Source organism: Lithobates pipiens, unplaced genomic scaffold (assembly GCF_037356315.1).
Source record: "Lithobates pipiens isolate NorthernLeopardFrog02 unplaced genomic scaffold, aLitPip1_a1.2 Scaffold_1, whole genome shotgun sequence".
NCBI classification, from domain to species: domain Eukaryota; kingdom Metazoa; phylum Chordata; class Amphibia; order Anura; family Ranidae; genus Lithobates; species Lithobates pipiens.
The window spans coordinates 57,407,267-57,479,355 of record NW_027507685.1 but is presented as its reverse complement, the minus strand read 5'-3'; the positions used below and the strand labels follow the sequence as shown (position 1 = coordinate 57,479,355).

Sequence of the window (72,089 nt, the reverse complement as noted above, 5' to 3'; positions counted from 1 at the left end):
CACGTGCTGATGACAATGCACCGCGTCCCCGACCAGCACTGTTGTCTCTAGACACAGAGCCTGCTTGCCCTCTTTTATCGGCTCGCGCCTGTCTGCCTCTCCTTGCTGGCCTTCCAGACATGGTAATGGCCTGAAGGGAGTTGGGTAAAACAGTAGTTGGGTAGTTTATATTGTGCTGGAGGCACACAACACCCACTAACTCCTGCAGATGCCTTTTTTATAGAACAGCAGAGTTAAAGGGGTATATACAGATGTATACTGTGCTGTGCTGGAAGCACACACAACTTCCAATAACTCCAGCAGATGCCAATCGGGCCCAAATACAGAACAGCTATGTAGGTGGATAATAGCGGTATGTACTGGGTACAGAGCAGGCACACAGCACGCACTATCTCCTGAGTGACACTGCTGACTGCAAGCTCTATTGTTAAAGATGGACCACTAGCTATATAGGTGAGGTGAATATCACGGTGTATACTGCGGTCAGGGCACGCAGACAATAACAAGAAAACAGCAGAGTTAAAGGGGTATATACAGCTGTATACTGTGCTGTGCTGGAGGCACACACAACTTCCAATAACTCCAGCAGATGTCAATCGGGCCCAAATAGAGAACAGCTATGTAGGTGGATAATAGCGGTATGTACTGGGTACAGAGCAGGCACACAGCACGCACTATCTCCTGAGTGACACTGCTGACTGCAAGCTCTATTGTTAAAGATGGACCACTAGCTATATAGGTGAGGTGAATATCACGGTGTATACTGCGGTCAGGGCACGCAGACAATAACAAGAAAACAGCAGAGTTAAAGGGGTATATACAGCTGTATACTGTGCTGTGCTGGAGGCACACACAACTTCCAATAACTCCAGCAGATGTCAATCGGGCCCAAATAGAGAACAGCTATGTAGGTGGATAATAGCGGTATGTACTGGGTACAGAGCAGGCACACAGCACGCACTATCTCCTGAGTGACACTGCTGACTGCAAGCTCTATTGTTAAAGATGGACCACTAGCTATATAGGTGAGGTGAATATCACGGTGTATACTGCGGTCAGGGCACGCAGACAATAACAAGAAAACAGCAGAGTTAAAGGGGCATATACAGCTGTATACTGTGCTGTGCTGGAGGCACACACAACTTCCAATAACTCCAGCAAATGACAATCGGGCTCAAATAGAGAACAGCTATGTAGGTGTATATAGTGGTATGTACTGGGTACAGAGCACGCAGACAGCACGCACTAACACTACTGACTGCAAGCTCTATTATTAAAGCTAGATCACTAGCTATATAGGTGAGGTGAATATAGTGGTGTATACTGCGGTCAGGGCACAGACAGTAACCACTACACAAGAGCAAAATAGTAAATCAGCCAAAAACGATTGGTGTGTAACTGTGTTGAAGGTACACAGAACACCCACTGCTTCAGATGCTAACAAACACTACACGAGGCCGCCTGAAAGGCAGCTTTATATAGTGTGGGGCGTGCACTACACTGTCTGAGCTATGATTGGCCACAGGCAGGATGCCTGTGACCAACCATTGCTCTTCCCGCTACTGGCGCTGCGATTGGCCAAGCATGCGGGGTCACAGTGCATGCTTGGCCAATCGTGAGACAGCAATGCATTGCGCCATCGCAGTGCATTGTGGGCCACACGAATTTTGCCGCGAACGGCCCAAACGTTCGGAATTCGGCGAACGCACGAACGACCGATGTTCGAGTCGAACATGCGTTCGACTCGAACACGAAGCTCATCCCTAATATTGAGCAACCAGCTAAATTTCACAGGAATCAGTCCATTCAACCCTACTCTTTCAGTCTCTTTGACCCAAAACTTGATTTGCTTGTGTGGCTATAATGTACAATGTAATTCTTAAGGAGCACCTAAACTCAAAGAATAGGTCCACTTTAAAAATAAGGGTGTTGTTCTTTGCTTCTTTACCTTTTGTTTAGTTTTTAAGAAATTGTATTGTTATGAGGGAAGGTGAGCACAATCAGTAGGAGAGAATTTTATGACTGATAAATATCCCCTGTTTCATCTTTTATAGTAATATTTTCTAAGGGTTTGTAGAACACATGCAATCCTGGATTAGTATGAAATATTAGATTCTAACCATCTAATTATAGCTTGGCAGGTCTAATCTGTGGAATACCATAATTAGCTATTGCAAACGTACTCTTTATAAAACTAAATTATGAATCATGTGTTTAGTAATCCCAGTGTCATTTATAATTACTTGTATACCACGCCACAGTGCTAAGTTATAGATCACCAGTTTATATGGGTATTTGTTGACACAACTGATTTATGTAATAAGGCACAGAGAGAAACCAGTGAAATTGCAACCTACACTGACTCCAAAAAAGCGATATGCTTGTTCCAGTGTTTGGGTATTTTCTTTTATCCTTGGTCTAATTTTACACATTTGACAGTAAATATAATTTGAATATACAGGTTCCTTTTAAAGAGGCAAGTTATTTTCTCTTCTGCTAAATTCTCATTGGCTTGTACATTTCCTCCATCTTATAAAATATATTTTTTTGTATTTAACAAAAAGGACATAGTAGATTTTATTACATAAAAAGATATAAACTAATAAACAAAACTTCTATGCTAGAGAATTCCAAAACAAGGCGATGTTCTAAAATGTTAGAATTGATTTGCTGGATGACACAAGCACTTTGCTGCATTAATACCTCTGTGATGGATTCACTGTGACGTTTAAGAAGATTAACTCTGTCTAAAAACCTGATTGGTTGTGAGAGCTTCTTGATGACCCATTCACATTCCTTTAGATAACAAAGATCACATTTCAAATCTCAGCTATGCTGCCATCATCCAGGTCACTTGCGGACAGGATTTTAGCTCTGAGAATTTACCTGATCTCAGTCGTTTTCAGTGGGTGGCCGGTTCTTGAGATTAATAGTGAATTCAGAAACATCACCTGTCCTAACCTGTGCCGGTGTACTGCTGATCATGACATATACTGTGAAAAAATGGGCATTGAAGACCTTCCACCTGATCTACCTCCATCTGCGGTATCTTTGAACTTGGCAGGAAACCAAATACGGATCCTTCATTTTGACGCTTTCAAGTTTGTCCCTTCCCTTCATATCCTGTGGCTGAACCAGAACAACTTGACATTCCTATATCCTGGTGTTTTTATTGCACTCAACAACTTAAAAGAGTTAAATCTTAGTAGGAACCAAAGGCTGACCTACCTTCATGCCCACACATTCCGAGGCCTCTCAAGCCTTCTGTCTTTGGATCTGTCTCACTGCAACATTTTTGAAATCCACCCGTTGGTGTTCACCCACTTGCCATCTTTAGAGGTTCTCAACTTAGCATCCAATAAGATACATTATGTGCCACAAGCCTTGAGAAAACTGCACAATGTCACCAGGTTGTCCATGGAAAATAATTTCATAGAAGCCATAGGGAAGAATTCTTTCAAACATCAGCAAGCCTTGCAAGCTCTTAATCTACGAAGGAACCAGATTTGGGCCATACAACATGAAGCCTTCAACCAGCTGAACAAACTGAGCGTGCTAAATTTAGGACATAACTCCCTATCTCATTTGCCTAATCAGCTTTTCAGTGGATTGGATCAGCTCAAGATTATGTACCTGGAAGCTAACAGGATTGATAAAATCAACTGCTCCTTTAACATGCTGGTTAACCTGAAAAAGTTGTATCTCAATAACAATCTGATAACACACGTTACCCGCAATGCTTTTTCGAATCTAAAACAACTGCAGTTTCTACATTTAAATAAAAATAGCTTGACTTCTGTTCCCAGTTACTTGTTCTTGCATATGCCCCAACTGAAAAATGTCTACCTTTCGTTTAACCCTTGGAGCTGTGACTGCAGTATGGCCTGGATTGCCACCTGGATGGTGGATTATAAAGGAATAGTTCAAGGTCTCAATTGTGTCTTTGCCTTGTCATATAAATCAACATCAGAAGTTTTCACAGGACACGGAGTTACCTGCCCCCAAGAAGAAATCACTGAGGATAAATGTGTGGAAAGCTTAAATGATTCTGCTTCCACTTTAACTGATACATCATATATAATATTTAGCATACTAATATGCTTTATTGGTGGATTAAAGTAGCCCTAAATGTAAACTTTCTTTTGCTTTTTTCTCTTATTGGAAACCCTGTCAGGTTCTTTTTTTTTTTTTGCCATCAGGTTATCATTGGGGAAATTTCCCTTCACTTCCTGTCTTATAGCCAAAACAGAAAGCGAGAGGAAATCCCTCCAAAGTGAGGGAGTCCATGATTGTCACCAGGGCATTCATAGCTAGTGTCACCATTGAAAGATGTCCCCTCTAGTCCTGTTCTGGTAAGAACCTAAAATATGTGATTTTTTTTTTTTTCGGGCCAATTACATATACAGAAATTACAGAAAAGTACCTGTTGATCCTACTAGAAAGCCAGTGTCCATGTAACTGCCTGTGCACTAAACTGAAATTTCAAACAATATTATGAGCCTTCCCAGAATGCCCCCCCCCCTTCTTTGTTATGCAGATGAGAGAAGGAGATATGCTGTATTCTAAAATATCTCCTGTCCTAGGGTGATAACCCTGCTTCTTCAAATATGCAGTGTACTGAGCTCTGCTACCCTAGGACAGGAAATATGTTTTTGGTAGGATCGCCAGCTGAAAACTAAGGAAGAAAGCCTGAAAAAAATAAAATGACCACATATTAAGCTGGCCATACACTGTTTTTCAATCAACTTTGCCAAAATTGCCTGTCAGAAAAATTTGTCATAAGTTGAACAACACTTCAATGCTAATGCTATCAGTAGGTGACATTCCTCTATCCACACTGCTTAGCGTGATTGGGGGAAATCAATGGATTTTTATTGTTTTCAGAGCTAAACAAGAGTAATTTGGAGCGTGTATAGGCAGCTTAAGGTTTGGTAAAGTGCAGTATATTAAATGTTGGGTTTTGGTAGATATGCTTTAATTGTTTAACAAAACATGTATGCATTTACTAACTTACCAACTTGTAATATTAAAAAAATGTTCCTAGTGGCGTGTAGATATTCAATTCTGCAGTATGTAAAAGTGTTGGAATATTTAATATGGATCAAATTCCGTGATTGCAATATTCAGTTTTCAGTCCACACAGGAATATAGAAGATTCAATGTAAAACATTTTTTTCACTAAATATGTTGGGTTGGGAATACTTCACCATTCAGTGTGACTGAAAAATAGTGGGCATTATATAGCTACTTGTTGCCTGCTCAAACCTGCAATCACAGAGTCTGGCAGAGGGAATTCTTCCAGCCCCAACAACTATAGCAGCTCTGAGATGTCTATTAACCAAATTCAGAAAGCTGCAAAGGAAATGTATGCTTGATGTGAAGATATGAACAGGTGCGTCACAAATAAACCAGGTCCTTTAGGATCACTTATCTACCACCACACCCCCCCCCCCCCCCCCCTCAATCATTGTACATTGTATATTGCACAGCCCACGGAAATATGACCCTACCATGAAAGGGCCATCTGATTGTGTTTGACCCCCTCCCCAACTACCAGGCCAAAAGCTCCAAGGTCTTCCCTTCCACTTTTCACTACCAGATTTTTGTTAGCATCACTTCTCTTTGTGTTGTATTACTGACTGGCAACAACTGACTATATTCAATTTCACTCTTTATTCTGTGCAGGGGTACAGGTGATTCACATTTCAGTCATATTCATCTTGACTGCATATATATATATATATATATATATATATATATATATATATATATATATATATATATATATATATATATATAGTATTGAGACAGCAATTAAATCCTCTAGTGAGTGTATTCTGCATCTGTATATTGGTTGAGACAGGAACACAGGTGGCAGCAGACCTTGGTGATACACACCTTGTGTAAGAACTGACAAATCTTTTCTGCCCTTCGTCCTTCTCTTTGTTATTTACAGTATGCTATTTATGTATAATAAATGCATAGATCTAGAATAATATACATAAACTGGATTCTTTTTAATTTGATTTTAGGAATTCTAGACACACAGATAGAACATTTTGAATGTTGGGTTACAGGTTACGATTAATGTTGGGAACATTAGGTAGGCCCTATCATTGTCAAGTGAAAATTATTAAAGATGTTTTCTGGTGGTCCCTGTAAAACACAAAGTTTCAGCACATCTTGTACAAACAGGCAGGCAACCATTGCATGGAATGTTGTGTTTAGTAGTTAAACCTGGTTTTAATTAAATGTTATACTTCAGTAGTTCTAATTTTAGGTTCTTCTGGTTCACATGAAAAAAGTAGGATAATCTATTTATATATTAAAGACATAAGTCTAATCGTCCTTATTATTAACCACTTCAGCCCCGGAGGATTTGGTTGCTCAATGACCAAAGCACTTTTTACAATTTGGCACTGCACTACTTATACTGGTATTTTCACGGTCATGCAATGCTGTACCAAAACAAAATCTGCATAATTTTTTTCTCACAAATAGAGCTTTTTTTTGATGGTATTTGATTGCCTCTGCAATTTTTATTTTTTGTGTTATAAATGGAAAGAGATTGACATTTAAAAAAAATATATATATTTTCTGCTTTTTGTTATAAAAAAATGTAATAAACTAAATTTTAGTCATACATTTAGGCCAAAATGTACAGTATTCAGCCATATGTCTTTGGTAAAAAAAAATTGCTGAGAGGTATGCCCATTGAATATTTTATTTTTTTATCACAAGTGATTGAAAAATGACGAAAAAAAAACGAATTACACAAAGTTGTCACTAAATGATATATTGCGCACACATGCCATGGTTATATGTGGAATTACACCCCAAAATACATTCTGATGCTTCTCCTGAGTATGGGGATACCACATGTATGGGACTTTTTGGCAGTCTAACTGCGTACAGGACCCCGAAAACCAATCACCGCCTTCAGGATTTCTAAGGGCGTACATTTTTGATTTCACTCCTCACTGCCTATCACAGTTTTGGACGCCATGAAATGCCGAGATAGCACAGCACCCCCCCCAAATGACACCATTTTGGCATTTTGGAAAGTAGACACTCTAAGCTATTTGCTGAGAGGCATGTTGAGCATTTTGCAGATCTCGCTTTTTGGCGCAAAGTTTTGAAAATTGAAAACGAATAATATAAATTTTTCTTTTCTTTCTTCATTTTCAAAAATAAATTAGATCTGCAAAATACTCACTGTGCCCCTTAGCAAATACTTGGAATCAGAAAACTGCAATTGGTGACACAGTGACAGGGAGTGAAGGAATTAATGGGGGGGGGGGTGATCAGGGAGTGTTAAGTGTACCTGTGTGTACTGGTGTTAGTTTAGTGTTGTGCACCTCATGGTTAGATGTTATCTCTCCTCTCACTATAATCGAAAAGGCTCCACGAGGAGAGATGACAACACTTCTTCCTGTCTGTGTTTTCACTCACACAGACAGGGTAAGGTTTCCTTGGTCTGGCCTTAAGGATTGATCGGTCCTCTAACGAATCCGACCGCCTTGGGCACGGGGTCGGGGGGGGGGGGAGATCTCACCCCCCACCCACGGGAAAGGAGGGGCATATAGGTACGCCTATTTGCCCATCTGTACCATTCTACTGACGTAAATCGGCATGCGGCGGTCGGCAACTGGTTAATATATGCGTTAATTTAAAATGACGCCAACCATTATTTTACTACAACAGAAGATTTAGAAACAATTCTGGACAAAGTAGGAGGTGCAAAACAGAACCATCTGAGTTCCTGGATATTCTTATGCAAATACCGACTATTTTAATAGGGACATCTGTATAGATTTTGTCCCCCCCTTTCCCAGACACAAACACACTCACATATAACAGTACATTAGTCTTGTACCCTAAACAATGCATTTTATAATGAGTGAAGACATGTGCCTTCTCTCCAATCAGGGCATTCTGATGGTCATCAGTAAGGATGTTGTGTTAGGAATGTGGTTGGGAAGCTCCAAATTGGGAAGCACCCTCAATATCCTTCACTATATTTACAAAAATGTCTTATGGTTAGTCACATCATTAACAGGGTCTTTCTCTTCTCCATCAATAGTGGGCAGTGCTCCTGTGAACTCAAGCTCTGTGATGATGCACTCCTGGGGGTATGTCCATGACAGCTAGGGCTCACAGGAAGTGGGTTGAATGACATTGGGAGTAGTAAGAGTAACCGAGTGTTAGGCCGCGTACACACGGGCGGACTGTATGGCCTACTTAGTCCGCCGAAACACATTTCAGCAGACAGTCCGCTCGTGTGTGGGCTTCAGCGGACTTTTTCAGCGTGCAGTCTGGCGTACTAAGTATTTTGGAATTTCCGTAATTCTGTCCGTCATACTTTGGTTTCAGCGGACCATCCGCTCGTGAGTAGGCTAGTTCGACGGACTAAGAATGGCGCATGCTCAGAAAGGATTTACACGGTGGAAGGTTGCATTGCTGTGTATTGGACTTCCTATTTCTAGTCCCGTCGTACGTGCTGTACACGTCATCGCGCAAGCTTTCAACGGACTGTTTGGGCATCCGTGTGTGGTCAATTCCGTTCATTCGAAAGTATGACGGACTGTCCGTCGGATTGTATGACGGACTAAGTAGGCCATACAGTCCGCCCGTGTGTACGCGGCCTAAGTGGGAGGACTGTGAGTATGGAGTATAACGGGGAGTGTGAGGACACTGAGGGCCATAAGATAAAGGACCAAGAGGAGAGGATGCAGAGTGCCATGTAAATTAGTAAATTTGAGTCAGGAAGTGAGTTCAACATTAAATTTGGAAGAGTATAATTCCTACTCTTTTAGGACTATCCCCAGTAAATTAGTGGGTACGATGTCCAACGGGTATTGTAACACGACTCTATGTACATCTTGTGACATGTATGCGTTCCTTGAGCATCAGATAGAGGGCAAATACTGCTGCGCAAAATGTGAGCAGGTTGCATCCTTGGAAGTCCAGATCCTGAATCTTGGGAAGCAGCTGGCAACATTGTGGAGCATCTCCAACCTGAAAGCGAGTTTGGAACGTACCGGTCAGATGCTGGCAGGGGCCAGCACAGAGGTAAGTGGAGATACAGCCGTGCAGGCACAAGCGCAGAAAAGTTGGGTGACAGGTGGGGTAGAGTTATAAATATTAGGGAGGCCAGTCCTGAGCAAGCACATCCCAATAAATATGCCCTGTTGCATGATGTTGGGGAGACCAATCAAGGAGTGGCATTACTGGAGCAAAGCGACTCCCCTAGCTGCCAGGGAAACAACTCCTCCAGTGAGGATGGGGACAAGGCTAAGGGTAAGGAAAGACAGAAAATACTTCCATTGTAGAGTTAAAGATTCATTAGGGTTGGTTGTACCTGGTGGACTTGTTTGTACATTGATTTGCTTAACCACTTCCAGCCCGCCATATTGTAAAATGATGGTGGCTCTTGTTCTGGACCGGCATCATATGATGGTGGCCCATTCAATGGCACATGCACATGATCAGGAGTGTGGCAATATCAGTGGCTGCATGTCCCCAGGACACAGATCATCATTGACAGTGGTAAACAGCCAATGACCGTGGCTGTTTACTACGTGATCAGACGTGATACATTCACAGCCGTTCACAAATGTAAATGCAGAGCGGTAACTGGTTGTTATCGGCTCTTCTCTCCTCACACATTGTTTCCAGTGTGAGGAGAGAAGAGCCAGTTATTGATCAGTGTCTTTTTCAGTGTACCACACAAACACATAATAAAGAGAACCTTACACAATGCCCCATCAGCAGTGTTACTGTGTCCCCCCAGTGTACCTGTGTCCCAACAGTCACCACATCAGTGCCCATAAAATACACCTGTCACCCATGAGTGCCCATAAAGTGCACCTGTCACCCATCAGAGACTGTCATCACTGTCATCAGTGTATCTGTCACCCATCAGTGAACGTTGGTGGTGCAGCTGGCACACATCAGTGACCATCAGTGGTGCACATGTCACCCATCAGTGACCATGAGCAGTCACCTGTCACCCATCAGTCACCCATCAGTGCATCTGTCACCCATCAGTGACAGTCAGCGGTGCACCTGTCGCACATCAGTGACTGTCAGTGGTGCACCTGTCACCCATCAGTGACCATCAGCAGTTACTTGTCACCCATCAGTGTCCATAAAGTGCACCTGTCAGCTATCAGAGACTGTCAGCAGAGTATCTAACCATCAGTACCAGCCTTGCAGCCGCCCATCACCAGAGCACCCATCACATAGCCCATCATTAAAGTACTCATCAGACAGCTACTATTAGCAGTCCAATACCATCCATGCCCCAAATTTTTTTAAAGCAGCGAGGAGGTGTTCTCTCAATGACTGATGAGAGCAGCGGGGAGTTCTCACAGTCAGATTCCGATTCCGAATCCAATTCAGAGTTTGAACCGATTGAAAGCAGTGGATTAGCGACTGAATTGGAGGAAGAATGGTTCCTTCCTAAAAGTGTGCGTTGCTGTGGAAACCAAGCAGCTGCCAGCAATAGACCCCAGGATGAAATGCCCAGTACCAGTGCTGCTGCCAGTCTCAAATCCCCCAAGTACCAGCACTTAAGTGTCACATCCCCAAGAGTCAGGGCTATGACATACATCCCAGATACTCTCCGTTTGTCTCTGTTACCGACCTTGGCGTGTTCTCGACTATCCCTGTCTGCCTGTGACCCTGAACCTTTGACGTGTACTCTGTTGTTCCTGCTGCTAGTTGCCCTGACCTCTGCTATATCCCTTTACTGTCCTTGTTGTTCCAGCCTGCTGTTCCCTTCTCCGGTAGTCTACCGTGAGCATGAGCTGTGAGACCCTAGGGGCCGCGACTCGGAGCCAGACTGCAGCTCAGTCCATTCTCACCACTAGAGGCTCTGGTGAACACCTGCTGACTCTTAGACTCCGCACCCTGGGGAATCTATGCTCTAGCTACAACTGGGATCTGCGTTAATGATCCAGTAGACCTGCTTCCTCCCTGGGTACAATCTGCAGTAGTCAGTCCTAAGTTCCACTATCTTAGCAGGGCACTTCCGATTCCTACGGAGGGCATCTGTCACCTGATTTCAGGTGATCTGACACAATATTCCTGCCTGTTGCTTGGATAATTACTTTTGTTGTCGCTAAGCACGTCCCTGCCTGCTGCTTGGACCAATGCTCTCCTCTGTGGACAACTGCACTACTAAAACCACTGGTAATATATATATATTTTTACCCTTTCCTCAATGGAATTTATTTTGGAGCGTAATTCTTGGTATGTGCATACTATGTGAAAGAAATATGAAGAGCCTTCAAAAATTATAGGTTGTCAGAAAATTAGATGAACGTGCTACTTGAATGTTGGGCCTCTGTATATGGTCAGACTGAGTCTCACATGTGGTATTGCCATACTCAGGAGATTTAGCAGAATGTGTTTTGGGGTGTAGTTGCAAGTATGCATATGCCATGTGAGAGAAACAATCTGTTAATATGCCAATTTTGTAAACAAAAAAAATATATATCTTTATATTGCAAAGAATTGTGGGAAAAAAATTCAATTTAAAAAAACTCACCATGCATCTTAGTAAATACCTTGGAATGTCTACATTCCAAAATGGGGTCATTTGGGGGGTATTTGTAATTTCCTGGCTTGTTAGTGTCTTAAGAAATTAGATAGGCCATCAGTACTGTACATCAGGTGTGATCAATTTTCAATGACTGGCACCATAGTTTGTAGACTCACTCTATAACTTTCACAAAGACTAAATAATATACACTTATTTGGGTTATTTTTACCAACATAATGTGAGCCGTATAAATTTTATACGTTTATGAAGAAATTTTTTTTTATTTATAGCACAAAAATGAAAAACCCAGTAGTGATTAAATATCACCAAAAGAATGCTCTATTTGTGTGGAAACAAAAAGGACACAAATTACATATGGGTACAGAATGCAATGTCTGAGTAATTGTAATTCAATGTGTGAGAGCACTGAAAGCTGAAAATTGGCCTGGAAAGGAAGGGGATGAAAATTTCCAGTATGTGGCTTTTCTCCCCCTTTTTTTTTTATGACTGAGGTGTTCGAGACATTTTTTTGCCTGAGATTGAATTTCAACAAAAATTCCTAACCTGGTCTGGACCAATGCTAAGTATAACAAACATGCAAGGTACAAGGAGTTTCCATTTCTGTGTTAAGATAATGTGAGTGGTTGCCTTCCACACATTTAGTGGGAAAGAAACCCATAGACTTCTAAGTCCACCGTTTGCATGCAACACTGATTTACGTCATTGAAGTATTACAATATGTACAATTGCTTCAGCAGTATCTTTTTTGGTTTCAGCCCTTTTGTACAATTTTTGGCATCAGTTCTCTGTGAAGAAATCACATGGAATGACTCAGAACAGAGTGCTGTATACAAAGCAGATGAACTCTCCCCTTAACAAGATGTTTTCCATTTGTTTTTGGCCATAAGAAGAACTGAAGAAACCATTTGAAATCCTGTATGAATATGATGATTTAACCTCTGTGGGACGTGTGTAAAAAGATTTTTTTTTGTACAGTAGTACTCTCTTTATTACTGTTAATAATTAGTGTATGGGGACTAGGTGTCCATTGTTACATCTCATCAGCTAGCATTAGATACAGGAATTCTGTTTTATTAATTCGGAAATTCCATGTTCAAACCATGTACTGAGCTATTCACAAATGATTATAATCACTGACTGCAAAATAGAATCTGAGAATATCATTCTTGGATTGGGCTGAACATTTTTACCTCTGCAGTTATTGCCTTTAAATGGCAGTAGCTTGCTGTAAAGTATGCATTTAGGGAATTGATACATTTTCTTTTAAGGTAAATATAACTTTTAACCACTTGCAAACTGAGCCAATGCTGACACTTCTTTCATATATGTAAAAAACATAGTTTTTTTGCTACAAAATTGCTTAGAACCTCCAAACATTATATATATATATATATATATATATATATATATATATATATATATATATATATATATATATATATATATATATATATATATATATTTATATTTATTAGCAGAGGCCCTAGAGAAAAATAGTGGTCATTGCAATTTTTCATATCACACGATATTTGCGCAGCAATTTTTAAAATGCTATTTTTTGGGAAATAATACACTTTAATGAATAATAAAAAAAAACAATTTTTTTTTGTAAAATATAAAAGGTGATGTTATGCTGAGTAATTAGTTACCCAACTAATTAGTAGTTAGTTACCCAACATGACTTGTTTTAAAATTGCGCATGCTCGTGGAATGATGCCAAACTACGGTACTTACAAATCTTTATATAACTGATGCTTTCCACATTTATACAGCTTACCAGTTTAGAGTTACAGAGGTGGTCTAGTGCTATAAATATTGCTCTTGCTATAACGTTTGTGGCAATACCTCACATGTGTGCATATGGGGTGCAAACACTGTATGTGGGCATGACCTATGTATGCTTTCACCACTGTGTTTATTTTATTACGTTTTTTTTATTTTACAATGTCCCTTTATAAAAAAATTTGATAATTTTATTGCTATTGTAGCTTGGCAGGTCTTTTTTATGGAGAGATATGGGGTCTATAAGACAATGAAAAGCATTAGATCAAAAGAAAAAACATTGAAGTTTTAAAAATAAAATGGCATTGTTTACATCACACCAAAACCAGATATGACGCCATGACATCACTTCGGTCCTCCTAGACCATAGAGTTTAGCTGAGGCCATCTTTCCTCACTTAATCTCTGTAGTCGCCACTGCCTGATCGGTTCCTGGGCTCATCAATCATCCAGATAAGCCTGAGAATCACTGAAAAGTGGTAGGATGGAGGGGGCGACCCCTCCCATCACTTCCAAAAGTGATCCAGCAGCTAATCAGCTGCTTGGATCACTTTTAGTGGTTAGAGAATCACCAGCTGAAAAAAATAATACCAGGGTTATTGCCTATTGCTGCGGCTATAACCTCGGTATTCCACTTCAAATCGAGGACGTCATTTTACTATGGCCCGGTTTGGTAGTGGTTAAGTGGGGGGGTGGGATAATGGGAACATTTTGGCTAGTCTGGTTGGAACCAGGTACCATCTTGTTAACACCTTGAGGTCCGTTTCTATTGGGGAAGTGTTGCATACATCCATGAAAGAGCGAAAAGAGTATCTATTCCAGTCTCCCAAATCCCAGCTTTCCTAAAGATTGCCCTCCCATGCCAACATATGAAGCAGTTTAGAGTTGTCGGAAACAAATGACAAATAGATTATATTGATACCTCCCCTTTGCCCTGCAGTTTGACTGCACCATTGTTCATACACCGTGAGCTTCGGGGGATTGCTCTTACAATAGCTTAGCGAGAATGAGCTCAGGGGGGTAAGATAATGTCCAATGCAGTATAACCCCTTATCCAACCACCAACTGAAGGCCTTGATTTTCATCCCAGGGGGAATTTGGGGTTATGAAATATAAGCTCTAACAGTTGCATGTCAGAGGTTAAGTAGGGGAGACTTCTCAGACTATCCCTTAGGGCCATAGAGTGGGATAAAATGGGAGACATGATAGGTTGACGATCTTTGGGAGGGCACCATAGTAGGACGTCCAATGTGTATGTATTGAGGGTTTGCCGCACCTCATGCACCCTGTCAGGTTTCTCCAGGCACGAGTAAATGACCGAAAACTGTGCCAAGCATGCTGCTTGGTAATACTACAAAACATTTGGAACCCCTATCCCCCGGGACCTTGGTCAAAAAAGCACCCATCGTGATGAGCAGTGCCAGAGAAATCGCAACTAAATGTAATTATTTTCCCCTGAAAGTTTTGCAGGTGATCCCTTCTGATAGGAATTGGGAGGAAGCAAAAGAGATATAGCAATCTGGGAAGTAAAGTCATCTTAACAGAATTGATCCTACCTAACAGGATACCTAACTGGATATCTCATGTTGCGCACAGGCCTTGAGGTCAGATTCCATTTTTTTGTAGATAGGAGGTTATTTAGCCAGGTATACCTGTTCAATCCTAGGGGTAAGGTTAATCCCTAAATAACGGATGGTTTCATCACTCCATTCAAATTTGAAGGAGCTTCTCAGATGAGCCACTGTTGATTGTGGGACAGAAACATTTAGCAGTTGAGATATGGAGAGATTTACATGTAAACCTGAGACTCAGCAGTTATCAGATGTTTGGGAGTGAGGTGACCGGGGATGTCACGAAGAGTCCGCAAAGAGAGTGCACTTGTGAGTTTGTAGACCACATTGAACCCCTTTAATATCTGGGGCGAGAGGGGACTGTCCTGACTGGTGCCTCTAGCAATCTTGATGGGTTCTGAGTAATAGCCCTGTAGGCATACTAGAGCCTGCGGGAGGGAATAAAGGGCTCTTAGAAAGCCCATGAAGTTCTGACCAAAACCCCAGTGTACAGTCACAAACAGGTAGGTCCAGGAGACAGAATCAAAATCCTTCTGGTGATCAATGGATAAGAGCAAGCCCTCCTTGCGTTTACCTCTGTCCCAACCTGATTGTAAAAGGGAAATCATATCGACCGCTCTCCTGATCTGGTTCGGACCCTGTCTGCCTGGGATAAAACCGTCTTGGTCCCTGTGGATATATAAGCTGATAAATTAAGCTATGCAATCCGCCAGCATCTTGGTCAGGATCTTCATGTCATTATTTATCAAGGAAATAGGTCTGTAATTATTTACTTCTCCTTTGGTCTGTATTTGGTTTAGGGATTACGAATATAAAAGCTGTGGTAAGATGTTTACCTTTGGAATAAAAAAGCAAGCCATTTGTGTGGAAAAAGTTTTATAGTAGGGTACCGAAAATCTACCTGGGCCAGGGGTAGGTCTCTGCTTTAAATTTTTAATGACTGTCTGCACATCTTCAGTTGATATGGGGGCCTCTAATCTATCCTGATGATGATTTTCAACAGTTGGGATTGGGAGGGAGTCCAAAAACGATGTTATATGGGATCCATCTCCATCGTTACCTGCGCTATATAAGTGTTTATTAAATGTATGGAAAGATTCCATAATGCGACTTGGATTAAGCATCAAAACTCCTCCCGATTCCTGAATTTTAGGGAGAGAATGCATACGTAACTGAGTAGATAGCTTGTAGGCCAACATGGACCCTATTTTATCGCATTGATAATAAAATCTAGCCCCGCTCCATTGAATGTGTTTTTCTGCCCTGGCTGTAAAAGCTAGATTTAGGGACAGGCAAGCTACGTCTAGCTGGTTTGGGTTGACCTTGCAAGGGCCTTGTTTATGTGTATGTCGCAGGGATTGAAAATCCCTCTTCAGTCTTTCTATGTCAATACGTTTTTCCTGTTTAATCGGAGTGGCTATCTGAATAAATTTGCCCCATATCATTGCTTTGTGTACCCCCCTCCACATTGTTAAGGAGAATGTATTCATTGATAGCCTTCCCAATTTCAGTCACTCTGACGCGTCACTGAAAATTAATTTGTTAATTTTCCAATGTGAGAGGCTAAACTTCTGCGCAGTGTTAATATGACAATGGAGTAATCTGACCAGATCATGTCTTTAATATAAGATTTAACTATAGCTGAGATTTGAGAGGTAGATATGAGGATATGGTCAATCCTAGCATTTGACTGGTGAGGGGATGAGAAATGTGTATAATCTCTTTTAGAAGGGTTCATTTCTCACCAGGCATCCACTAGGCCATACAGGAAGAGTAATTTAGCAATTTTGAGACTTCTCTTAGGTGGGCGGGTAAGCTGAGAGCCAGTGGGTCTAAACTTATAGCCCCTGATCAAAGGCCTTATTCGAGTCTCCCCCACAGATAAGGGTTTCCTCCACTAATGGGTCTAATGTGTGAAGCCTCACCTTAAAAAATTCTGCTTGACCCTTATTGGATGCGTAATAGGAAATGAAGGAATACAGTTGATCATCTAGAACATGGGTCTTCAAACTATGGCCCTCCAGTTGTTCAGGAACTACAATTCCCATCATGCCTAGTCATGTCTGTGAATGTCAGAGTTTTACAATGCCTCATGGGATGTGTAGTTTCACAACAGCTGGAGGGCCGTAGTTTGAGGATCCCTGATCTAGAATGCCCTTAACCAAGATACATCTGCCCTTGGAATCTCTATGTTCCAGTTGCGGGGTAAACGTACATTTGTTAGAGTACAGAAGGGCTACCCCCTTGGTTTTGCCTTCTGCATTTGGCATGTAGGATGGCTGGGTTATACCACCCTGGAAAATGTGTTTCTTGAAGAAGTGCAATATCTATTTTTTGAGAGTGGAGGAATTGTAGAACTTTCGGGGGTTTTCCATCCTTGAAACGTTTAGGCTTGGTTTTATTCCATAATTTAACAAAACAGATGCAGCGCTAATAACAAGCTCACAAACACAATTGAAAATTGGTGATCAGTTACAAAAAAGAAATGGTGAAAAAATCGAAAGAAATGGTGAAAAAATCAAAGTGTCCACACAGATCAATGAAGCAATAATAGTGACATCCGTGATAAGTCTTTAAGAACGTGCAGAGTGCATCCTCATCACCACCAAAAGTGTATGAATTGCCTGCTTACCAAAAGGCGATGACTGAAAAAGCAGTCTCACCCAGCCTCGGAAAGTAAGGTCTCCCTCAACCCTATAGATACTTCGGAGCCTCCGTATGTTTTAGAAAATACAAAAAAATATAAAACAAAGAGAACTTCCATAGTGTAGTATGTAAAATCGTTATGTTTAATAAAAGAAAAAAGTTTGCACTCCCAAATTCGTAGTCATCTAACAGCCGAAAGTTTACACGGGGTAGATAAACATCCAGTGTGGTTTCACCAATCGTCTCGCTCTACTTCCTGGTTCGTATGTCCATCCACTGTCTCACAACCAACGTGATGATGTCACCGTCAAGGCCGTGTTTCATACGAAGAAAGAGAGGCACCGATCATGTCCCAATAATCATTATTAATAATTATTGGGACATGATCAGTGCCTCTCTTTCTTCTAACTAAACGCATAGGGTGGGGCTTTTATGGTGACATCATCACGTTGGTTGTGAGATAGACATACGGAAAAAGTAAGATAGTGTGAAAAAATGGACCAAGAAATAAAACCGCTTTAACTCAGGCTAAAGAATATTTTTTTTCACTGGTCTAAGCACATAGGTGTAGCACTGACCCCCGAAGGAGCGGCTGGTTTGATGGGCTTACCGTTACCTTCTCTCGCTCGCTCTTCATGTCTAGGGGTTTCCCGTGGTGGATGGCCCAGAAACTTTAGAGACTGGCGACAGATCCGCTTAAAGGGATTTTTATTTGCTAAAACGTAGTTAACAACAGTCTCTAGTGTAGGATCAGAGGGTTAGGTGAAAAGTCCTGGTACTCTTAGTGTCAAAGTCAGTAATAAAGAACTTTCTTACTTTGAATAAATCCAGAGAATAGCCATTCACAGCTGGATGTTCACGCTAGTTGGATAGACCCTCTCTCACAAGGCCTAGCAGCCAACAGGGTGCTTAAATCAGGAACAAGTCTCTGCCACAGACTTTGTTGTAGAACACGTAGGAATAAGTCTCTGCCACAGACTTTGTTGTGGAACATGAAAAAGGAAACTTGAATACTTGTAGCACACTCGTGTGCAGGGCCGTCTTTAAGGCAGAGCAAAAGGGGCAGCTGCATTGTTGGGGGGCCCAATGCAGCTGCCTCATACTTGCCAACTATCCTGGTTTAAATTCCCTTGAAGTATTAGTCCTGTGCTGTGTCCTAAAATCTCAGTGCAAAGTGCTGCTACTAAAGCTGCCCAGCTTTGCCCTATTGTGTACAAATGAATCACCTGCAGACCCTGTGTTTACATGTAAATAACCAACATTTATATGTAAATAGCAGCATCCTGCAGCATTGATATGTAAATAAAGGTGGCATTCTTATGCATATCATGCTCCCCTGAGGTCATATCCACCATCAGCTATACTGAATGGGGAGGGGCATGCTTGAAAATCCTGCTTGCAATTGTGGTCATTAAGCCTACCATCAGCCTGTTCTGCAAAGGTAATCAAATTGGTGGTGGTGGGGGGGGGGGGGGTAGTGTGAGGTGTGCAGAGGTAGGCAGAGAAGGAATTACAGCTTGGGGTGCACAGGTGAGCAAGGAGGGGATTTATGGAGGTAAGGAAGGTGGGTGCAAAGATGAGGAGGCAGGTAGAGTTAAAGAGGGGAGGGTTGGAGTGGAGAGGATGGGGGAGGTCTGGGGGTGCAGAGGCACTGCTATGTATCTGCTAAAGGGCAGCACATTTCTGTGGTGTCAGGAAAGCGATTTTGCATGTGTTCCCAACACACACATGTGAACGCAGGCTAAATCTTTTCATTACATTGAGGCTTGGTGTAGAATACTTTCATTCACACTCTTGGCCAGTGTGAATGCTCCCCTTACATTAGTGGTCAGTGTAAATCCCTCCTTACATTGGTGGTTACTGTGAATGCTTCTGTTACATTAGTGGTCAGTGTACACCCCTATTACATTGGTGGCCAGTGTTGAAACTCCTCTTTATATTGGTAGTCAGTAAAAAAAAAATCAGCATTGCCATTGGTCACACCCTCCCCTCCCCCCAGTACTGCCACTGATCCGAGGAGTTCTAGGATCCCTTGGAGTTTTCTGTCTATTGATGGGTCCATTCACCACCCCAGTCCATTTTGTGCAGGCAGTGAGGAGATGGTGTGCTGTAACCCCTAGCAACCAATCAGTGAGCAATATTACTGTACAGTAATCTCTAGCAACCAATCAACAACCAGTCAATAAGCAGTAATGATATACTGTAACCTCTGGCAACCAATCGCAATTGTTCCCTGATCTGATACAGTAATCTGATTTTGAGTCCAGTAGCTATTTATTGTATGTCTCAGAGCAGGTGGAGAGCGAAATTACATGGCGGGGGGGGGGGGCCAAGAAAATATTTGCCCAGGGTCCAATCAATATTAAAGACGGCCCTGCTCATGTGCAGGCCCGGATTGGCCATAGGGCACACTGGGCAATTGCCCGGTGGGCTGCGGCCGCTGGGGCCGCCAGGCTGCAAGTCCATGCAGGGCACAAGGCTCTTTGAGCCCACGCCGCTCATGCAGCCTCTCCGCGGTAGCTCGGCTCAGCCCATCGGCGGTGGGGGGACGTACACAAAGAGGAGGGTGGAGCTAGATGAGAAGCCTTCGGCCTCTCCGCTGCTGCCCGTATAGATCAGCCATCCATACCAGGGGGCGTGACTGCAAAGGGGGAGGAGCCAGAGCAGACGCCTGCTGCTGAGTCCTGAAAACTTGAAGCCAGATAACAGAAAACGTGAGTTCCGCCCCTGCTCTGCGCTCACCCCCTGTAACCAGGATAGGAGGAGCGGTGGGGCGGCTGCATATAGAACAATCATTCTCTCCATCTTCTTCCTGCAGTATCGGAATGCCTGCGAGAGGTAGAGGAGAAGCAGGAGACTGCAGGAGGAAGATGGAGAGAATGATTGTTCTATATGTAGCCGCCCCACCGCTCCTCCTATCCTGCTTATTTCTGCTGCACCCCCCCCCCCCCGGGCCCACACCACCCATACTCTTTGCCTCCTCATGCTCTCTGCCACCCCCAGTGCTTTCCACCTCCCCATGTTCTCTGCCGCCCTCCCTGTGCTCTCCGCCACCCCCCATGCTCTCCGCCACCCCCGTGCTCTTTGCCACCACCGTGCTCTCTGCCACCACCGTGCTCTCTGCCACCCCCGTGCTCTCTGCCACCCCGGTGCTCTCTGCCACTCCCCGTGCTCTCCGCCACTCCCCATGCTCTCCGCCACCCTCCCCGTGCTCTTTGCCACTCCCCGTGCTCTCCGCCACCCTCCTGTGCTCTCTGCCACCCCCTGTGCTCTCTGTCGCCCTCCCCACAACCCCCCATGCTCTCTGCCACCCTCCCTGTGCTCTCTGTCACCCCCGCATGCTCTCCGCCACCCCCCCATGCTCTCCGCCACCCTCCATGCTCTGCATTCACCCCCCTGTGCTGTTCATATCCCCCCACCCTCTCCGCTGCCCCCTGTGCTCTCCACATCCCCCTCATGCTCTCTGCTGCCCCCTCATGCTGTCTGCTGCCCCCTGTGCTCTCCACCTTCCCCAGGTGCTCTTCACATCCCCCCCATGCTCTCCACCAGCCCCCCATGCTCTCCACCTTCCCTCCATGCTCTCCGCCGCCCTCCCTGTGCTCGCCACCCCCCATGAGTTCTTCACATCCCCCATGCTCTCCGCCACCCTCCCTGCGCTCTCCATCTCCCCTCATGGTCTGCACCACCCTCCCTGTGCTCTCCATCTCCCCCCATGTTCTCCACCACCCTCCCTATGCTCTTCACCTCCCCCCACGCTCTCCACCGCCCTTCCTGTGCTCTCCACCTCCCCCCATGCTCTCCACCGTCTTCCCTGTGCTCTTCACCTCCCCCCATGCTCTCCACCAGCCCCCCCCTTGCTCTCCACTTTCCCCACGCTCTCTGCCACCCGCCCTGTGCTCTCCACTTCCCCCTGTGCTCTCCACCTCCCCCCATGCTCTCCACCAGCTCCCCTGTGCTCTCCACCGCTCTCCCTGTGCTCTTCACCTCCCCCAATGCTCTCCACTACCCTCCCTGTCCTCTTCACCTCCCCCCACGCTCTCCACCGCCCTTTCTGTGCTCTCCACCTCCCCCCATGCTCTCCACTGTCTTCTCTGTGCTCTTCATCTCCCCCCATGCTCTCCACCAGCCCCCCCCGCTCTCCACTTCCCCCATGCTCTCTGCCAACCTCCCTGTGCTCTCCACTTCCCCCTGTGCTCTCCACCTCCCCCCATGCTCTCCACCAGCCCCCCAGTGCTTTCCACCTCCCCCATGCTCTCCACCGCTCTCCCTGTGCTCTTCACCTCCCCCAATGCTCTCCACCACCCTCCCTGTGCTCTTCATCTCCCCCCATGCTCTACACCACCCTCCCTGTGCTCTCCATCTCCCCCCATGCTCTCCACCACCCTCCCTGTGCTCTCCATATCCCTCCATGTTCTCAACCATCCTCCCTGTGCTCTCCACTCCCCCCCACACTCTCCACCGCCCCTCCCTGAGCTCACCCCCCTGTGCTGTTCATATCCCCCCACGCTCTCCGCTGCCCCCTGTGCTCTCCACATCCTCCTCATGCTCTCTGCTGCCCCCTCATGCTGTCTGCTGCCCCCTGTGCTCTCCACCTTCCCCAGTTGCTCTTCACATCCCCCCCATGCTCTCCACCAGCCCCCCATGCTCTCCACCTTCCCTCCATGCTCTCTGCCACCCTCCCTGTGCTCTCCATCTCTCCTCATGTTCTCCACCACCCTCCCTGTGCTCTTAACTTCCCCCCATGCTCTCAACCGTCTTCCCTGCGCTCTTCACCTCCCCCAATGCTCTCCACCAGCCCCCCCACCCTCCACCTCCCCCCATGCTCTCCACCTTCCCCATGCACTCCACCACTCTCCCTTTGCTCTTCACCTCCCCCAATTCTCTCCACCACCCTCCCTGTGCTCTTCATCTCCTCCCATGCTCTACACCAGCCTCCCTGTGCTCTCCCTCTCCCCCCATGTTCTCCACCACCCTCCCTGTGCTCTCCATTTCCCCCCACGCTCTCCACTGCCCTTCCTGTGCTCTCCACCACCCCCCATGCTGTTCACCATCCCCCTGTGCTGTTCATATCCCCCACGCTCTCTGCTGCCCCCTGTGCTCTCCACATCCCCCTCATGCTCTCTGCTGCCCCCTCATGCTGTCTGCTGCCCCCTGTGCTCTCTACCTTCCCCAGGTGCTCTTCACATCCCCTCATGCTCTCCACCTTCCCTCCGTGCTCTCCGCCGCCCTCCCTGTGCTCACCACCCCCCATACGTTCTTCACATCCCCCATGCTCTCCGCCACCCTCCCTGTGCTTTCCATCTCCCCCCATGCTCTCCAACAGCCCCCCCACTCTACACTTCCCCCATGCTCTCTGACGCCCTCCCTGTGCTCTCCACCACCCTCCCTGTGCTCTCCGCCACCCTCCCTGTGCTCTCCACCTCCCCCCATGCTCTCCACCACCCTCCCTGTGCTCTCCACCTCCCCCCATGCTCTCCACCACCCTCCCTGTGCTTTCCACCTCCCCCCATGCTCTCCACCACCCTCCCTGTGCTCTCCACCTCCCCCCATGCTCTCCACCACCCTCCCTGTGCTCTCCACCTCCCCCCATGCTCTTCACCTCCCCCCATGCTCTCTGCTGCCTCTTGTGCTCTTCTCTTCCTCCCTATGCTCTTGTCCCACCCCATGTTCTCAAGGTTCTTCCCTGTGTTCTCCATCCCCCCATGCTCTTTCCTGGTCTCACCTCACCTCCCCCCCCCCACGCCTCTGCTGGGTTCCCCTCTCTCCTCTCACAGGGGATCTGTCAGGGTAGAGAGTGGGGAAGGGGCCGGTTAACATGTCATGGGCTGCTCAATCCAAAATGCCTGGGCCTATTTTTTGTCCCGGTCCGGGCCTGCTCGTGTGGTACCAGTATCTTGCAGCCGGTCTGGCGATACCGCACGAGATAGGATTCAATTTGGTCCTTCAGCTTTACCAGGCTCTTGCTAAGAAGCCAACCCTTGCGTGGCCTTCTTCTGAAGAGTCCTCCCCTGGATAACTACAAAGTTGCTGGGCCTCTCCACAACCTGAGATGGCACCGGACCACCTCTGAATCCTTTCCTTAGTTACCTTGCCTCTAGCTAGCCAGCCCTGAGACATAAAATCGGGTGGATCTGCACCCCAGGCATCCTGGGGGCTGGTCAGGAGGACCAGGACCATGGAGTCAGAACATACTTCTGGACCCGAACCACGTGACATCCGCATCTTAACCACTTCCCGACCAGCGCACGACGATGTACGTCGACAGAATGGCACGGGCAAGCATATTGGCGTACAGGTACGTCCAATATTCAATGCTGCCCTGCCATCAGGAGCGCGCCGCCGCCGGCGCGCTCCCGCGCTGGTCGGGACCCCCGTGAGTCTGGTCGCGGGACCCGCGGACTCGATCGCCGCGGGCATCCCCGCGATCATCTCATGGAGCGGCCGAATGGAGTAAATGCTGTGTAAACAACATTTCTCCACTCTGCCTAGCAATTAGTGACGCTGATCTCTGCTCCATGTGATTGGAGCAGAGATCAGTGTTCACTAAATGAAAGCCCAACCCCCCCACAGTTAGTAACACACCCCTAGGAACACTTAACCCCTACACTGCCACCCACTGGTTAACCCTTTCACTGCCAGTGTCATTTACACAGGAATCACTGCATTTATATAGCAGTGATTAATGTATAAATGACAATGGTCCCAAAAATGTGTCAAAAATGTCCGATGGGTCCCCCACAATGTCGCAGTCACAATAAAAATCGCTGATCGCCGCCATTACTAGTAAACAAAAAAATAATAAAAAATTATTAATAAAAATGCTATAAAACTATCCCTATTTTGTAAACGCTATAACTTTTGCGTAAACCAATCAATAATCGCTTATTGCGATTTTTTTTACCAAAAATATGTAGAAGAATACGTATCGGCCTAAACTGAGGGAAAAAATGTTTTTTTATATATTTTGGGGGGATATTTATTATAACAAAAAGTAAAAAATAATGCGTTTATTTCAAAATTGTCGCTCTATTTTTGTTTATAGCGCAAAAAATAAAAACCGCAGGGGTGATCAAATACCACCAAAAGAAAGCTCTATTTGTGGGGAAAAAAAGGACGTCAATTTTGTTTGGGAGCCACGTCGCACGACCGCGCAATCGTCAGTTAAAGCGACGCAGTGCCGAATCGCAAAAAGTGGTCTGGTCTTTGACCAGCACAATGGTCCGGTCTGCAAGTGGTTAAGTACCCCCTCCCAGAAAGCACAGAAAGAGTGACCCTTCCACTGAGCTGGCTCAGAGAGAAAGTAAACATAAAGCACCCAGACTGTGTTTTTACATGCCTGCCAGAAGAGACAGCGCCCACTATGGCCAGGCTGAACACCCTATAGTCCAGTCAGACTGATGCTGAGGTCAAAATTTGGAATAATTATACCCAAACCAAACTGCAGTTCAAATGTAACATTAAATTTCAAAAACACATAGTGCGTGCTCTTCAGGAGATGGCGCTACATAGGTAAGGAAAAAAACTGTTGTCTGCAGGGCTCCAAGGGCCATACAATAAGTGACAATGGGGTGCAGGTTGAGCACAAGGAGCTCAGGGTAACATGACGTCCAAATGTAGCCCTACTTCTTGTATGTTGCTAGTGCAACTGTGACAATTTACCATGGCCTGCAAACTGACTTCTTCTGATCATCTAGCCAGTCCTCTGCTTAGAATCGGTATGACACACACTGGAGTCAGTACTGTATTAGCCTATATAGTGTGCCATTGATTATCAAAATATCTTGTAATTAGCTACAGGTAATGCCTGACCCTAGAAAAATTATCATTGTGAAAGCTAAAACATATCCCAGATAGTAGATACCTATCCTCAGTGCAAGTTAACAGGTAAACGCTCATGAGCACAGATAGAGAAAGTAGTCTACCCTATTGCAAGATTTCTCCTTAATTCCTGTTCCACCATAATTGATTTAGGAACAAAGGGAAAGTCTTTTAAAAACAAGGCACAAAGGGGCATGGCTTGGCGCATGGAGCAGATGGCAGCAGACTAGAAGAGCTCTGTGAAACCCTCAGCTCCATCAGCGCAAACAGCACCGTGACCAACAGCTAACATGAGCAGACTCACACGCCATAACTCAGGCAATCGTTCCTGTCGCTCTGCACCTCAGTCTGACTCCACAAGCATCCCGGACATCTTTAATTCACAGCCCCAACGTCTCCAGGCACAATCCAAGATGGGGCTGCCTTATGGAGAAGAGGAGTTCAGTGAGGACTCACAGTCGGCATACGAGAAGGAGGAGGTAAGGGATACTCCCTCATCTGAACACCCCCTCACTTTCACCGATATGATGAAGATAGCGGCGGATATTAAAGGCACATTCTCATCTGCCATCACAGAACTTAAGGCGGACATACTATCTCTATCTGAGAAGCTAGAGGGATTGGAAAAGGCAGGCTCTAAAAGGGATTAAGCTATCACATGCCTGAAAAGAGTTACAGATTCCCACACAGCACATCTCATTGAGGTGAATTGTCATTTAGAGGACTTAGACAACAGGGGGAGAAGGCACAATATAAGAGTAAGAGGCATCCCTGAGTCGGTGGAACCTGGTAATATACCTGCCGCCCTACAATATGTATTTAATGAACTGTTGGAGCTCCAAACCGACACACATATTGACTTTGAGCAAGTTCACAGAGCCCTAAGAGCCAGACCGGCGGACACAGCACCCCCCAGGGACATAATTTGTTGTCTACCCAATTTCAAACTAAAAGAGGAAATCATGGCTAAAGCTAGACGCAATACCCACATCACATTTAATGACACAGAAATCTCCATATTCCAGTACCTCTCCCCCATAACTCTGAACAACAGGCGAGCACTGCGCCTCCTACTGGAGATATTATGCAGACAAAATATACCATACAAATGGAAATTTCCTTTCGCACTAAACGTGACCTTTCAGGGCAGGCAGTTATACCTACGCACGCCTAATGACCTGCAGGGCTTCTGCCAGGAAATTCAGATTCCACCAGTGAAACTGCCAGAGTGGTATAGAGAGTTTTACAATGCACCAGCGGCACAGGGTGCCCAGGCTTCCCCTCATACCACTCCTACTAAACATCCGAACAAAGGGTTTGGGTTGTTTTCTTTTACATTACTGTACATGTTGGAATGGTTTTATAGTGGTACCTTTCTCAGGTGGGACCCCCACCGTAGGCAGTGGTTGCTGCTGGCGGTCTGGGCCTCCAGGCTGGTGCCGGGGAGGGGGCGGAGTGACACCCGGGACCAGAGATGCAGTGTTCCCCTGGCGTTTATTTGCGGCAAGTCTCGCTATGACTCAGATGAGGCTGCTGTCCTGGAACGTCCGGGGCTTGAACGATAAATTGAAACGCTCCTTGGTATGGGCCTATCTTAAGCAGCATAGCCCACAGGTGTGCATCCTGCAGGAGACACATCTTGTGGGGTGTAGGATCTTAAGCCTGCGGAGGCAGTGGGTGGGCAGGGGTTATCACTCCACTTATTCCTGTTACGCCCGAGGGGTTAGCATATTGATACATAAATCCCTGACGTGTGAAATTTTAAATGTGCAGCTGGACCCGGGGGGCAGATATGTGATCCTGCATGCTGTTATAGACACGGTGAAAATGGTAATTGTGGGCCTTTATATCCCGCCACCGGCTACCACTGCCCTGTTGAAGCTTTTGGTTCCCCTTATTTCTAGCTACCCCACTGATAACATTATTATCGCGAGTGACTTTAACATGGTTCCAAACCCTGCACTGGATAGGCTGTCCCTAGGGGGTGGAGTGGACTCCCCGCTATCAAAATGGGCGGACCTGTATGGCCTAACTGATGTTTGGCGGTGGCGACACCCGGGGGAGAGGGCCTACACATGTCACTCTACATCTTATAGAGCTATGTCGCGGATTGACCTGGTGTTGGTTAGTGGCGGAATGCTCTCATGGGTGCGGGTGGTGGACATGCTTCCGAGAGGAATCTCAGATCATGCCCCCATGCTATGCACCTTTCAAATGCTGACTCCACCAACGGAGAGAATATGGCGCTTGTCCAGGTACTGGATCTCCGATCCCCTGGTGGAGATAGAGATTTCTAAACATATTCAGACCTATTGGCTGACAAATGCGGGTTCGACCTCAGCACTTACTGAGTGGGATGCTTTTAAGGCATATATTAGGGGGGCATACCAATCCTCTATAGCCAGGGCCCGGCACGACTCAGCGTTTACCTTGGTGGAGGCCTCTGCCAGGGAGCTGGAGGCTCGTTTCGCCTCCACCCAGAACCCCGTTACCTATTTAGACATGCAAACGGCCTACAGGGAGGTGATGCTTATTAGGGTGGCAGGGGCGAACAAGCAACAACTGGCTCAGACGCACCGCATTTTTGAGCAGGGGGGAAAACCGTCCGTTTGCTAGGCTGGTTGGCTAGAGAGCAACAGCCTACCACCTCTATTAACCGTATTAGGGGCTCGGATGGCACGGTGCTGGTGGACCCCTCACTCATAAATGCCCGGTACGCCTCCTACTATAGCGATCTCTATAGCTCTCGAGTAGACTACTCCGAAGCGGACCTTGACCGGTTCCTGAACCGTATACAGTTCCCTACTCTCTCTCTCCTGAGGACCGGGTCTCCTTGGAGGCCCCCATAGCGGAGGAGGAGGTTCGGCGGGCGCTGGGGGAACTCCAGGCGGGGAAAACCCCGGGCCTCGATGGGATTCCTCCGGAATTCTATAGGCAGTATGGGGACGAGTTGGTCCCCAAGCTGCACTCTATGATAGTCCAGTCTCTTCAGGGGGAGGCCCTACCGGCATCCATGGCGGAGGCGATTATAGTGGTTATACCCAAACCGGGTAAGGACCCGGAGCTGTGTTCCTCCTATCGCCCTATATCCTTACTTAATGCCGATGCCAAGGTGCTTACTAAAATCTTGGTGCGGAGATTAAATGAGGTTATCCTTACCCTGGTTCACGAGGACCAGTCGGGTTTCATGCCGGGCAAGGGTACGGATATCAACCTTCGGAGGTTATACACGGTTCTGGGATCTGATGCCCATCTGGCCCCGGCGGATGCAGTAGCCTCCCTGGATGCTGAAAAAGCATTCGACTCTGTCGAGTGGGAGTATCTTTGGGGGGTTCTGCTCCGCTTTGGCTTTCGCCCCAGATTTGTTTCCTGGGTAAAAGCTATTTACGGTGCCCCTAGGGCACGATTGCGCACAGGATCGGTCATCTCTCCCCCTCTTCTCCTCCGCAGGGATACTCGAGAGGGATGCCCGCTCTCTCCGGCGCTTTTTGCGTTAGCTATAGAACCAATGGCCATCATGATTAGATCTTCCACGGCGATCCGTGGCATCCCCTTGGAACCTGTGGGGGAGAAAATTTCCCTTTATGCTGATGATACCCTTTTGTACCTCCGGGAGGTGTCCACGTCACTAGAGGAAGCCCTCTCCCTTATCGATACCTTTGGCAGGTACTCAGGGGTCCGAGTAAACTGGGACAAGTCTGTCCTGTTTGCTCTTCACCCCTCGGAGGCTGGGCTCCCGATTAGCGCCCAACTTCAACTGGTCACCCAATTTAAATATTTGGGGGTAATAATTCACAGAGACCTGTCCCGATTCATACCCCTTAACCTTGACCCGTTTCTGTCTTCATTGATGCGACAGTGCTCGGGTTGGAAGACTTTGCCTCTTTCGCCAGTGGGCAGGGTTAACTTGGTTAAGATGACAGTCCTGCCCAAGTTCACCTATTTGTTTCGGCAAACTCCAGTGCATATTCCCCAGGCCTTTTTTCGAAAGTTAAATAGTCTGATTATTTCCTTTATCTGGAACGGCGGCACCCCGAGGATAGCGCAGAGCACGCTTCAGCTTCCGCTCTCTTTGGGGGGTTTGGCTTTACCGTGCTTTGTGAAATACTACTAGGCCGCAGTCTTGGTAACGGTGCGGTGGTGGCTGTCGGATGAGCCGGCGAACCCTGCGGCTACCCTTGAGGCGGCACTCTTGGGCTCTCACTCCGAACTCCGGAGTCTGGTCCACAGAGGCCCTAAGTCCAATCCCGGGGTTACCTCCTCGATGCGGACCACGCTGAGGGTTTGGGATGTAGTTAGGGTTAGAATAGGGAAACCGCATAGTTGGTCCCCCGATACTCCACTGTGGGGGAACCCACGGCTACCCTCCTTTCGAACCATTCCAGACCCGATGCTGTGGGCCCGGAGTGGTATCAAAACCTTGGCGGATCTTTTCTCCCCGCAGGGGTTGCTTCCATATGATGAACTGAAACGTAGGCACGGGCTACCTAACTCCATGTTTTTTCGATACATACAGGACCGGCATGCCTACCGCGCACAGTTTCCATGTGCTATTGCTCTGGAGGCAACCCCTGTGGAGACCATTCTGGCCCTCCCGAATGAAAAGAAAATGCTGTCGACCCTATATGCTGTTCTAAATAGTATTGATACATCTGTTGTCTCCCGGCTGTTCTCCAGATGGCAGCGAGATATACCGGAATTAGCGGAGGATGATTGGGAGGAGGGTGTCCAGCAATATCTACCCCTCATGATCTCCTCTAGAGACAGATACACCCAACTTAGATTAATCCACCGAGCTTACTACTCCCCAGACCGCTTAGCCAGAATTTATCCTAATAGAACTGGTACGTGTCCTAAGTGTGGCTTGGCCTCTGGCACGTTCTTCCATATTGTCTGATCCTGTGTGCATTTACAGGCCTTCTGGAGGGGGGTGGCGTCGGAGATCAGCTCTATAGGCCGATTCAATGTCCCCTGTGATCCACTACCCTTTTGTTAGGGGTTGTGGACACGCTCCCGGCCCCGCAGGCTAAAAAACAATTTGTATTTTATTCAGCCTTTTATGCTAGGAAAGCTATCCTAATCAAATGGCAGGACCCTAGCCACCCAACGGTTTCCCAATGGAGAGCCCTGATTGATGTGGCCTTACCGCTCTATAAGCTGACGTACCTAGGAAGAAACTGTCCCACCAAATTTGATGAGATATGGGGCCCCTGGATCAAAGAGAGACCACTCCCTTAATCACTGAGCTCCAGACGGTGTAGGAATCTCTAGCTGAGAAGGTGGTAGTGGTGGGGAGGACCGGGGATTCTGTCTGCCCTTTCAGTTGTGTGAATGTTTTGTTTTTGATATAGATGTTGGTATCCCACCCGTGATGATGTGTAGCCCACAGATCTTACTCTCTGAGTGCAATTCTGCCTTACTGGAAACACTGCCTAACTGTATGCTGTAATCAGATATGTTGCTGCTTAGCCCAAATTTGACTTTTTCTTTCTCTTGATGTACCGCTGTAAACTGCCATAATTATCATTGTTGAGATTGTACCACTGTTCTGACATGTACTGTGAAAAATGTAATTGTAAAAAATTTTGTTAAAAAAAAACAAAAAAAAAAAACCTCCGAACAAAAGAGGGAAGTGCCAGAAACAACATACTCCGGGCACTAGCGCTACACCCAAGTGTCCCAGCACCTCCAGGGCACTGCAGCCGGATTTGGGCAAAGATTGAGATGGGAAACCACGTAGTTCTTTACTGTAACGGGTCTACACACAATACCCGGGAAAAGAACCGGACTACAGGGATGGATTTTCTTGCTACTTACTTTGAATTCTGATTTTATTTTTTCTTTAGCCTTCCACATTTGAAATCAACAGGTACTCTCCTAAGCAGGCCTTTCCACAGATGGACGATGGGCGGATGCACCAACCCCCTCAAATAGAAATGGTGAGGTGAGACCCCCTCTGAACTCTATGACCCTAAGGTATGAACTTTCTTTTACCTGGATAGAGAAGGAGCCCCATACTTGGGATGTTATCCATGCACTGGAATCTCATAACATCTCGTCTATATGCACATGACAGGCTGCCACTATCACTCTGCACCTGACCTGGATGACAGTGTCAGGGGGTCTGCTACATAAAGGACGCTGATATCTTTGGCGAAATTCTTGGGTCCTGGCTTGGCATCTACCCATATGAGATAATATGACAAACACAATATGGAAAAGTGGGATGTTCTGCTACCACCTAATTGTTGACAAACCTTGCGTACATGTTGATAACGCAAAAGGTAGCATGCAAGCGCTGATATCTGAGTTTCAATTGTTATGCGTGATTCACAACCCCACGCGGGGTTACGGTTACGGCTGTAATTTACAATGAGCACTAGATAAGTTAAGATTGTTTCGCTTAGGAGCTGGGGGACAGCGGGAGATAGTTGACAGAGGTATATTAACTAGATTTCCTGGCCTAGCTTGGATCTTGAATGAATGAATGAATGAAATATTTGTATAGCGCACAACGTGAACTGAATCGCCTCAAGGCATAGCCCTGATTGAGCCTCCCACTTACCTCACAGTGGGCGCCGTGACGTGGTCACTTCAGCAACATCCCCTTTTACGGGACCCTCTCGGGGGTGCTAATTCACGGCCCCAACCTTACTAAATACCTCTAGGGCAGTGATGGCGAACCTTGGCACCCCAGATGTTTTGGAACTACATTTCCCATGATGCTCAACTACACTGCAGAGTGCATGAGCATCATGGGAAATGTAGTTCCAAAACATCTGGAGTGCCAAGGTTCGCCATCACTGCTCTAGGGGATATCACCTAGAGACTAATTACCAACTTTCTGATCCACTCTCTTAGTGTCAGATAGTGGGCTCATTACACCCTCCTCTTACTACCCTCTAACCACTCCCTTCCTACCCTCCCCCTCTTTCACTCTCCCCCCTCCCCCCCCCTTTTTTTTCTCTCTCTCTTCCTCAACTACCCTGCGGTCACGATGATCTAGTCTGCATTAGGCAAAAATCCTACTGTGATATCACACAATGTGAGAGGCCTCAATGTTCCGCAAAAGAGAATGCAGTTATTACGCCACCTTGGGAAGGGGAAGCCGGCCTTCGTGTTCCTACAGGAAACGCATTTTAAAGCAAATTCCATACCTAAAATGACTGATGGATATTTCACTAAAGCTTACCATGCAACAAGCTCGGAATCCAAGACGAAAGGTGTTTCAATATTAATTGGGAAGAACTCTGGTTTCGAGCTCACCCAACGATTAACAGATCCGGGGAGGCGGTATCTCCTTCTCAAAGGAAACATTGGGGAACTCCCCATCACTTTAGCAATTGTGTATTTCCCCAACACTGCACATATGACTTTCTGTCAAAAATTGATTGATGAGCTCTCCTGGTTTGCCTCTGGCTGTATAATTCTTGGAGTGGACTTCAACGTCCCATTGGATCCCCTTCAGGATACATCTAATGGCAGATAAACGATTACCTACCTTAAACTCAAAAACAATTAAAACAATGCTGAACACGTTGACTCTGACGGACTCCTGGCGGGTCAAGCACCCACAGGGGAGAGACTACACTTATTTTTCTACAGTCCACAACAAATACACCCGCATAGACTTCCTATTCATAACGCAAAGAGACTTGAATAACATGAGAGAAGCTCACATAGGAACGAGGTCTGTATCGGACAACATCTATCTCTACGAAGCTGCGCCTGCAGAAGACATATCAGAGCTCGAGCAGAACTCAATGTTATTGACAGACCCAGTGACCCTAGAACCCATTAAAAAAGCCATACAGTCATATTTTAAAGAAAACACCACTGATGACGTCTCCCACCTCACTATTTGGGAAGCCCATAAATGTGTGCTTAGAGGCAGACTCAAAGACCTATTTGAGAAAGTGCAGAAATTAGAGAGCCAACACAAAAGGTCATTGGCAATTAACTTAGCCGAAGATCTTTTACTAGCACGAAAAGTACTGCAGGAAAAACTAGATTTACAAGCGAAGCAAATATTATTTTTCCGTCTGGGTTTCTTTTACGAACACGGGAACAAAATTAGCAAATTCCTGGCCAGGGCCTTAAAAGACATATGCGCCTCGGCTACCATTACCCAGATTAAAAATGGTGAAAACAGACTAGTACATGAGAGAGATCACATTGTGTCAGAATTCCATAAGTTTTACTCAAAATTGTACAATCTTCCACCCTCCCATAAACCCGCAACAGCGGAAGGTCCCAGACACCAGATCATAGACCAATATTTTTGACAAAGCGGCCTACCGAGCCTATCGGCTCTTGATGCAGAGAAAATTGACAAACCTATAGAGATACCAGAACTCCTGCAGGCTATAAAAACACTAAAATCTGGAAAAAGCTTGGGCCCAGACGGCTTTTCAGCTATCTATTATAAGACTTTCTCAAATTTACTGTCACAACCCTTACTAAATGCACTAAACTCCCTAACTGCACCACAGGAACTCCCACCCACCTTCAATTTGGCACATATCACAGTGCTCCCTAAACCCAGCAAAGACCCCAAATCCTGCTCCAGTTATAGGCCGATATCTTTGCTTAACTTGGACATAAAACTTCTATCCAAAATTATCGCAACAAGACTGGGCAGATTCCTGCCAGATATTATTGGCTCGGAGTAGGTGGGCTTCATGCCGGGGAGAGAGGTGCGCGATAATGTCATTAAAGCCATCAATCTCGTACACAAACTAAAAGGAAGCACTGCTGAAGGCCTTCTGCTTTCTACGGATGCGGAGAAGGCCTTTGATAGGGTGGCGTGGGACTTCATGTTTGCAGTCTGCAGGCATGTTGGATTCCAATCTAACCTACTGACATGGATTTCGGCGTTGTACCAATCCCTGACAGCCAGACTAAAAATAAATGGGACTCTCTCAGAACCAGTGCATATACATAATGGCACGCGGCAAGGCTGCCCCTTGTCTCCAATACTATTTATCCTCACACTAGAACCGTGTATATGTACAATAAATGCAAATAGGTCGGTCAAGGGTATACCCTTGGGACCTACACACCACAAAATAGCTGCTTACGCGGACGACCTGCTATTTGTCCTTACACAACCCCACATATCGATTCCCAACCTAATGAAAAATTTTGAACTGTTTGGATACACTTACAACTTCAAGATCAACTATGATAAATCAGAAGCCCTTAACATCTCCTTGAACCCTGGGCAATTACAGAGCGCCAAATCCAACTGCCCTTTCAAATGGGTAGATCTCAAGCTTAAATACCTAGGGATATGGCTCACACTAGACCTAGACAGTCTTTACATGCAGAACTTTAATTCCTTTCTACACAACCTGCGTCAAGACCTCCAACTCTGGAATCTCAAGCCATTGTCTTGGTTTGGGAGGGCGGCAGCAGTGAAGATTACAGTACTACCTAGGGTACTATACTTATTCCACACTCTCCCCATCAGACTACCCAAAAAATTCTTCTCCCAACTGAACACAACACTGAGAGACTTCATATGGGCCGGAAATAAATTACGCATTAGCATGCTAACCTTGACTACACCAAAAGCTGAAGAGGGTATTAATTTAACACACTTCAACCATTATTACTACGCGATGCATCTGATATGTATTCTAGACTGGAACTGCCATGCATCCGCTAAAGATTGGGTGGGAATAAAAAACGTACAAACTAAGACCCCGCTGAGATTCCTGCCATGGGTCACTAAAGAAGCACGCTCAGCTAACTTAGCCCTACACCCTACAATCGGACCAACACTAGAAACCTTCCTAATAGTGACACAACACTATAATCTTGCCTCCACCCCTGGTCCCCTGACCCCACTGATTCATAACACAGCATTTGCATCAGGACATACAACGATATCCTTCCCACATAGAGAAGACAAGAAACCTATGACCATCGCTTATTGTGTGAGAGATGGCAGACTTAAGACCTTTGCCGAGCTAAAAAATGAAATGCAGGCGAAACACTTTACCTACTGGCAATATAGGCAACTACATGACTACGTCCACTGTGCGGCTAACAGACAACAATATTTGAGAGAACAGACCTGGTTTGAACAGTTGTGCATCACGGGAGAAGCAGTGCACAAAGCAACTTCTTTTGTATACAACTGGCTACAGACAAACAGGAAAGGACAAACTGGTAAACACAAGAAAGACTGGGAGACAGCCCTTAAAAAAACCTTTACTGACGAACAATGGGGAAACACGTGTATCCTGGTACACAAGTGTTCCATCAGCACCAGCACTCAGGAAACCTCATATAAGGTACTGACGAACTGGTATTTCACCCCGACTGGACTGCACGCGTGGTACCCGGAAGTGACAGAGACCTGTTGGAGATGTGGCATAGCCAGGGGTACCATGCTGCACATCTAGTGAGATTGATCACTTTTACGTGGTTTCTGGGACGAGGTTTGCACTCAATTCCTCACCATAACAGAAACTGAATTGAACCTTACTCCTGAGTGCTGTCTACTACACATATCCAATTACTCATTGAGTAGGTATAAAAAAATCTGTTGTCCGCCACATGCTCAATGAGGTGAAAACAATCATCCCAAGACACTGGAAATCAACACACTCACCCACGATCAGGGAATGGCTACCCGAGGTAGAATCACTATATAAGATGCAGGAGACTGTAGCAATGGCCTCTGAGAGGAATGACAAATTTCCAGAAGCTGTGGAGGTCTTGGTTTGCCTTTAAGTACTCAGACACCTTTGCCAAAATGCAAAATGGATAGGCACTGGTTGGGCATGGCGCTTAGATACGTTTAAATGATTTCTACTTAGAGGATCTGAGGTAAAACATCCCTGATTTCACTTGTATATAACAAAAATAAGCACTTAAACCCCCCCCCCCCCCCCTTCCCCTCACTCACTCCCCATCCCCCTCCTTCCCCTCTCCACCCCCTCACTCTCCAATAGGTACTTTCTTCCCTTATATTAGTGTATTTTTGAACATTCAATTAAGATATACTCTTTTAGGGGTATAACCCCCAAGATACTTTCAAAAACCAGACTAACTGTCATAGTTTAAACAGTTTAATCAACAGTTATAGCAATTGAGGTAGTAGGACGAGCTGTATAACTGGAAAAGTTACTGAAATAGAACAATGTAATGTACGATGTCCTACAAAATTTAATGACTACTTCACCCATGTTGTTATGACAATTTGTTTACAAGCCACAAACAGCAGTAGACAGAAACTACATGACCAAGACACCCTGGGCTTTAGGCCTCAAATTTTATCCATAGCAGACTGCTTTTTTTTTTTTTTAATAATATAAAATTATTTAAAATAATGAACTGTTTTGGATATGGTGACATTTTTTCTACACATTCATGTATACTAGGAAGTTTATTGTTAAAGTATCTCACAAAAGTGAGTACTCTCCTCATATTTTTGTAAAAAAATGTATTATATCTTTTCATGTGACAACACTGAAGACATGACACTTTGCTACAATGTAAAGTAGTGAGTGTACAGCTTGTATAACAGTGTACATTTTCTGTCCCCTGAAAATAACTCAACACACAGCCATTAATGTCTAAAGCACTGGCAACAAAAGTGAGTACACCCCTAAGTTAAAATGTCCAAATTGGGCCCAATGTGTCAATATTTTGTGTGACCACCATTATTTTCTAGCATTACCTTAACTCTCCTGGACATGGAGTTCACCAGAGATTCACAGGTTGTCACTGGAGTCATCTTCCATTACTCCATGACGACATCATGTAGAGACCTTGCGCTCCCCCACCTTCCATTTGAGGATGCCCTACAGATGTTCAATAGGGTTTAGGTCTGGAGACATGCTTGGCCAGTCCATCACCTCTAACCTCAGCTTCTTTAGCGAGACGGTGGTTGTCTTGGAGGTGTGTTCGGGGCCTTTATCATGTTGGAATACTGCCCTGTGACCCAGTCTCCGAACAGAGGAGATCATGCTCTGCTTCAGTATGTCACAGTACATGGTGGTATTCATGGTTCCCTCAATGAACTATAGCTCCCCAGTGCCGGCAGCACTCATGCAGCCCCAGACCATGACACTCCCACCACCATGCTTAAATGTAGGTAAAACACACTTGTCTTTGTACTCCTCACCTGGTTGCAGCCACATACGCTTGACACCGTCTGAACTAAATAAATTTATCTTGGTCTCATCAGACCACAGGACATGGTTCCCATGTCCTTAATCTGCTTGTCTTCAGCAAACTGTTTACGGGCTTTAGTGTGCATCATCTTTAGAAGAGGCTTCCTTCTGGGATGACAGCAGGTATGTACTGGCCATTGGGACAACCGGGAGTTTCCCGGTGGGCCGATGGCTCAGTGGGCCGCTCTGATGTAAGGGGGCTGGTTATGGGACACTCTGATGTAAGGGGGCTGCTGATGGGACTCTCTGATGTAAGGGGGCTGCTGATGGGACACTCTGATGGAAAGGGGCTGCTTATGGGACTCTCTGATGTAAGGGGGTGCTGATGGGACACTCTGATGTAAGGGGGCTGGTAATGGGACACTCTGATGTAAGGGGGCTGGTGATGGGACATTCTGATGTAAGGGAGTGCTAATGGGACACTCAAAATGTAAGTGGGCCGGTCTGGATGAAGTCCAGGGCCAAATTTCTGTCCCAGTCCAGCTCTGGATGACAGCCATGCAGGACCAATTTGATGCAGCGTGCGGCGCATGGTCTGAGCACTGACAGGCTGACCCCCCACCCCTTCAACCTCTGCAGTAATGCTGGCTGCACTCATATGTCTATTTCCCAAAGACAACCTCTGGATATGATGCTGAGCACGTGCACTCAACTTCTTTGGTCAACCATGGCAAGGCCTACTCTGAGTGAAATCTATCCTGTTAAACCCCTGTATGGTTTTGGCCACCATGCTGCAGCTCAGTTTCAGGGTCTTGGCAACCTTCTTATAGCCTGTGCCATCTTTATATATAGCAACAATTTTTTTTTTCAGATACTCAGAGTTCTTTGCCATAAGGTGCCATGTTGAACTTCCAGTGACCAGAGAGGGAGAGCAATAACACCAAATTTAACAAACCTGCTCCCCAGTCACACCTGAGAACTTGTAACACTAATGAGTCACATGACACAGGGAGGGAAAATGGCTAACTGGGACCAATTTGGACAGTTTCACTTAGGTGTATACTTACTTTTGTTGCCTAAGGGTTTAGACATTAATGGCTGTGTGTTGCGTTATTTAGAGGGGACAGCAAATTTACACTGTTATACAAGTTGTACACTCACTACTTTACTTTGTAGCAAAGTGTAATTTCTTCAGTGTTGTTACATTAAAAGATATAATAAAATATTTACAAAAATGTGAGGGTGTGCTCACTTTTGTGAGATACTGTATATCCACTTTTAGAGTAAAGTGCAGGGTCAGTTATAGAGGCCACCATTAGGCTTCAGATGGGCAGGAATGCATTTGGGAAAGAACATGGTCTGATGGACTTCTTATGCTCAATGAACAATAATGCTTGTTGATTCATAAAATACATTCAGTGGTATTGTGGTCTATGTGGTCTATGTGCATTGTTGGACTATTAAAGGGAGTAAGCAAACCCAGGGCAGCTGTTAGAAATCATGGGTCCGTATACAGCAAATCATGCAGGCCCCCCTTCCCCCATAAGAGTCCCCCACCAATCATAAGTGGGCAAGGCATTTCTCTCCGCAGCCATATGTATGCAAGAGGCATGAATATGGGCAGCTGTGGGGCAGGGAATGCAGTGGCCACTTATATATGTCAGTGTGCAATGGCAGTTAATGAAGTCTTGGACTGTCTCTGACTGCTTAAGATGTTCTAATTTCAGGTTGTGAGAACAGTGACTTGTAGACATTTAGGTTCCTCATATTAGGCCACCTTAGGTCTTATTTTAACTTAGGTATCCTTACATCCACTGTTTCATAATGGATAAAATATTTGACTACACAGGAAATAAGAAGAAAAATGGTATGATTACCAAAGCTGTGAAAGCACTTGTAAGAGTTTATTGCTCTTCTCCTGACCTCAGTTAAGCTGTCTTTATCAGGGAATATTTACATCTTGCAGATTGGACTCCGCTAGGCTTTTGTCCAACAAGTCTTCTTTTTTTTACTGCTTCCACATTGTTGTCATTTACAAGCAGTTCTGGTATTTGTTGTATTAAAACTAAAGTGATATTGTAAGATAAAAACACATCTACCGTGATAACCAATACAGTAAATAATGGTGCTAAAAAAGTAATTAGCATATACTATGAACATTACCCAGTGAATAATTCAAAAATGAATAAATTAAATGAAAATACAAAAAAGTTCATAAAGTCCTCAAAAATTCAAATGTTCCATGGTAATGTTATGAACAAAGGATCCTGCTTGACAGACTCATCCACCACACATGTGCAGATTGTGACCCTACTCCCCTATAGGTGTCAACTCACTGGATATAATTGCCTCACACTGCCATGTTTGGCAAATAAGCATCAACCCATTAAGGGTTAAAAGGTGTTCATGTTGCTCTCTGATCCTTAGGCGGCGTACACACGCGGGGACTGTCTGCCGAAACTAAGTTCGTCAAACAGTCCGCTCAAACTTTTGAATGAACGAACACGCCCACACACGGCACTTTTTGAGCGGACAAATATGGCAAACTTTGTTCGTCGTACTAAGTCCGCGCAACTTTTGAAATGAGCGGACTCGCCCACACACGAGGCAACAGTCCGCTCATTTCGAGCGCGTGTGCAGGTAGGCGGGGCCCGCGACGGAGACGTCGCGGGCTCCGCCGCCTGGAATGGACTTAAAGGGGAACCCCAACGCCGAAAAAAATTGGCGTGGGGGTCCCCCCAAAGTCCACAACAGACCCTTGTCCGAGCACGCTACCCGGCCGGCCAGGAAAGGGGGGCGAGCGAGCGCGCCCCCCCTCCTGAGCCGTACCAGGCCGCGTGCCCTCAACATGGGGGGGTGTCTTGGGGAAGGGGGGGCCGCGCGGCCCCCCCACCCCAAAGCACCTTGTCCCCATGTTGATGAGGACAAGGGCCTCTTCCCGACAACCCTGGCCGTTGGTTGTCGGGGTCTGGGGGCGGGGGGCTTATCGGAATCCGGGAGCCCCCTTTAATAAGGGGGCCCCCGGATACCGGCTCCCCCACCCTATGTGAATGAGTATGGGGTACAATGTACCCCTACCCATTCACCTGTAAAATAAAAGTACCCAAAAAAAAACACAACACACGAGATAAAATATTTTATTGCACAGCTCCGGGGGTCTTCCGTCTTCGGGGGTCTTCTCGCCGGACTCCTCCGCTATCTTCTTGTAGCTCTTTTGCTAGCGGAGGAGTCCGGCTTTCTTCCTCCCCGCCGCCGGCCTCTTCTCCCGACTTCGGGGGTCTTGTCCCCCTCTTCGGTTCTTCTGCCGGGCCACCGCGCCTTCTTATAGCTCTTTTGCAGGCGGTGGCCCGGTCTTCTGTCGCCGCTGTCGCCGCCGCCTTCCGTTCTTCTTCTTCTTCTTGTTCTTCTTGTTCTTCTCCAGGAGATGTTGACACGTCACTCTCTCCGGCCGGAATGTCAGAGCCGCGCTGAGCGGCCACTTATATAGTGACAATGGGGCGGTGTCACATGGTATATGTCACATGGGTTGATGTCACATGGGGACTATGACATCGTAAGGGGGCGGGGTCACCATGTGACCAACCCATGTGACATATACCATGTGACACCGCCCCATTGTCACTATATAAGTGGCCGCTCAGCGCGGCTCTGGCATTCCGGCCGGAGAGAGCGACGTGTCAACATCTCCTGGAGAAGAAGAAGAAGAAGAAGAAGAAGAAGAACGGAAGGCGGCGGCGACAGCGGCGACAGAAGACCGGGCCACCGCCTGCAAAAGAGCTATAAGAAGGCGCGGTGGCCCGGCAGAAGAACCGAAGAGGGGGACAAGACCCCCGAAGTCGGGAGAAGAGGCCGGCGGCGGGGAGGAAGAAAGCCGGACTCCTCCGCTAGCAAAAGAGCTACAAGAAGATAGCGGAGGAGTCCGGCGAGAAGACCCCCGAAGACGGAAGACCCCCGGAGCTGTGCAATAAAATATTTTATCTCGTGTGTTGTGTTTTTTTTTTGGGTACTTTTATTTTACAGGTGAATGGGTAGGGGTACATTGTACCCCATACTCATTCACATAGGGTGGGGGGGCCGGTATCCGGGGGCCCCCTTATTAAAGGGGGCTCCCAGATTCCGATAAGCCCCCCGTCCGCAGACCCCGACAACCAACGGCCAGGGTTGTCGGGAAGAGGCCCTTGTCCTCATCAACATGGGGACAAGGTGCTTTGGGGTGGGGGGGCCGCGCGGCCCCCCCTTCCCCAAGGCACCCCCCATGTTGAGGGCACGCGGCCTGGTACGGCTCAGGAGGGGGGGCGCGCTCGCTCGCCCCCCTTTCCTGGCCGGCCGGGTAGCGTGCTCGGACAAGGGTCTGTTGTGGACTTTGGGGGGACCCCACACCGATTTTTTTCGGCGTTGGGGTTCCCCTTTAAGTCCATTCCAGGCGGCGGAGCCCGCGACGTCTCCGTCGCGGGCCCCGCCTACCTGCACACGCGCTCGATATGAGCAGACTTCCCTCCGAGCGGGAACAGTTTGCTCATTTCGAAAGTGGCCTACACACGGGCGGACTGTTCGCTCAAACCAAGTTTCAGCGGACAGTTTTTCGGAATTTCCGAAAAACTTTGTTCGTCAAACTGTCCGCTGAAACTGTCCGCTGAAGCCCCACACACGAGCGGACTGTCCGCTGAAACACTGTTCAGCGGACAAAGTTGAGCCAACAGTCCGCCCGTGTGTACGCGGCCTGAGTGGTATTCTCACAGGCAATCCCCGCTCCCTCACCAGCCAACCAACACAACAAAGATGAGACCAACAAAGATAATGTTTTATTTCCAGATGCAATCTACCCACTCTCTCCTTGTATCCTATTAAAAAGGATGAGATTATGCAAATATAGTCTATTTTAATATTTAATATTTAATAATATCTTCCTGCTCTCTCCCGCTGAAACAGAAGCATATTCTAAACGGCTTAAAAGGTGTGCTGCAACTTAGTTTCTGATTATCAATTTAAAATATAAAGATAATATTTTTAATATGTCCAGATGCATGCTTGCTGTGAGTGACAGGTGATTTCCTTATTTCATGCAGGAGTGTGAGAGAGGCATTCTGTGTTCTTCACATCCCCTCTCCTTTCTTCTCTAGCTCTCCCAGGATTGACTGCTCCACACCTCAGCACGACTGGACATGCTGAAGTCATGTGGTAACTTTCTTGGGTTTTGACTGGATGTTAGTGATCATTGGGCATAATCCACAAGACCAGCAGAAGTTCAGCTTAAGAAATATAGATGCCTTGTTGAGGGGAGTGTAGAGGTGGGCGGAGAGTTTACTGACATCATGTACCCACCCACCAAGCCCTGGACAACAGACCTGCCCACAGAATCCTGAGTATTTCAGGGCTCCAAACAGGTAAAGGGGAAATATTTGACAGGTAAGGATTCATGCAGGAGGCATGTATATTCTTATAGATAAGCACTATGGAAGTCATTTAGAAATAATGAGAGTGGGTTTACATCCACTTTAAGTCTCAGAAAAAAAAACATTTTCTTTTATTTCAAAATGTAATTTGCTTGCTGTCTCTGTTCAGAAACTACTACCCAAACAGGCTTGTTGAGTGCAAATCTGCAAAATGTTTCCATTTTCAGTTGTGGAAAAGAGACACTCATTAATTTTTAAACCCAGATTCAACATGCTTGCTCTCTCAATTAGACATTGTGGTCTATATAATAAGGTGTGCTGCAAATCAATAACATTTTTCTGTTTTCAATGAAAGGAAAAAAATACTGTTTATATTGCCAGATCCAATCTACTTGCTCTTTCTGTCAGGAATTATGGCCTGTTCAAAAAGGCTTAAAGGGGTTGTAAAGGTTTGTGTTTTTTCACCTTAATGTATCTTATGCATTAAGGTGAATAAACACCTGGCAATGACAGCCCCCCCCCCCCTTACCTGAGCCCGTTCACCTGCTTTGCGCATCCCCCGCATCCTCTTATCTACGGAGTCTGGCTGTTGATTGGATAGATAGGATAGATTGATAGATTGATAGCAGCGCAGTCAGTGGCTCATGCTGCTGTCAATCATATCCGATGACGGGACCAAGTCATACACTATGTGTCTATGGACGCAGTGTGTATGACATGGAGCGCACCTGCAAGCTAACCCCCTCATGATAAAGTTTCCCAGAGGGGGGTTAGCTGTTGCGGGGATGAGCCGAGACAGCCACCGAGGGACTGCAGAACAGGAGGATCGGGGGCACTCTGTGCAAAATGAACTACACAGTGGAGGCAAGTATAACATGTTTGTTATTTAGTGGTGACGTTTTTCTGTCTTTATTCTCTGTAAAATGACACACATTTTTATTCCAGATGCAATGTGCTTATTCTATTTTTTTCCCACAAAATTTTTTATTGAAAGTTTTTCACAGATAATACAAATAGTACCATAAAACATATAAGCAAGGTACAAGTATATGGTATGAACTAAAGGGAGGCGTAGGGTACCTCGTTCATGAAAGTAGGAGCCAAGTGCTACTGCCTCTAGGCATCATCAGTAAGAAGGCCACTTAAGGAAACTTATATTAGTAAGAAATAATCTATTAAAAAAGATACATTGGAGCATACTACAGGCCTGTTTGACTCACTTTGAACTGGAAGACTTTAGATCAAGGTAACCCATGTGGCTTCTGAAGGTACTAGAGCACCATCAAGGATTAAGAGTAGGGTCCGACTCCCCTGTCGGCACTCAACTCCACATCCTTTCTGCAACATAAAACCAAAAACAAAAGAGAAGAGCGGAGAGCAAGAAATAAGGGAGAGAAAAAGAACAGAATGAGGAATATGTGAGGAGGGGGTGGGAACACCGCCAGCTACCCTCCCTGGTAGACCCCCGATGTTATAAGAGGTAATGCAACCCTTAAGGCACCTTTCTAGGGATAAATCCTGAAAACGTTTCGTAGTATACCCATTTTTTATTTCAAGAGGCAATATGCATGCTCTCTCCCTTGGAAATTGTGGGCTGTTTAATTAAAGCCTTGAGCCAGGCTCACATTTGTCCGATTTGGTATGCGATTTGACATGTCAAATCGCATGCCAACTCGGCGGCTATTGCTGACAATGGCACTGTCCGAATCGGTGGGGCAAAAGTTGTTTCTGCATTTTTTTGGTGACTTCCAGGGGCCATTTGTATAGACATCTGTGCATGAACCCGCACAGATGTCTGTCAAATCGCCCCTGAAGTTGGACTGCATTGCCAGGTTGAAATTGTGCGAGTTCAGCTGGACTCACACAATTTCTAACCTGCAGCAATGGGCTCAAGGTGTGCTGCAAATCTGTATAGTCTTTAATTTCACCAAAAAAATAAAAAAATTGATTTCTAGATGAAATATGCACAAAGACTTCATAGTCTTTGCTGCACATATGTACAATTTGTGGCCTACAGTCTCAGAAAAAAAGACACTGTTATTTGTTTATTGCACAGGAAATCTACCTGCTATCACCCCTGACAATGTGTCTTACCAAAATGGAGCACACACTTTCCATCATATCAATTCTATTTTTTATGGCTTTTGGCTCTGAAAAAGTACACTCTGGTTTTTATTTTATGATAAATCCTGTGTATTCTCTCTCTCTTCCACTGGGGGCTAGTAAGAATACTTACATGTTGTGCAGCGTGTGCATTTAATTTTCCTGGCTGTTGACTGTGACTAGGGATGAGCCAAACACCCTCCAGTTCGGTTCACAGAACGTGGAAACAGGCAAAACGTTGTTTGAATGCACAAACACCGTTAAAGTCTATGGGACACGAACGTGAAAATCAAGTGCTAATCTTAAAGGCTTATATGCAAGATATTGCCATAAAAAGTGTTTGGGGACTGGGTCCTACAGGGGACATGTATCAATGCAAAAAATGTTTTAAAAACTGCAGTTTTTTCGAGAGCGATGATTTTAATAATGCTTAAAGTGAAGCAATAAAAATGAAATATTCCTTTAAATATCATGCGTGTGGGGGTTTCTATAGTATGCCTGTAAAATGGTGCAGTTTTCCCATGTTTAGAACAATACCACAGCAAAATTACATTTCTAAAGGAAAAAAGTAATTTAAAACTGCTTGCAGCTTTAATGTATTGTCGAGCCCCGGCAATATAAATGAAAATCATTGAGAAAAACGGCATGGGTTCATCCATTACCAGACCCTTTTGGTCTGGTATGGATATTAAGGGGAACCCTGCACCCAAATTTAAAAGAATTGTGTGAGGGGCCCCCAGGCACTATATACACGGAACAGCAGTATATATACTATATAGCCTGCCCTATATACTCTACAGAAAATTGGGCCTTAGGTGTTGATGGTTCCAGAACACTGTAAGCCCTCACAGTTACTCTTGGTGGGCACAGCAATATTAGATCAAGATATGTAATTAGATGCCCCTGTTAAACAGGGGAAGAAAAATAGGGCCTTGGGTGGTGGTGCAACAACACTGTAACCCTTTACAGATACTCTTTTTGGGCACAGGAATGGGCCCTGCTGTGAAATATTAGATCAAAAATTTTAATTACATGCCCCTGTTAAACAGGGGCATAAAAATTGGGCTTTAGGCAGTGGCGGTGGTGCCCTAAACCAAAAATATTGTTGGAAGCTAGCATCATCAAGATTGAGGAGGAATAGAATAGTCACTCAGCATAGGCAGTCTTTAATGGATACCACATCCATAGAAAATTCAATCAGTTACATCAGCATCAGGTGCTTGATAGCTGCTGATCCAAGACTGATTCATTTATTTATTTTTATTGTTTATTTATAAAGTTTTTTCAAAAAAAAGAAAAAGGTACAATACAGTATAAAGAAAAAGCATTTCAACTTTCGATAATACAAAGTCATGTACCGTATATACTCGAGTATAGGCCGACCCGAATATAAGCCGAGGCCCCCAATTTACCCCCAAAAAACTGGAAAACGTATTGACTCGTGTATAAGCCGAGGGTGAGACATGGCTGTCCATCCCTGTGTGTCCGTCCATCCCTGTGTGTGTGTCCGTCCATCCATCCCTGTGTGTGTATCCATCCATCCATCCATCCCTGTGTGTGTGTGTGTGTGTGTGTGTGTGTCCATCCATCCATCCATCCCTGTGTGTGTGTCCGTGCAGCCTTGTGTGTGTGTCCAGCCTACCTGTGTCCCGAGCCTCCGACCCGAGCCTCCTCCGTCCCGTGCCTCCTCCGTCCCGTGCCTCCTCCGTCCCGTGCCTCCTCCGTCCCGTGTCGTGCCGATGGATCGCCGCTCCAGGATCGCCGCTCTTCTCGGCGGCCATTCTACAATTCAAAAGCCGCGCCTCCGCCTCCGCCTGTGATAGGCGGAACACTCAATTTCCCAGCAGCCTGTGTTCCGCCTATCACGGACATCTTCTCACCCTCGTCCATAGTACGAGGATGAGCGGATGTCCGTGATAGGCGGAACACTGACTGCTGGGAAATTCAGTGTTCCGCCTATCACAGGCGGAGGCGGAGAAGGAGGCGCGGCTTTTGAATTTTAATGTCCGCCGTCTGTCTGCTCGATACGCTGATCGAGCAGTCAGACAGCGGTGACTCGAGTATAAGCCGAGGGGGCACTTTCAGCCTCAAAAAAGAGGCTGAAAATCTCGGCTTATACTCGAGTATATACGGTATATATAAACGTACGAAATTGAGCGTACATAGAGGGATGTTCATGAAGTAAGCATCTTCCAACTATGGATCATTCAAGTACAGTTAGCATACCATATCATGTGATAAACGAAAGCGGAAGAGGATATATAGTTACGAATAACAACAATACAGAGAAAAAAAAAAAGAAAGAAAAAGATAGCAAGGTACAACTTAATCAGAAGTTTGCATCATGGGGATCAGGAGGTTTGAGGGATAGCAGACTCAAGGGAGAACTCAGAGTCGTCCCATTTCTTCCATATTTTATAAAAGGAGGGTAGTGTATCTTCTGTTTTAGCAGTCAAGTGTTCCATCCTACGTATATCTGCCATTATGGAAAGAAAAAGATGGAATGTGGGGGGAGTGGTGGAGAGCCAATGTCTAGGAATTGCTCTCTTAGCGGCCAGAAGGATAAAGGACATCAGGTTGCGTGTGGCTTTAGACAGTCTCGGAAAAGGGAGGCCTAGAAGGAAGTGCATGGGATTCAGAGGGATAGGTGTCGTTAGCACCGTTTGTAAAAGATCCTGAATTTTAGTCCAATAAGGGCTAATAAAAGGGCAATCCCACCCCGATCCACTTTCTGTTAGGCTTACCCTTTCCTGACCTGCCTGCCAATGTCCAGAAACTTTTAGGCTATATTTTACTGGCAGCAAGACGGGCCATACCAGTCAGATGGCTGTCGCAGTCCCCGCCAACGCTCCCACAGATATTGCAAACTCTGGAACAGATCCGTAGGATGGAGTACCTTACCGCTGTTGTTCATGATACTCTGCCTAGGTTTTCCAGAGTCTGGGACTTATGGGACCATTCCCAGCTCAATCCGGGACTCCCTATAGCCCCCCCTTAAAGATTACCTGATGCTATTCCTTACCCCCCCCGCCAGTATATGTCTTTCCCCGAGGATGCCTCAATCTGGTATAGGCTCCTCCCGGAAATGAGCATACCCCAGATCCAATGGTTGGCTATGCTTTCCTTGCAGACACATTGCTACCTGGCCTATCCACCCATTGGACTCTTTCTTACACCTCCCCCCTACTGACTCTTCCCCCCTGTCCCCCCCGTTAATGGATGCATTACTGCTTTAACTGTGCCTGTGACTTGATATTGCCTGACCATTATATTACTTTTTTTATTGTGTTTATTTTCTGTTTACTTTTCTTTTCTTGCTCTTTGGCCTATGGTCCGTAATATTGTTGACACTGACAATTGTTCTGTTGATATACTTCCCTTTGTATATTCTCTCGGAAAATTTTCAATAAAAATACAATTGAAAAAAAAAAAAAAAAAAGGGCAATCCCAAAATATATGGAAATAAGAACCTATGGACTCGCTGCATCTCCAGCAAATATTGGAGATGGCTGGGGTCCTGTACCAAAACATCAAGATCTTAATAGCGGTTTCCCTCTGCACTACACAACGTGAAGTTTTGGATGTAGATTCCCATATTTAACCCCAGTCTAATAGAGAGATTGGTCGTTGCAGTATGCGGGACCATTTTTTCATGTAATTATGAGTGAGTTCCGTTAGAGGTGGGGTTTCCTGTAGGATTTTGTATATAGATGAAATCTGTTTGGTTTCATAGGGGCCGTTGGCACACAAGGCCTCAAAATCAGTCGGTTTCTCCAACCAAAGAGAAGGGGAGTTGGAGTGGAAGAAATGTTTAAACTGTATGTATTAGTATAGAAGGGAGGTAGGCAGGTCATATTTTGTTTGCAGGTCTGAGAAAGGCATAAGTTTACATGTAGTCGGATGTACGAGGTGTCGCAACTGAAAGATTCCCGCCTGAGTCCAGGGAAGCATCCTCGTATAAGACAGACCATCGGGTATATCCGGGTTAAAGAGTACATTGAGAAATGGGGGACATTTAGAGGATAGGGAAAACTGCTCCGCACATCTCTTCCAAATGGAAAGGGTGAAAAGCATTGGTGCTAGGCATAAGGATCTCAATTGAGGCATAAATTTAGCAGAGGAAGGCCATAACATGTAGCACAGATGTATTGGAACAGTGACCACCATCTCAATCTCAGCGCACCTGCTCGGAGCCTTTCTAGAGATCCAGGAAGACAATACCCGGAGGTGAGAGGCGTAATAGTATTTAATGATATCTGGCGCCACCAGTCCTCCTCTAGACTTTAAAGAGTAGACTACGGAGCGTGCAATCCTATGGGATGCATTATTCCATATGAACTTGAGGCATTTTCTTTGGAGAAGTTTCAATTGTGACATTGGGACTGGGATTGGTAGTGTTTCAAATGGATACAGTAATTTAGGAAGTAACGACATCTTAAGGACATTAATTCTACCGAGGAGAGAAATAGGAAGAGGGGACCACAGATTTAAGAGACGGGTTATTTCTGCAAACATGGGAGGAAAATTAGCTTGATAGAGGGAGTCGTACGAGGAATTGAGTTGAATTCCTAAGTACTTCAAGGAAGAAGGGCACCAACGATAGCTAAAGGTGCGTTGGAGAGTGTCAAGCAATGTTGGTGAAATGTTAATGGGTAGGCCTTCTGTTTTTGACTGGTTGATTTTAAACCCTGAGAGAGAACCAAAGGTGGAGAGAATTGTCTGAAGGGAAGGTAAGGAGATGAGGGGATGGGTGAGTGTCAGTAGAATATCGTCAGCAAAAAGTGATAGTTTGTATTCTTGTTGTCGCAACGATACCCCCCGGATGTCTGGGTGGGACCTGATGGCTGAAGCTAGAGGTTCTAAGAGGTTGTGTGATCTAGTTAGTTTACGGAATGAGGAGGAAAGCTTCTGGATCGCGGTTCACGGGGTGTCTTGAAATAGGGCTCGTCTATCCTTAGTCGGGGACATGCACACATTGAAATCTCCCCCTATAATCATAAAAGGTTGAGAAAACGTTTGGAGTTTCTCCAAAACTTTTGTAATAAAACCAATCTGACCCACGTTTGGAGCATAGATGTTAGCCAGAATGAATTGAGTGTTCAGATGACTACAGCTCAGGAGCACAAAACGACCGCGTGGATCCAGATAGGAAGAGAGGATGCGTAGCAGGCAAGAACGTTTGATGAGAATTGCCACACCGGCCTTCCCAGAGGGATCAGAGGCTATATAGGCCAAAGGAAAATGCTTAGATGCAAATTGAAAGGATCCACCCAGTCTGAAGTGGGTCTCCTAGAGCATGATCACCTCCGCATTGGAGGACCTGAACTCCTTCAGAGCTTGCCATCTCTTGCTGATGGAATTTAGGCCCCTCACATTACAGGAGTATATCTTAAGAGCCATACTAAATCAGACTTGTGTATAGCGAACGTACATAGTTTGTAAACCAACAGTAATATAACCATGGTGCAACATGTACAGAAACAAGTAAATATTTAAGTTGAAATGGTATCATAAAAGAAACATTGGTGACCAAAAAAGGGTCAGAAAAAGGCTTCTGTGATGTGGGATTGAGAAGCTATAAAAAAAAAAAAGAGAAAAAAAGAAGAATAAAACAATGGAAAAAATAATTTGAAGACATTTTTGGAGGCCCTGAAGAGAAAAAAACTTCAGGGAACCCAGGCAGCAGCCTGGGATATTAGTGAGGGACATGGCAGACTATGTGATCCGACGGTAGATTCCCGTCTCTTCAAAGAAAAATAGTCAGCTCCGTTCAATGGATGGTTAGCAGTTAAACACAAGGATTGTAAGCTATTGTAAGATTGGTAAGGTTGGTAAGTGCTGTAAAAAAGAAAAAGGGGTTTAGAAAGGAGTTCTCCAATGGGAATGGAACGACCCGGTTTCATAGGGTCATTTGCACGACCAGGTGAAAAATTGTCCGGCCGTAGAGAGGAAGAAAGGAAAAAGAACCTCAAGAGAGCCTTGAAGAGGGAGCCCCCTCAGGTAGGAAATCTTGCAGGATTAGCTCGTTGAGGAGTGGAGAAGGACTTCTGCGGTCGCCGTCGTACGGGGGGTCCATATCTTGGCTGGTGTCATCAGAGGCTTGGGGTTTTGGATGGGAAGCTGTAGGTCCTCCTCAGGGATGGGTGGGAGACCTAGGTTACGAATGAAGGCTTCACTTTCAGAAAGGTCACGTAGGGAGAATTGGGCGCCATTTTTAGCTACAGACAGACGAAAGGGAAACCCCCATAGGTAAGGCACTTGATGGTTTTGTAAGTGCGTGGTTACTGGGCGGAAGCTGCGTCTTTTCGCCAGAGTGATAGGGGAGAGGTCGCTGAAAATTTGAATCTTGGCTTGTTTAACCATTACAATACAGGGCACTTTCACCCCCTTCCTTCCCAGCCCAATTTTCAGCTTTCAGCGCTCTAGCGCTTTCAGTGACAATTGCGCGGTCATGCTACACTGTACCCAAATTAAATTGTTATCATTTTGTTCGCACAAATAGAGCTTTATTTTGGTGTTATTTATTCACGACTCCGTTTTTTTTTTTTTTCCGATATAAGCGCAAAAATAGCGGAAATTTGGAAAAAAAACTATATTTTCTTTTTTCTATTTGAAAAGAAATCCAATAAAATCAAATTTTGTCATAAATTTAAGCCAAAATGTATTCTGCTACATGTTTTTGGTAAAAAAAATTCCGTTAAGTGTATAATAATTGGTTTGTGTGATCACGGACATATGTACGCAAATGATCATGTACATATGTGTGCAGGTGATCACGTACATATGTGTGCAGATAATCATTGGGACATGTGATTTTAGTGGGACATATGTGGGGGACATGTTTTTATTATTAGGGACATGTGTTTTTATTATTTGGGGACATGTATGTTTTGGGGACATGTGTGTTTTGGGGACATATGTGGGGACTGTGTTTGTACTGTGTGGTGTGTTGTGTGTTTACACTACACTGATGATCAGTGAGTAAAAAGCTGTAAAAAGCAGCCCATACTCACTGATCATCAGCCGGCTGCAGCGTTCTGCTCTCCTCTCCTCAGCGGTGACTTCCGTGTGAGGAGAGGAGAGCCGATTGCCTAGCAACTGGCTGTTTGTTTACATCACATGACGGCCGTGATTGGACACGGCCGTCATGTGATCAGGAGGGCCAATCACAGAGCCCTCCTGCCGATCTGAGATGTGCTGTGTCCGGGTGACACGAGCACATCGGGATCGCGCCGCTGCGCAAGCGCGCGCGATCCCGCTACTCCTGAAGGACGTTCCTGAACGGCCTGTCAGGAGTAGACGGCTCCCACCCGGCCGTATATATGCATTGGCCGGGTGGGAAGTGGTTAAAGTCAATGCGAGACTTGTTGCGAGCTGCGGTAGTGAGGGCTTCCTTACTCTCATAATAATGAAAACGGACAATGACGTCCCTGGGGTTAGAGCCGAGTAGAGGTTTAGGAGCCAGAGATCTGTGAGCCCGGTCAAGGCGCCAGTCGATATCTGGGATGTGGGGGGCCAAGGTGACAAATAGGCTCAATTGAAGTGATAGTTCAATTGCATTCAGCCATTCTGTACAATATTTCTGGCTGCTGTGTTTGAAATAACATACCACAACTGTGTAACTCATCTCTCCCTCTAACAATGCTGTCCAGGACCCAATAAAACTGCCTACATACTTTGCAGACACAGTGCTTAGGGTTGCCACCTGTATGGGAATGACCCGGACAGTCCGGGGTTTGACATTTGTTTCTGTCCTCCTGAAACCCAGACACAGCAGCATACCTCCAGTCCCAGCCAGTGTGGGAACTCAGTTGGGGGTTCATACCTCCAGTCCACATCCCCCTGTCCCTGCATATCCTTCAGTGCAGTACCACTAATTTCTCCTGAAGGCTGCGGCTTTACTGCTGAGCTCTCTCTCTCCCTGTATCCTTCAACGCAGGCTAATGAACAGTGCTGGCATACAGACAGGTGCAGTGGAGATGTGGGGCTGCCGTAGCTAGGGTGGGAGGTCAGAGTGGAGCAAGGCATTGCAGGAGACAAACACATGGTCTGTGTTGTGGGTGCTCAGTACTGGTGGGAGCAGTGGGGTGGGGAGAGTGTAGTAAACACACACAGGTGCCAGAAATTCGGGTAGCTCTCCAGGCTCCAGCAACAGTTTCTGCCTCTGCTCTAGTGGTCTGGTTCCAGACAGGATGAGTGGAGTGGGTTGTTTTCAGCTTCATCCTCCATCTGTCACCTGGGCTTTCTCTTGGTTCTAGCACTGGATAAGCAGGTGTTCCCAGCAGCTCCCTCAAGGGTATGTGTGGCTTGCTCCTTTTCACTACATAAGAACCTTCATGTGTCTCTCAGCTCTAGCTCCCCCCCCCCCCCCAACCTCTCTGGCTGTGTGACCTAAGTATCCAGCACTTTTTCACTAAGTTCCAGACTGCTGGTTGTTTGTTCTCTGGAAGGATACATTGTGATTGCTTTTTTCTAATAATATAATGTTTTACAATAAACCAATCTACTCCATCTGTCACTGACATCCTGCAAGCTGTGATAGCCCCATTACACAGGTTAGACCCATCCCATGGATGGATTGGCTGCAGATCATGCCTGACATATTTCTTCTAATAGGCTGTGTGGGACTCAACAAGTGATTTAGTTGCTCACTATGGACACTAGCATTACTGACTTTATACCAGTACTACTGTATTTATACCAGGACTTTGGTGGGCTTCTAGAGAATGTTCTTTCTGTACTGTTTTTTTGTGTGGAATTCTTGGACTTGTAGTCCATTCTAGCTGTTTGTAGTAGGAGTCTGCTCCTATTTCCCCATGTCTCTTAGTGCCTGGTATAGGAGGGGGGTGGCCTAGGTGCATGGCAGGAGAACGTGTCCTGAGAAACATTATAGATTTGCTGTATTTACATGTGCTGGGATAGATACTTGGCACAGGACAAGCAATTACTGGCCACATCAGACCTCATGGGAAGAGCCCCAATGCCCCTTTAAGTCCTTTTCATTGTTAACACAATTGGCCACACCCACTGTTCGCTGTGGCACGCTATGCATACCGCATTACTACTTCCCTGGGACACACAGAGGTATCCCAGGTATTTTACAGTCCCATAGTACATACTACATAAAAAAATGCTATGTGCCGCTGAAGTGTTTGGGTTTGGCTCGACAAAAAGGTGGCAACCCTAACAGTGCTAAATGTTTGGCTGTTGTCTCTGCAACATGGTACTGTAATTTTTTAATTTGGCGTAACAACTACCATCTCTGGAATATGTGTTTGTGGATTTGAGATGTTTTGATGCACACCGTGTTAACATTTTATTAAACTCTGTACACAATAAAGTGTGGTACTAAAGAGACAAGCTATGCTATGAAACTTGTATTACTGATGTTTGCCAATTTGTAAGCTATAGCTTTATCTTTGTATTTTTTTTTTTAAGTTTATACTTTCCAATATATTTTACCTGTATACTCCTACTGCTCAATTCTGACCTGTTGCTGCTACAAACCAAATCTGTTATCTGCAAAAACTACCTAGTAAACATTTTGTTAGTGGAAATAATTTGTATTGGGCTGCTGGATAAAATTATTACGCATGCAATGTTTGTGGTGCCACAATTAGATGTTGCTGATGCTGTCCCTGAGAAACACAATCTTCTGAAAAACAAGCATGTTATTTGGGGGTTTTATATTTTCAATGTTTCATTTTAGGTCGCCTGAAAAGACCCTCTCTCGGCTGATGTTTTCTTTTCTTTTTTTCCATTGACACATGTTCCCTAGGGCAGTGCATATGTATAAAAATACAAATAAACTCAAATTTCAGCATCAATAATGGTACTAACCTGGCTACCTCTCTAAATAAATGTTGAATCTTTTGTCCACAAGCTAATAAAATGGGCAACTAGAAAGGAATAAAATTGTGTGTTTCTTTTTTTCTGTCTATTAGGTACTTGTGTAGCTAAAGCAAAGCTGTCATTAAAGAAATATGGCAGCTACCATTCTAAAATGCCGCTTTCCATGTTGTCTTACTGACCCATGTATGTAGATCAGGTTCTTGTTTCGCTAACTGCATGCTTGTTGCAGATCTGAATGATGCAGAAACTTTTGAAGGAATCTACAAAGCCCCACACCATGATGTTGTAATTTAGATACAAGTTTATTCCAGTGGAAAATCAATTGAAAAATCTAATAAATCCAGCGCATCTTAGGGGAAAAACATGTTTCCTTCATCAGGGCTTAAAAGATATGGAATAATGTATAGCAGTAGACTTGGTAGCGAATGTATTATGATTACATTTGGATAGGCAGTAGCTGGTTTTGTCAGCTTTGGTTGGAATTTAACTTTGGGTTAGAATAGAGTTGCTAAGAAATCTACTTTACAAGTTAAATACAGTATATAACACCAACAATGTATAATTTCTACTTTCTAAATATACATACTAACATGGACATCTGGAATATGGCGTCCTGCATCTCTTGTCTGAGGATTTACTATGAGTTAAATGCACAAGACAGAATGAAAGAGAGCAGAAGTTTCTGCCAGAAAGATGTGTGCCAAAATTCTCCACTCTAATCCCACCGTCATGTATGCTGACATCTCCCAAAGGAATAAACAGAGGCTATAAGAAAGAAAGCAGACCTTTCAAGCTATTAGTGTAGTACAAGGAGAGGAAAAAGCATTTTGGACTCCGGAGGGCATATTTTATTGTGGTAAGTAGCTTTAAATTTGTATAAAAAATCTTTGCACCACATATTAATTTCTTAATGCATTTCATAGATTCAACCCTCCTTTTTATCTTATGAAAATTATGAGAGTTATGTCAGGTTATAATATAACATCTTTAACCTTTGTAGGTAGAGTTAATGTAGGCTCTAATGTAAGATGATTTCTGATTGATTGCTATAGGTAACTGCTCATTAATCTTAACATAAAGTATTTCCAAGGTATTAATAAAAAATAGAATTGAATAATTGTTTTCACAGTTTTCTTTTGTAAGCTATGTCATTTTTATGAGAAAATCAAGCCGAATTTGAATATTTTTTCGTGTCCTATAATGATGTATACTTGCTATAAAAAACAAGTCATTATGTGAGAATATAGCATTCATATTATGGGATATATAGAATGTCAGTTTCTAATTACAAAGGTTTATTTGGTTGGATTTTTAATTTCAGCAAAATTTAACCACTTCAGCCCAGGAAGATTTGGCTACTCAATGACCAGGCAATTTTTTTTGCGATACCACCCTACATTGCTTTAACTGACATTTCCATGGTCGTTTGACGTTGTAGTCAACAAAATTTGGTTTGCGCAAAAGTTCTAGAGTCTACAAAATAGGGGAAAGATTTATGGCATTTTTATTATTATTTTTGTTTACTAGTAATGTCAGTGATCAGTGATTTTTATGGGGACTGCATCATTATGGTGGACAGATCGGACACTTTTGACACATTTTTGGGACCATTGGCATTTATACAGAGATCAGTGCTATAATAATGTACTGCTTTAACTGACATTTGCGCAGTCGTTTGACGTTGTAGTCAAACAAAATTGATGTCCTTTTTTTCCCCACAAATAGAGATTTCTTTTAGTGGTATTTGATAATCTCTGCAGTTTTTATTTTTTTGTGCTATAAACAAAAAAAGAACGACAATTTCGAAAAAAAACACAATATTTTGTACTTTTTGCTACAATAAATATCCCCAATTTTTTTTAAGAAAGCACATTTTTTCCTCAGTTTAGGCCGATATGTATTCTTCCACATATTTCTGGTAATAAAAAATTGCAATAAGCATATATTGCGCAAAAGTTCTAGCGTCTACAAAACAGGGGAAAGATTTATGGCATTTTTATTATTGTTTTTTTTTACTAGTAATGGCAGTGATCAGCGATTTTTATTGGGACTGCATCATTATGGTGGACAGATCGGACCCTTTTGACACATTTTTGGGACCATTGACATTTATACAGAGATCAGTGCTATAATAATGCACTGATTAGTGTGTAAATGTCACTGGCAGGGAAGGAGTTAACAGTAGGGGATGAGCAAGGGGTTAACTGTGTTACTTAGGGAGTGATTCTAACTGTGGGGGGGGGGGGGGGGGTGGGACTGCCTGGGTGAGGAGAGTGATCGTTGTTCATACTTAGTATGAACAACAGATCGCTCTCCTCACCCCTGACAGCACGGAGGTCGTGCCCGTGATTGCTCCATTCTGTCTCTGTGTGGAGCAATCGCGGGCACATGCATCGGCTCCTGACTCGCACCACGGGCATGTGAGCGTGCCTCCAGTGGCGCATATGTGCCCCCTAGTGGTCAAAGGGCAAGATGACGAATAGCTATGACGGTTTCTCAGGGGATTCAACCTACCACAGTGTAACTGCAGCGGCTGGTCAGGAAGGGTTTAATTTAATTTTAATTAACAACAGTCTAGGATTATTTATTAAAGGAAATGCAAAATGCAGTAGCACAGATCATAGTATAATAACCCATAATTATTAAGCAGATGACAAATAATATCACTGAGAGACTTTTTCTGTGGTAAAGTCCCCCTAACATCAAATATAACAATCAAATATCACGGTTCCTAAGAATTAATATATTGACACCACATCCCTATTTCACACTTTAGATATACTATCATGTAATACAGTCTATCTTTACTTTCTGTGTGAATATCTTATTACAAGGCTTCAAGCCCTAAATAATGTTTGAAAAAGCATTTTTGATGCTTAGTAAAAATGTATTAAGCAAATTTCTCTATGTTATCTGCTGTCCTGTCTGTAAGCAGTCTCTGATATACCCCCAAATGTAATTGTAGAAATAATAATATTAATCTTCTCCTTATTCTTCTTAATACTCTATAAATGTATGTTATACTTACATGTATACATAGAGTATATTATGTATATCCATATTTAACTTTATTTTGCAGATAAGTGATGAGCTGTTGCAGGCCAAAAGCTGGATATCTTCTGCCATCTACAAAGGAAAATATTCTACAGGAACTTATCTATTTTGGTCATCAGTGAAAAATTAAAGATTATGTCTGAAAACCTAACCAGCAACTTAACTTCTACATCATCATGTATCAATAATACTATTGCAGACTATCAGATGAATTTGCTTCCAGTATTTTACTCCTTCATTTGTATTTTTGGTTTCATAGGTAATAGTATAGTCATTGCAGTCCTGTGTCTCCAGAAGAATTTGAAAACTGTGGCTAACATCTATATGGTAAATCTAGCCACAGCTGACCTACTATTCCTCATAACACTGCCTTTCTGGGCCACCTATTATGCATTTGGTCTCAAGTGGATGTTTGGCACAGTGATGTGCAAAGTTTCAAGTTCCCTTTTAACTTTGAATTTATTTGCAAGCATCTTCTTCATCACTTGTATGAGCATAGACCGCTATATAGCAATTGTATATCCGCTACATTCACAAAGGAGAACATTAACCCAGGCCGCCATTGTGGCAATATGTGTTTGGGCTTTGGCCATCATGGCCACTCTTCCTACATTCCATTTTCGGAACACATACTACCTTGAGTACCTTGATGTTCACGCATGCATAATGGACTTTCCAAAAAAAAATTATTCAAGCTGGTGTGTGGCCATGTCCTTGGTAAAAATTACTTTTGGGTTCTGTATGCCAGTAACAGTCATCACCACCTGTTACTTAAAGATTGGATTGCATTTCAAAAAATCTAAAGGGCCTATACTCAACAAACAAAGCAGAGACCGGGTACTCAAAATTGTCACAGCAATTGTTGTCTGTTTCTTAGTTTGTTGGCTGCCTTTCTATACATTGACTTTCCTTGATGTCTTAACAAGAATGGAGGTTATTAAGGACTGCAGGACAGAGACACTTGTTGAAGCAGCTTTGCCAATAAGTATTTGCCTTGCCTTTTCAAACAGTTGCATTAATCCTTTGTTGTACTGCTTTGTTGGGAACCAGTTTCGAGAGAATTTAAGACATGTGATGAGCAGTATCAAACTTTTACAAAGCACAAACAGCCAACACAGCTCTTCCAGAAAGGGAAGTGACTTAAGAGAGATGGAATCAAATGGACCAAGGGGCAATCCACTAGTATGACCAAATTGGATAATATATTATGATGTGTCAGTAGGCTTTAATTATACTGTGAAATCTTGGTGTGTAAATAGATACATTGTGCTGACCATATTGCTGTTATTCATGAATTATTGAATGAAATGCGCACAAGCATGCAAAAACAAAAAAACCTCATGAGTTTGGGTGTAGTGAAATCAGAGTAATTTCAGTACAGAATAGGAGCCTGTACAACTAACTGTAAGACTGAAGGTAAGAGAGAAGTTCTGCCTTAATCCAGTTTGCATTTAACAAAGAAAAAGAGTCACTTTAGATTCCTTCAAACCAAAACTTTGATTTACATTTGGATGGGGTGGGGTAGAGTTAGAACCCCTGTCAAGTTTTGTATTGCTGTCTGGTGCCTCTATGAGCATAATAATGACAATAAATAACCGTAAGGGGCTTTAGCCTTCTACTCTCTACTTCTTTTATGTCCTACCATTGCCATTGAGCTAAAAAGTGCAGAAGCTTCCCAGAGGAGTCACAAATACCAGCCTAAACAAAGGTAACAACTGTTCCCCACTCAATCAAAAGCTTAAAGTGGTTGTATACCCACAAAAAAACAAAACCTGTAAGGCAAAGGTATAATGAGCTAGTGTGCACTGCATACTAGCTCATTATGAAAAATTTGTATTAGAATGAAGCACCGGAATTACCTCCCGGTCACCATGAAGGAGCTGACATGTTCCCTCTGTGTTTCTTCTGGGTTTGCGGCTTCGGCGCTGTGAGTGGCCGGAGCCGCAAAAACGTCACTCCCACCCATGCATGTGGGATTCATCTCTCCAGCAAGGAGCTCTGATTTTCCAGCAGCATCCGCCGGATCTTCAGAGTGCCTGTGCCGTTGATGTCAGTGGCTTCATGCAAGGTGAATATCTCCTAAACTGTACAGGCTTTTTATAGGCTTAGGTAAAAATGTGAAAGCGAGGTATACAACCACTTTAAAAAAAAAAATTTGACTGAAGACTTACATTCAGTTGGATCTAAGGACATTTTTGGGATAGAGAATGGAAGGTTTATAATCCATGTTAACCCTTTCATGTCTAAGCCTATATCTGACATTTGTTGCTTGGAAGTTAAAATACGTATTTTTTGCTAGAAGATTACCTAGAACCCCCACACATTTTATATATATATATGTTAAAGTTACAGAGGAAGTCTAGTGCTAGAATTATTGCTCTTACTCTGATTATCGCAGAGATGCCTCACATGTGTGATTTGAGCACTGTTGCATATGCGGGCGCGCAAAATAAGTGTGCTTTTTCTTTGAAGCACAAGCTCACAGGGACAGGGGTGCTTTAAAAAAAAACATTTTTCTTATTTATTTTTCTTTTTTACATTGTCTCTTTTAAAAAAAAGGATCACTTTTATTGCTGTCACAAGGAATGTAAACATCTCTTGTGACAGTATTAGGTGGTGACAGGTACTCTTTATGGAGGGATCAGGGGTCTAAAAGACCCCAAATCCCTCCTTTTTACTTCAAAGTATTCAGATCGCTAAAAATGGTGATTCTGAATACTGTCATTTTTTTTAAGTCATCCCCATTGGCAGCCGAGTAAACCGGAAGTGACATTGTGTTTACACCTAAGAGACTGGAACAAAGGCATTTGCAGCTTCCTTCCAGTTTCACGCTAGCCAGCGGAAGTGTCAGATCGTGGATCGGCTCTCCCAACGGGACGGGAGGCCAGGGAAGAGTGGCGGAAGGTGGAAGGGGGGGAGTCCCTTCTCGCTCCTTTGGGATAACAACCAAGTGGCTTTTAGCCGCATCGGTTGTTATCCCTGAAGAGCTGACCGCCCGCTCTAAAAACGGTACCAGGATGCAGCTGCAGGCATCATCCCAATATAACCCCTTAAATACGAGGCCGCATATATGCATATGTTTGGAGCTAAGGGGTTCATTTTTTCTTGCTGTTTATATTCCTGCTCATAAGACTTACAGGCCATTGTCACCTGTACTGAAAGTAAGGGAAAATCTAAAGTTCTGTGTGGGTCAGAAATAGAGGTGAAATTGTCAGTGACGCCTATTGGGATTTCCTTTACTGTGGAGATTTTGGCTTTCTTATTCTATACAAAGCTAAATAAACAAAAGTTTTGGCTTTTGATATAGTTTATTGATTGAAATACTAGTAATTCTTAATTTGGCAAACTAATTGAATATACAGAATGGCACAAGATTGTGCTATGTTAACAAGACGGAAACTGGCCATTCATTAGCATACTAGACTGTGCTGCACATTTTTGTCCTTGACCTGTGTGAGACAGGACTGTTTTTAAGGCAGGGCAAAAGGGGCAGTTGCCCTGGGCCCCATCATTGTAGTGGGGCCCAAAGCAGCTGCCTCATATTTGCCAACTATCCCAGTTTAAATTCCTGTATCCCTTGAAGTTTTAGTCCTGTGTTGTGTCCCGATATCTCAGTGTAAACTTCTGCTGTTGCTGCCCAGCTCTGTCCCATTGCCATGTACAGATGACTCACCTGCAGACCCTGTGTTTACATGTAAATAACCTGAATTGATATGTAAATAAAGGCAGTATTAATATGTAAATAGTCTGGGACCACGGCATTGCTATTTAAATAGAGGTGACATTCATATGTATATCATGTTCGCCGAGGTCACATCCACCATCACTTCTGCTGAATGCTGCCCACTGGGGAGGTAAAGGAACATGCTTGAAAGTCCTGCCTACAATTGTCATTAGCATCATGTTCTGCAAAAGTAAGTAAATTGGAGGTGGAACGCTTCTTCAAAATAACATGGTGCCACAGCACCCTGAATTTTGGTGCATATGAATACGCAGGCAGGCAGTGAGGAGGTGATGAGCTGTAACCTTTAACAACCAATCACTGAGCAGTAATGCTGCACACTAACCTCTTGCAAACCAATCAGTGAGCAGTAATAATGTGCAGTAACCGCTAACAACCAATTAGTGAGTGGTATACATGTTCAGTAAACTCTAGCAACCAATCAGTAAACAGTATTGATGTATAGTAATCTCTAGCAACCAAACAAGCAGAAGTCATGTGCTGTAACCTCTAGAAAATAACAGTGAGCCATAATATGTGCTGTAACCTCTAGCACACAGTCAGTGAGAGGTAATGATACATTGTAACCTCTGGCAACAAATTGCAATCGCTGCCCGCTCAGATTCAGTAAACTGATTTTGAGCACGATTTGTGCAGGACCCACCCCTTTATATTCATTATTTGATAGTTTGTGTTCACTATTTTGTCCTGCTGCATTTTTTAGTTAGCATTTGCACTTTATATCACTCAGGCTTTTTTTCACAGCATCTGTGTTTCATTATATCTGATTTTGGATTTTGTTCCACTTTAGTCACTTATTACCACTTAGCGGCGCGAAGGCTGACCACTTTTATGATTTTGAGCCTAGCTGCTATTTATTGTATGTCTCAAAGACTGTGGAGAGCGAAATTGCATGGAAGAGGGGCCCAAAAAAATGTTTGCCCAGGGTCCAGCCAATATTAAAGACGGCCCTGGTGTGAGAGCTAATATGGAACATACAGTATATAGTATGATGGTAGCTTGAGCAGACAGATATGGTCATTTAAGAGATTGAGTGCTTATTATGTAGACATGTGCATTTGTTTTCATCCGAATGCATTTTTGTCCGAATTTCAGGTATTTTCGTTATTGTTTTAACAAACGATAATGAACATGCAGATTACGAAAACCAAAAGATCCAACATAAACAAATGCTTTATTTTCGTTTTCTTTGCAACAGTTCGAAATAGATAGGAGATTCGACATGACGCTGACAATAGCGATCTGTGTCCATCGAACCTGTGGTCGAATGTGCCTAACCGTAGCTCCATTAGTTCAAGATTATTCTACATAGAGAGAAAAGATTCAACATAGAGAGAAAAGATTCAACATTATAGAGACAATAGCAAAAAAGGTTGAATTTGCCTAACCTAACTATTAGTCCAAGATTATTTGACATAGAGAGAAAAGATTTGACATGAAGATTTGACGAAGCAGTCGCAGTGAGCGGACATTTATGGTCAAATGCTCTGCCCAATGTTGGTTGACTAGTAATAATAATTAATAAATATAATTATTACTAGTGTTATACAACATTAGAATTCTACTATAGCTTGTAGGCGGAACAGGAAGCTCCGTCGAATCTTCTTAGAACATTCGACAGACACCATACGCCCTCAATGACAGATTCGACCCTAATTATTTCGGATTTTCGGACGAATGCATTTCTTAACGAAACAAAATAAATAAAAACAAATTTTGGGAGTAGCTAAATAAATGTATTTTTCGGATGAAAACTAAATTCTGAAACGAAATATTTTAGTGTACACATGTCTATCATAATGTGCAGAGCACAACATACGTGGAGGTTTTAGAACAGCAGATACCAAAGCAGTCCTTACATTATCCAGGTGGCTTGATATACATAAAGATGTTATTCAGCCAGGAATATAACGGGGATGGGGGTATGTAAATTAGTTAATTATCAGCAGAGAAAAAACACAATTGTCAATTTCTCTGTCAATCTCTGCATGGTAGAATGACCAGATGATCATTTTCATCATGGAAACATATATATACACAGTATATCATCCAGTTGCGATCCTGTTCCTTCTCAAACGTAAGCCATCTATTTACTGTAGGTGCTCATCTTTATCTGTTCATTCTCTTCACAAATGTAACACTATTACTTGTGGATTGATGTGCCTACAGGGAGCTTTGCACAAGACAAATCTATGATTAGGTTCTTCCAACCCATAAATGATGATAGGGGCAAAATGAAAATCTTTTAGTAGTTAACACAGATTATGTGACCTTGCTGAATATTTTTAGCATAAGCTATTATGACTATATTTTAATACAATTTTATACGCATGAAAAAATCAAGTATGTGGTTTATTATTTCCTTCCAACTCTCTGGCCCAATTTATTCATATTGTGTACTATTTATGTTTCTGTATGTTGACTGTCTTTGTGGAAGATGACTGTCGATATGTGATTATTTTTCTTATGGCATTTACATTTGTAGCTAATATTGATCCCTCTTCCATGTAACAGTGAGCAGACACTACCTTTTAGCAAGTAATGCTAGAAAGTTGAGAATCCATTGAGTTAACTGCTTATTGTATAAGCAATAAGCATGGATGTAAGTTTCCAGAGTATAACACCCTTTAGGGGAAAAAGTTCCAAATAGCAAATATAAGTGATTTTTAGTAAAGCTCCAACTTCTATTTTATTTTTTAAATTAAAGTTTTACTGGTTGACAAGAAAATACAGTTAAAAAATATTTACTATTAGCTTGGAAGACAAAACCAGAGAAAATTCTCAGCTTAACTCACCAACCAATCTGCTTACCAACCGAATTAACCTGTCCAACAGTATGCGTTAAAAACAGGGGTTTAGTTAGCACACATTTGCAAATGCAGTCGTAAGCTGCAAGGCCTCTTCACAGCACCCTGTATCACTTGCAGTCCTAACCCATCTAACTTTATGAGAGTCTCTACAATGGGAGCACATGGATTCTAACACATAGATAAGGGGCAAGTGGGCCTAGAAGTAGCCCAATCTTCCTTAAAGGCATAGGGGCACATTGGACACCCAGCACATAGCACAATGGCAGCAAAGGTGCCCAGTGTGTTTCCTCACCAAATTTACACCAGTAACAAAGAGATGGCCCCCGGCCCCCACCTATAACTGGCATTCACCGCAAGGAGCACATGGAAGGGCAAACGCGTGGAAGACAAAACCAGAGAAAATTCCCAGCTCAACTTGCCAACCACTCTGCTTACCAACCAAATTAACCTGTCCGACAGTATGCATTAAAAACAGGGGTTTAGTTAGAACACATTTGCATTTACATGTGTAAGCTGCAAGGACTCTTCACAGTCTAAACCCTCCTAATAACATACACTATTAGATTTTCAAATGAATACAAAAATTCTCAGTACAATCGACTTGACAAATATTATTTGAAAGTAGTTAATAAATGTGTTTGCTTTTAACATTAGGTTTTGAAGTGAATGGACTTTCCAAAAAAACACATTCACTGTTAGAAATTCATTCATTCAAGAAAAATGTTCCATCCTCCTCCATCCAATTTTCTCATTGCTGCAATTCAAAAGGAACTTTGATTTGACCCTAGTAATGATTAGAAAATCAAACAAAATGTTCTTAAAACCAAAAAATTCAATCACACACAAACAAAAACTTTTAGGCCGCGTACACACGCGCGGACTGTTGGCCCAACTTTGTCCGTCCAACAGTTTGAGCGAACAGTCCGCTCAAACTTAGCATGGACGGACATGGCCACACACGACGGACGAACAGTTTGCTGAAAGCGTGCGCGATGACGTGAACGGCACGTACGACGGGACGAAAAATACGACGTCCTATACACTGCAATGCAACCTTCCGACGTGGAAATCCTTTCTGAGCATGCGCGAGACTTAGTTGGCCGAACAAGCCTACACACGAGCGAACAGTCCGCTGAAACCTTGTTTCAGCGGACAGTTTTTCGGAATTTCCGTAAGACCTTGTTCGGCCAACTGTCCGCTGAAACTGTCCGCTGAAGCCCCACACACGAGCGGACTGTCCGCCCAAACACTGTTCAGCGGACAAGGTTGGGCCAACAGTCCGCGCGTGTGTACGCGGCCTCAGAGTGCTTTCACACTGAGGCATCGGGGGCATCGGCAGTAAAGCGCTTTGCCATCATTTTAGTGGTGCTATTTGCCCGCTAGCGGGGCACTTTCAACCCTCGCTAACAGCCGAAAAAGGCTTAAAACCACCCAGAAAGTGCCGCTGCAGCAACGCTTTTCCTGTGGTTCGACAGTGCTACCCATTGATTTTAATGGGCAGGGGTGCTTTAGGAGCGGTATATACGCTGCTCCTACAGCGCTGCAAAGATGCTGCTTGCGGGGCTTTTTTTTACCGTCCTGCAAGAGCACTGCTCAAGTGTGAAAGCACACGGGCTTTCACACTACAGTGAGAGGAGAGGTTCGTTGCAGGCGCTATGCAGGCACTATTTTTAGCGCTATAGTGCCTGTAAAGCGCCTCAGTGTGAAAGCAGCTTTCTATTCAAAACCCAATTCCCAAACACAAGAAAAGTCATTTGGTGTATACAATTCAGTGTAGGGAAAAATACAAAGATGTACACTGTTGAGAAAACAAGCACTCAACAAATTGATGGCCCAACATAGAGGGGCAAAAATTGAAGAACTTAGCACTCTTCTTCTTGTAAAAAAGGGGACATTTTTTACAGAACAGTTATGTGTACATCTTGGATAGAAAGAATAAATATTGTAAAAGAGAAATGAAAGAAAACATATATGGCTAAGTTGTTAGCATTTCCACATAGTAGCACTAGGGCAAAAGAGGCATTGCATCTCTCTTATGCAACAAAAAACTAACTTACATTACCTTCTTCTTGTAAAGTTTGTTCTTTTGGCAGAGTGTGCAGGAGCTGAGCAATCAGAAGGTAACAGCCTATGTGCAGCAGAGCTGTAGTACTGAAAACAGGAGAGATGTGTCCCTGAAAGTTTGTAAAGCTCACCTTACACTAGAAAATCTGATTGTACAATCTCCTTTAGATTTACCATCAACTATGTAGTACAAGGGCCTACCTGATTGGATACAGAGCAGGGGCGAACTGACAACTCATGAAGCCCCCGGACAATAGGAGATCCTGGGGCCCCCTGTCTCCACCCATGTGTTCCTGCCCATACTAAAGCCACACCCACACAAATCCCCACCTATATATTGCACTGCTCACACTACATGATTTTGTCACAGACTTTCTCTGCACTGTGTTCAAAATAAATGTTTATTATAAATTATAAGAAAAATAAACTTACATTAAAGAAAGTGCAACAAACAAAGTTTCCAAAATTAAGGATTTAAAAAATTAACACAATATAACAGGTGCAACAAATGTCTTAGCTGAACAGTTTGATGAAAAATATACAAAAAATAAAAAGCTCTGTCCAGCATGTTACAAAATTATGGCCCTAGAATTGCTCTTACTCCAATGTTCCCGACAATACCATACATGTGTAGCGCCATTATTGTTCCCATACATGTGCTTGTCCTACATAAAGCATTTCATATAGAGCATGTGCGGGGGTCATGGGTGTGCTTTACATTTTTTTAAAATAATTTTTATTTACTTCTTCCCACTGATCACCATTGTAAGGGACATTATTTCTAGAGGCCACCAATGTAAGGAGCATTCTTCCCGTTGCCCATCAATGTAAGAAACATTCTCTCTGACCACCAATGTGAGGAACATTATTCTCACTGACCACCAATGTAACAAACATTCTTCCCACCACTGATCACCAGTGTAAGAAACATTCTTCTCACTTTCCACCACCAATGTAAGGAACATTCTTTTCACTGACCAACACCAATGTAAGGAACATTCTTTTCACTGACCAACACCAATGTAAGGAACATTCTTTCTGCTGACCACCAAGGTAAGGAGCATTCGTCCCGCTGATCACCAATGTAAGGAACATTCTTTCCAATGACCACTAATGTAAGGAACATTCTTTCTGCTGACCACCAATGTAAGAAACATTCTTTCTGCTGACCACTAATGTAAGGAAAATTCTTCCCGCTGACTACCTATGTAAGGAACATTCTTCCCGCTGACCACCAGTGTAACGGCCATTCTTCCCGCTAACCACCAATGTAAGGAACATTCTTCCCGCTGACCACCAATGTAACAATCATTCTTCCCACTGACCACCAACGTTAGGAACATTCTCCCTGCTGACCACCAATGTAAGGAACATTCTTCCCGCTGACCACTAATGTAACGATCATTCTTCCCGCTGATCACCAACGTAAGGAACATTCTTCCCGCTGATCACCAATGTAAGGAACATTATTCTCACTGATTGTTCTTTCCACCGAAGTGTACAGATATCAGTGTTTTATATAAAGAATAGCTCTTAGTATACAGATATCAGTGTTAGGGAAAAGCACTCAGTGTATAGATGTCAGTTTAACACATAGGGAATAGCACTAAGTGCTATTCCCTATATATAACTAAGCAAGAAGGAACTCTCAGTCAGCCTGGCTGGTGATCATAGACACACTAAACTGCTGTGATTACACACTGACCTGCTGGTGCACACAATGCAGGTCAGGTGACTATCTCTGACATGACTCCACTCTGTCTTCTCTCACTGGCTTTTCCCCGTGGCAGGGATGTATACTGTGGCTCTGTCCCTCTGCTGAATTCCCCAGACGGAGAGGTGGCTGGAGTGCCTGTCACTGCTATCATCCTCATGGCTCCATGATCGCTTTGTAATCCTGGCCGGCATCCAAGTCTTCTCATATAGCTTCATCAACTGCAGGCACAGATGGCATAGCTTACTGCCTCCACGGTGCATATACTTCCCCTATCCTGCATGATAAGCTGTGGGCACATCCAGGGGCAGATTGAGCCACTCATGGAGCCCCCCTGACCCCGGGCCCTCGGTCAGTCCACCCCTGATACAGAGTGATTGGATAGATAGTGTATTCCTTTTGGTAAATCTAAAGGAGATAGTACAGAGTATGTACAATTAGATTGTATAGCATATGGCCACGTTTATATATCTAAAAATGAACTAGTAACGCTTTTGACCGTTAATTGTTAATGGTACCCCAAATGCAGAAGCAAACACACATTTTGCCATGTGAAAAAATTAGTGATCAACACCGCAAAACGTGCAATAAAAAACGTGCACACTGCAACACGCCAAAATGTCCCATGAGCTACTTTTCCATGTGTAGGTCAGTCCATTGAAATCAAAAGGCTGCCCTATGCGTGTTACGGGAAAAAAATGAGCCAAAAAATGTCCGCTTTCACTACGCTAGGGGTGAATGGGGCCTGAAACTGAAATTGGTCTGTTTACGCAAGAGCAATGATGCTTCATTTACATCTGTGTGTTTCCAAATGCATGGCAAACTGCACAAAAAACACATGCTTTGCTGCACATTTTGCAAATGTACTACAAATGTACATCGTACAAATATAAAAACTAAGGAACCCTATCATCGTTTAAATGTTACAAAGAATATAACAGAATATGTAAAATAGAAATCATTCAAAATGATTGGCAGATTACAAAAAGATAGCAGAACAAACTCCAAAATATTCTTCAAATATATTAATAGTAAAAAGGTCAGCTATGAGCATGTAGGCCCTTTACAAAATAATCTAGAGTGGGTGGGGACAAATGGGTGAGGACAAATAATAGGCATTATTAAATACATTCTTCAGTTCTGTGTATATATATATAAAGGAGCATGGAGGAGCTCATGTACATAATGAGGTGGTAGTGACACAGCCCCAAATGATCCACAATGGCTCAAAAGTGGTATGGTCCAGAAATATTTAGACAGAATAATGGAGAATAAAACACCTGGACCAGATGGCATCAACCCACGGATCCTAAAAGAATTGAGCTCTGTCATTTCAAAGCCATTGTTTCAAATGTTTAGGGACTCTTTAGTGACTGGAATTGTACCACTGGATTGGCATAAGGCCAATGTGGTGCCTATATTTAAAAAAGCATCAAAGTATTTACCAATAGAGATGGCCGAACGGTTCGCCCGGCGGTCGTTTCGCGGCGAATTTCGGCTGTTCGCGGTCCGCCCGGACTTCCGTGTTTACTGTGTAAAAGAACTTTGACCTATGATGACACATCCATCATGGGGTACAGGACAGCCAATTGAGACATTACAGCACATGGACACTTGGACATTCCCCCTAACTGGTACACAAAAGTTCTTTTCAGGACTGGTATAGGTGTTAGGTGTAGTTCAGGATATAGGTTTGAGGCAGTGCTGTGCTAGTTCTTGTTGCAGCAGCCTGAGTGTCTTTTGTCAGTGTAGAGAAAGGGACAGGACGGTGTGTGCTGCAGGGACAGTCAGTTTAGTCATTAGCTGTTACTATCAGGTCCACAAAAGTGCTATACCAGTTATTGTTCTAGCAGCCTCTGTTTTGTCAGTTTATATAGGGAAGCTGTGTGTGAGGCAGTGAGGGTCAGTTTAATCAGTAGCTGTTACTATATTAGGTCCACAAAGGTTCTTTTCAGGACTGGTATCAGTAGTATGGTAATAGGCTTGTACACGTATAATATTCTTTCTTCCAAATATAGAAAGAAAGAATATTATACTTGACTGCTGCCCTTCTGCTGCAGTCTGCTAATCAGTCACAACCTACTTGTTCCACAAAGGTCCTTATAAGGACTGGTAACCTGGTGTAGGGTGCTACAGTACATAGGGTTGAGTGAGGTACAGTCTGCTATTCTGTAAGGACTGGTATAGGTCCACAATACATAGGGTTGAGGTGCACTACTGCTGACCGCTGCCCTATACTGCAGCAGTCCTTCATCAGTATAGGGACTGAGGGTTTTGTCACAGGGTCATTTAAAAAATGACAGGCAGAAGAAGAGGCAGGCCCTTCCGCAGGGGTGGTAGGGGTAGGGCAGGAGCAACAGGCTTGAGCCAAAGTGGGAAGTTGCAGAAGGTGCGTTCAATTACTTTAAAGGATGCACCAGACTTGGTTGATTGGCTCACTCAGCCTTACTCTTCTGCACCCTCCTCATCCTCTCGATCTGCACCCTCTTCTTCACTCTCTGCTATGTGCACCCCCAAAGGCACTACTACCAACAACACCACCACCACCACATACCTTCCGCTTGAGTCACAGGAATTATTTTCCGATCCATATCAAGACATTTCTGATGCGCAGCCACTTTGGTATTGGATCAGAAAGAGGAGGTAGCAACAACCGCTACTCAGCAGTCTGACGACAGTACCCAGATCAGCCCAAGGAGGAGGTTGGTCCCCGGTGTTGCTGCCTACTCCGAGATCTCTACTTATAGCGCTGGGGAAGGTGATGTCGATGATGACGTGTTTAGTGATGTCACGTGGGTGCCCACAAGAGAGGAAGAGGAGGGGAGTTCAGAGGGAGATATGGACCAGCAGATAGGGAGAAGAAGCAGGAATAACTTACATTGCACAGGAGGGACAAAGCAGACTGCAAATGTATCAGGAGCGAGTCATCGACCATGTACGGTCACATGTGGCGCTCCCAGGACAGTGTGGGCTTTTTTTAACGTGTCCGCTGCTGACAATAGCGTTGCCATCTGCAATCTTTGCAGTCAACGCATTAGTCGCGGTAAGCCCAACACTCACCTAGGGACAATTGCCTTAAGAAGGCACATGAGCAGCCATCACCGAGCCCAGTGGGAGCAACGGAACACACAAAGCCACACTCCAGGCTCTCACCGTCCAGCCTCGTCTTCTACTTCTCCTTCTCCTCTCTCCTCACAATTGTCCTCCACTCCACTTTCCATCACGCCAAGCTCACGTTTTTCTGCAAAAAGGCAGGCTTCCGTGGGCCTAATGTTCGAGCGTAACAAAATGATGACGCCGGATAACCCTCTTGCCCAACGGTTGACGGCTGGCTTGTCAGAACTGATAGCCCGCCAACTACTGCCATATAAACTGGTGGACTCAGAGGCCTTTCGAAAATGTGTGGCCATTAGAACACCACAATGGAAGGTCCCAGGAAGGAAGTATTTCTCACAGAAGGGCATCCCAGAGCTATATGGCCATGTTCAGCGGCAAGTGAATGTATCTCTGGCACACAGTGTCGGTGCCAAGATACATCTGACCACAGACACGTGGTCTAGCAAACACGGGCAGGGAAGGTATATCACTTTTACTGCCCACTGGGTGAACCTTCTGACGGCCGTCAAGCATGTAACCCGTGGCACCCGTGTAGATTTGGTTTTACCGCCACGGATTGCATGCAGGCCTGGCTCTTTTTCTCCTCCTCCTCCTCCTACTCCATCCTCCTCCCTCTCCTCCTCGGCTGACTCCTCCTTTTCTGCTGCTAGCGTCTCTTCCACTGCGCCGCCCAAGCTCCCCAGAACCTATTCGACATGCCAGGTGAGACGTTGCCATGCCGTGCTGC

At 44.5% G+C, this 72,089-nt stretch overlaps 2 protein-coding genes across 2 annotated transcripts; both read left to right on the top strand.

Annotated features, from left to right (window-relative positions):
• The first annotated feature begins 2,764 nt into the window (after window positions 1-2,764).
• On the top strand, window positions 2,765-4,166 carry LOC143988115 (uncharacterized). The gene has a single exon (XM_077487409.1). It carries the CDS (start codon window positions 2,833-2,835, stop codon window positions 4,120-4,122), a length of 1,290 nt encoding a protein of 429 aa, XP_077343535.1. The 5' UTR covers window positions 2,765-2,832; the 3' UTR covers window positions 4,123-4,166.
• A 51,408-nt stretch (window positions 4,167-55,574) lies between these two features.
• On the top strand, window positions 55,575-59,533 carry AGTR2 (angiotensin II receptor type 2). Its single transcript, XM_077447771.1, has 2 exons — window positions 55,575-55,717; window positions 57,941-59,533. The coding sequence occupies exon 2, from the start codon at window positions 58,051-58,053 to the stop codon at window positions 59,101-59,103; it is 1,053 nt and encodes a 350-aa protein (XP_077303897.1). The 5' UTR covers window positions 55,575-55,717; window positions 57,941-58,050; the 3' UTR covers window positions 59,104-59,533.
• The last annotated feature ends 12,556 nt before the right edge of the window (window positions 59,534-72,089 follow it).

Excerpts from the sequence above, each read along its gene's own strand:
- LOC143988115 (XM_077487409.1), top strand. The coding sequence starts at position 2,833 with ATGCTGCCATCATCCAGGTCACTTGCGGACAGGATTTTAGCTCTGAGA.
- AGTR2 (XM_077447771.1), top strand. The coding sequence starts at position 58,051 with ATGTCTGAAAACCTAACCAGCAACTTAACTTCTACATCATCATGTATC.